General features: G+C 37.6%; 1 protein-coding gene and 1 long non-coding RNA gene across 3 annotated transcripts; one reads left to right on the top strand and one right to left on the bottom strand.

The window, feature by feature from the left end:
- Positions 1–7,610: 7,610 nt before the first annotated feature.
- CISD2 (CDGSH iron sulfur domain 2) lies at positions 7,611–21,104 on the bottom strand. Its single transcript, XM_047091428.1, has 3 exons — positions 20,915–21,104; positions 10,314–10,528; positions 7,611–8,727 (listed from the first exon to the last, which is right to left on the bottom strand). The coding sequence occupies exons 1-3, from the start codon at positions 21,015–21,017 to the stop codon at positions 8,638–8,640; spliced, it is 408 nt and encodes a 135-aa protein (XP_046947384.1). The 5' UTR covers positions 21,018–21,104; the 3' UTR covers positions 7,611–8,637.
- Positions 21,105–21,122: 18 nt separating this feature from the next.
- On the top strand, positions 21,123–50,030 carry LOC124520507 (uncharacterized). Of its 2 annotated transcripts, XR_006964330.1 has the most exons (5): positions 21,123–21,431; positions 40,380–40,575; positions 42,666–42,765; positions 48,280–48,353; positions 49,995–50,030. It is a non-coding gene; the product is annotated as an uncharacterized LOC124520507 (long non-coding RNA). The 2 variants fall into 2 exon arrangements; XR_006964329.1 differs by lacking the exon at positions 49,995–50,030 and having other exon boundaries at positions 21,185–21,431; positions 48,280–49,525.
- Positions 50,031–60,367: the final 10,337 nt, after the last annotated feature.

Here is a 60,367-nt window from a genome sequence, read left to right as displayed (position 1 = left end):
TTGGTCTGTAATCTTTTCATTTTTATCCAATTTTAAATATGTTCTAATTTTAGTATAATTACTTCTTGTTTCCATAAATTATTTGGAATTGTTTTTAATTTCTAAAATCTATGGATCTCTTTTGAATAACCTTTTGTTATTGATTTCTTTTTTTTTAATATGAAATTTATTGTCAAATTGGTTTCCATACAACACCCAGTGCTCATCCCAACAGGTGCCCTCCTCAATACCCATCACTCACCCTTCCCTCCCTCCCATCCCCCATCAATCCTTAGTTTGCTCTCAGCTTTTAAGAGTCTCTTATGTTTTGGCTCCCTCCCTCTCTAACCTTTTTTTTTTCCTTCCCCTCCCCCATGGTCTTCTGTTAAGTTTCTCAGGATCCACATAAGAGTGAAAACACATGGTATTTGTCTTTCTCTGTATGACTTACTTCACTTAGGGTAACACTCTCCAGTTCCATCCACGTTGCTACAAAAGACCGTATTTCATTCTTTCTCGTTGCCACGTAGTATCCCATTGTGTATATTGTGTATTTAAGCCACAATTTCTTTATCCATTCATCAGTTGATGGACATTTAGGCTCTTTCCATAATTTGGCTATTGTTGAAAGTGCTGTATAAACATTGGGATACAATTGCCCCTACGCATCAGCACTCCTGTATCCCTTGGGTAAATCCCTAGCAGTGCTATTGCTGGGTCATAGGGTAGATCTATTTTTCATTTTTTGAGGAACCTCCACTGTTTTCCAGAGTGGCTGCACCAGTTTGCGTTCCCTGTTATTGATTTCTAATACTAGTGCTTTTTTGTCTGTCTCTGAATTTTAAAATGTCATACCTTTAAGGACGCCTTGGTGGCTCAGTCAGTTGAGCATCTGACTCTTGATTTCAGCTCAGGTGATGGTCTCATGGTTCATGGGTTTGAGCCCTGCATTGGGCTCTATGCTGTATCATCACAGAGCCTGTTCAGAATTCTCTCTCCCTTCCTCTCTGCCCCTACCCTACTCATGCTCATGCTCTCTCTCAAAATAACAAACTTTAAAAAATTTTTTAAAATAAAATGTGATAACTTTAGGCCTAACACCTGGTCCATTTTTGTAAATATTTCAAGTTTACTTGAAAAGAATAGGGATTCTTTAATTGTTGACTATAGTTCTATATCATATATATAGCTTTATGAACTTTATGTGCATTTACTCAGTTACTAAAAATGATGTGTTAAAATCTCTCAGTGTATTTGTGAATTTATCAATTTCTCTCCATAATTCTATTTTGGCCTTTTTTACTCTTGAAGATGTATTATTAGGTATCTATAATTTTAGAACTGGTATATCTTCCTGGTGGATTTTTACTTTTATTATTATCTAGTGAAAGGAGAGGAGTTTGAGCATTTCAAGGCTGATCATGGGGGGACAAATATGGCCATGAGGTGGCAGTAGCACACACAAGCTTTATTTGGGGGATGCTTTGAAGATTTGCATATTGGGGAAAGCCCTAAGGGAAGACCTTCCAGAGACTTAAGGCTTGGAGGCCATCCTTCAGAAGGGGAGGAGAGTGAGGGAACTCCTGGAGGAGAAAGGCATCAGAAAGAGGGCTTATGTGTCTAGGTGGTTTTTGTATGATGTCACTCAGCAAGCAGCATCTGAGTGCAGAGAGTCTCTGGGTCAGACTGAAGAATTCTAAAGAGCAGCAGCAGGTTAGGGTCTTTATACCCCAAGACTTATTGTATCTGTGGCAAGCAGATTTTAGACAGTTGCACAGGGTATGTTAAGGAGTCAAGCTCTAAGTAGCTAAAAATCTGATTAAGCTATGTTTAAAACAAATGGATGTGTAAAATTTTGGTATGGTATTAGTGGGCTTTTGAGCTAATAAACAACCCAGGGCCAATACACAGAAGCCTCATTTGCCTCATCAGTTTGTTTTTTGTTTTTGTTTTTTTGCTCACTGTTGTTTATTATATTTTACTTGATTTTTAGGTTTATTTTTTTTTAATATTTTTTTAACATTTATTTATTTTTGAGACAGGGAGAGACAGCATGATCGGGGGAGGGTCAGAGAGAGAGGGAGACACAGAATCTGAAACAGGCTCCAGTCTCTGAGCTGTCAGCACAGAGCCTGACGCGGGGCTCAAATTCACGGACCACGAGATCATGACCTGAGCCGAAGTCGGACACTTAACCCACTGAGCCATCCAGGCGCCCCTAGGTTTGTTTATTTTTATTGGCATTATTTTAGTGAAGTGCCAGTTTATTGCAGTCTGCTATCTTACCACGTATTTATTATTAAAACTGCTGTAATAGGAATTTTACTTCATTCTTTTCTTCCACTTAACTAAAATTGCTCTAGGTAAGGTCATCAATGACCTTCATGTTATCAGTTCCAATTAATATTTTACATTTTCTTATAGCATATACACATGTGTAATTTACATAATTCAAAATGGGATATCATACATGGAATTTAATACTTTACTTTCCCTTTTTTGCTCATCCTCTCCTTTCTCCCACTCAGATTCCCATCTTTACTCCACCTACCCTCTCCAGACAAAAAATGTCACCCTCATTAGAAGATTTTATCCCCATTTTTCTCCATGCTCATAAGATCTTATGCAAAATTATATACATATACATGACCCCAAATAAGAGTGTATATATACATACATACACACAAAGATGGATTAAACATGCTATATCGCATCTTGCTTTTTACCACTACTACATAGAAATGCTGACTGATTCACCCAAACACTCCTAAAGTGAGTTTTTAAGTCCATAATTTAAAAAGTACTAAGAAGGGCGCCTGGGTGGCTCATTCAGTTGAGTGGCCGCCTCTTTATTTTGAATCAGGTCATGATCCCAGGGTTGGGGGATCGAGTCCTGTGTTGGCCTCCATGCACACAGCACAGAGTCTACTTGGGATTCTCTCTTTCCCTCTCTTTCTGCCCCTCCCTCACACTTTCTCCCCAAATAAATATAATAAACATTTCAAAAATTTAAAAAACTCTTTAAAGAAAAATTTTTTAAATGTTTATTTATTTCTGAGACAGAGAGAGACAGAGCATGAGCAGGGGAGGGGCAGAGAGAGAGGGAGACACAGAATCTAAAGCAGGCTCCAGGCTCTGAGCTGTCAGCACAGAGCCCAATGCAGGGCTCTAATTCACAACCGCAAGATCATGACCTGAGCCACCCAGGTGCCCCAAAACTCTCCTTTTTAAAAACCTCACTTTTGGGGTGCTTGGCAGTCTGTGAGTTAAGTGACTGACTCTGGATTTTGGCTCAGGTCATGATCTTACAGTTGTGAGATCCACTGTGCAGAGCCTGCTTAAGATTCTCTCCCTCTTTCTGCCCTCCCCCTGCTTGTGTGCATGTGCCTGTGTGCTCTTAAAAACTCAAAAAATATAATAAAATTTAAAAGCCTCACTTTTATGTTCTCATTTGATAATTAATCTACTAACATTTTAAATTTCATCTTGTGTGCTTTTGGTCATTTATGTTTTTCTAGGAAATTATCCATTTCCTCTAGGTTTTCCAATGTGTTGCTTATACAGCTGTATGCAGCATTTTTTTTAACGTTTATTCATTTTTTGATAGAGATAGAGCGTTGAGTGGGGGAGGGGCACAGAGAGAGGGAGATAGAATCGGTCGCAATCTCCAGGCCCTGAACTGACAGCACAGAGCCAGAGGCCGGGCTAGAACTCACGGACCATGAGATCATGACCTGAGTGGAAGTCTGACGCTCAACCGACTGAGCCACCCAGATGCCCCTGTATGCAGCATTTTAAAGTGAACATCTTTCTATATCTTCATCTTATTTCGCTGCTTGGCAGCATTCAAGATAATTGAAGACTGTACTTGTAAGTTTTGAGGTTTTTTTCTTTTAACATGTATTCATTTTTGAAAGACAGAGAGTGACAGAGCATGAGTGGGGGAGGGGCAGAGAGAGAGAGAGACAAAGAATCCAAAACAAGTTCCAGGCTTTAAGCTGTCAGCACAGAGCCTGACATGGGGCTCGAAACCACGGACCACGAGATCATTACTTGAGCCGAAGTCGGACGCTTAGTTGACTGAGCCACCCAGGTGCCCCTAAGTTTTTGAGTTCCTTAAATCTGTTGAATGGGTGGTGTTGATCCCTATCTTCAGTGTTATGAGGCAGAGGAATGTATGACAGATACTAATGGAAAATTACAGGAAATTCAAAAATTTAGTGAATTATTTCTTGACATTTTTTATTTTCCCTCTAGTACAGGGTTCATCTCCGTAATTATGCAATTTACTACCCTTTTCCCCATTTCTATATCGTTTTGGGAAATTACAGCCTTATAATAGAGATCAGGAATTTGCTAACATTGTGGCTGATCTATTGGACAACAGTAAATATTGAATTTGACAATAGAGAATAGAGTCACAGATACACTCTTTTTATAAGCAAATATTTAAACCAAAGGACAATTAGTGGGTGATGTCATCTCTGACTAACAACATAGGTATGCCTCTCTGAACAGATTTTCAATGTCCTTCAAGATCATAACTAATATAAAATGACATAATACAATTGCTTACAATATGGATTTTCTACTTTTTATATTAAAATACTGCTTGCTAGAACATGACTCTACTAAACTGGATTTCTCCAGAAGATAAAAAATTTCACTATCTGGGGGCGCCTGGGTGGCTCAGTCGGCTGAGCGTCCGACTTTGGCTCAGGTCACGATCTCCCAGTTCATGGGTTCGAGCCCCGCATCAGGCTCCGTGCTGATGGCTCGGAGCCTGTAGCCTGCTTCGGATTCTATGTCTCCCTCTCTCTCTGCCCCTTCCCCACTCATGCTCTGTCTCTGTCTCTCAAAAATGAATAAACGTTAAAAAAAATTAAAAAAAATTTTTCACTATCTGAACAATGTAAGATAAAGTGAGCTTCCAGGAAAAGATCATCACAAACTAAATCACAACTTCAGATGATGCAGGATAGCTAAAACAAAACAAAACAAAACAAAACAGCCATTGAGTCTTCTACAGTCCAGCCTCTGATGCAAAGGGATTCCCTGGCTAGCAAGACAAACCATGTTCCTTTAATTTTCCTCATACTTTAACAAATTAAATTATGTAGTGAATTACAGTCATTAAACTTGAAAAATCTTTCAATTAAATGGAAAAACTTCCCATGAGAACTCCAAATATCAAAGAGAGAGTCAAGGTATTTTCTGCATAAATTTTCCACCTGGATATCAAAGTGCTAAACTTTTAACTATTTGAAGTGGAAACTGGTATCACAAAATGCAACACATATCCTGCCTCCTTAAATGCCACATACTACCCATCTTGATTCGAATTCATCAGTAACATTACTTGGATTAAGTTGATCACAGGGATGCTCTCAGGGACGAGTGTGCAGGATCCTACGTTAAATTTTAAGCTGCTATACTTTTAATGTTCACATTAAATTTACTTTTTAGTTTCCTCCCCCTGCTATCAGCTGTTACATTTTATTGTTTACCTGACACTAGCAGGACCCTGTTGATACTTGCGATTTTTTTCAGGAGCATAAATCAGATAACCAAACTTACTAGAATTAGTTGTGAAGTAATAAGCAGACTCTGAAGATGGGGACCTGAGACACTCAATTTTTTTTTTAATTAATTATTTTTTAAATTTACATCCAAGTTAGTTAGCATATAGTGCAACAATGATTTCAGTAGATTCCTTAATGCCCCTTATCCATTTAGCCCATCCCCCCCGCCACAACCCCTCAGTAACCCTCTGCTTGCTCTCCGTATTTGAGTCTCTTATGTTTTGTCCCTCTCCCTGTTTTTATATTATTTTTGCTTCCCTTCCCTTATGTTCATCTGTTTTGTATCTTAAAAGTCCTCATATGAGTGAAGTCATATGTTTGTCTTTCTCTGACTTACTAATTTTGCTTAGCATAATACCCTCCAGTTCCATCCATGTAGTTGCAAATGGCAAGATTTCATTCTTTTTTATTGTGAGGCACTCAATTCTTAGATGTTTCTAGTAGGTAGTTAATAAAATATCCACCATAATTTAAGAACCCTATTGAGCAGCAGATTTTAAAACTCTCTTTGCAGAGGGAGAGTCTGATAGCATGTTTCTAATGGAAAACTATATGAATCACAATAAGGAAGGCAGAACTATATAGATTAGCAACTGGCTTACGTAGCTTCCCATCAACTTATTAACAAATTAGGTTACAAAATACAAAAGCAATTTAATGAATCATCATATGAGGCATTGAACTCAAAGTTGAACTGTCATGTGCTTTCCTAATACCACTTGCTTAATTACCCATATGAATGAATCATTAATACCTCAAGCCTGCTCAACAGTTTTGGATACCTGATATTTATGTAATGGTGTGCTCATTTGCTGAGTAAGGCAATGAGTAAGGAGAAGCAAGCCTCAAAACAATCACGTGACAATGAGAGTTTTTTCTTTAAAGTTCTAGAAAACCAAGGTATGTATTTCAAGAGCTGTTATCTTCTGTTGTAACAATTCAGAAGCAGTTCGTTATCAGATATTCATCTTTTAAAACAGACATGATGGAATTCTATAAATTTACAAGAGGAAGTGACGGCAACTGATAATAATGCTTATGTAAAGGGAGTCATTAAAAAAACAGCTTGCTACGAGCCTCAGCCCCTTTTGAAAAATTTACACACGTAGGAAAATATTTGGACATAGCTCTTTAAAAATGTGGGGAGCACAAACTATTCTGAGAGTATAGCTCTCATACTTTTGGGGTGTTAAAATTACCTTCTATGAGATAATTAGTTTTCAATTCTTTATATACATTTAGCTGACAAAACTTAAAGTTGATAATTTCATTTTAGTCTCCACATTTTTAGGAAACTTTAAGTATGGGAACCACTAGAATATACATGTTGCTGTGCTGCAGTAAATTATTTTAAAGAAAAGCATTTCACGGCCACAGATCATGGATATTCAAACTTTTGGTAAGGAAGATTTTTCCCAAAATCTTGTGATCATCTATGGAGAAATAATTGTTTACTTTGACAGTGAAGCCCCTCAAGAATGTTGAAGAGAAGGTTTTAGGAAAGAACACCCAGAGCCATAGTGACAGCAGTGGTAGACTTCTCCCTCTTCACACATGAGGAAAGATTAACAATTTTGGACACATACCTTGTAAAACTGTTCAAAACCACAACTACATTTCTAACCCTAACTTTAAAACTCCTGCTTTTGGGGAGCCAGGATGGCTCAGTCAGTTGAGTGTCCGATTCTTGATTTCAGTTCAGGTCATGATCTCGCGGTTGCTGGGTTTGAGCCCCGCGTGGGGCTATGTGCTGATACCAAGAAGTCTGCTTAGAATTCTCCCTCCCTCTCCGCCCCTCTCCTGTTCACTCTCTCTCTCTCTCTCTCTCTCTCTCTCTCTCGGTCTCTCTCTCAAAATAAATAAAAATAAAACTTAAAAAAAAAACTTTAAAATTCCTGCTGTTGGTCACAGAGGCAAGATCACACAATAGAATCTACTGACGTTACAAGTAATAAATTACAAATCTAGGTACCAGACTTAGTGCAATGTCACGTACATACATGTGCTACCTATTAGCATATCTTTGTATATAAAAAAGACACAGTAAACTGACAGGACTGTACCTTTAATAGACTTAAGGATAGCTATTAATAGAAGAACTGTAATATACAATAAAACAAAATAGACTCTTAGGCTGAAAAATTACAAAAGTTTTAAAGATTCTTCAGTAAGTTTATTTTGCAAACTTTTTGTGTTTTATGTTTTATTGGCTTAGACTGTTTAAAGAGAAAAATGTATACCATTTTGAACACTGAAGTGTTTATCATTTTACTATGAATTCAGATATGCTTTATGTTTATTTCTAACTGACCTTCAAATTGCAGCAGCTCATGAGTTTAGTATAAGTATTCTTGCCACCCCATCCCATCCTGTCATTGAGTCAAAGAGTTCAAGATACATATACAAAACACACACCTAAACAGACACAAACAAGACTTTTGTAAAGTAAACACATTTTTTATAATGTAAATAACTGTTCCTTTTTGGAACTTTCTTTATCCAGTTCAAGTCTTTTCTGAAACTGGGATATTCACACTTATTAGACACAATCTTTATAAAAGCAAAGCATTTATCTCTTTGAAAACTCAAGTAATTCTTGAGAGTAACATGTTTCTTACTGATCTAAAAAGAACACAGTGTGGAAGGCCAAAGAGGAAAAATCACAGAAGAGGACTGGAAAACAATATATTTAATAGTGCACAGAGAAAATTTCTAAGTGTAGATTCTATTGAAAATATTGATATTCAAAGGAATAGCTTTGGACACACTGCCAAAAACTTAGATTTTTCTCAATTAAAACCAAGAGTGTTGATTTATTTAGGAAAATAACATTACGTCTTTGAAGTAAGAATGAAAGGGTTGTACAATTTAATTTCTATATAAATGATTGTTTGAATATACAAAGTATCAAATATAAACAGTAGTGTAGCAAGAAAATGAATTGGTAGAAATAATTACTCAACCAATAGCAATAATTAAGACCACCATTTGAAAGATCTTCTATACACAAAGAATGAAAAAGTATTATTAGGAGATTTTACAGAACACAACTGAACTCAATCCTAATTCATTACTATTATACTTCTTTCTTCTTCAGTATTAGTGGACCCACATTATCTCCTGTTAACTCATTGTGTTTATTATGTGAACCATCACAGGCAGGAAACTAGAAAGGAAAAAGAATTACAAGTATTATTTTAAAAATGATTCAATAAGTAGAAATATTTGTGAAATGCTCTTATAAAGAAAGCACATTACTTTGAAAAACAAATCACCAGACAGCTTTCCTAAGTAATGTATATTCTACACCTAACCCAACTGCATTCCAATATCACAGCAAATCTAACAACTTTAAACAGTTAATTTATTATTTGATAAATATTTTAAATAAAAAGCTTTGGATTGGTTATTCCAAGAGTCAATAAAACAGGCTTAAAGGGGGATCAAAATAATCTCTTGTTTTCTGTGGAGCTCCAAATTAGAGCTCACCTCTTCACTTATTTAAATTTGAAAAGAATGTACAGTTGACCCTTGAACAACACAGGTTAGAACTGTGTGGGTCTACTTAACTGTGGATTTTTTTCTTTTTTGATAAACACAGTATAGTACTGTAAATGAATTTTCTCTTCCTTATTGTTTTCTTACTAACATTTCTTCTCTAGCTTCATTGTAAGAATAAAGTATGTAATGTATCTAACATGCAAGATAAATGTTGACTGTTTATGTCATTAGTAAGGCTTCTGGCCGACAGTAAGCTAGTAAGTTTTGGGGGGAGTCAAAAGTTATACCCAGATTTGACTGTGCCGGTGGTTGGTGCCCCAACCTCCATGTTGTTCAAGGGGCAACTGTAATTTAAATTCAAAATACATTATTTCATGTTTTCTTACCATGAAACTCACACATATTGTAAAATTTTTGAAAAAATTTTAAAATGAATTTAAAAATATTCACTCATAAGTAACAATAATCAAGATTTTTATATAATTTTTCCTCTGCATTTACTATGTGTATTTCTTTTTTAAAAAACAAAATTGGGATCATACTGTACTGTGCTTTTATTAATTACATCATGCTCTCCTGTCATTAAAATATTCTTTAAAAACATTACTTGTAATGGCTTCCTAATATCCCATAATTTGTATTATACCATTCTTTAATCACATTCCCATTATCGGACACCTAGATTATTTCCAAAACTTTGCTATTACAATAAATGTTGTGATGAACATTACTATGCTTAAAACTTCAAATAACCTATGATCAAAGTACTCGAAGAAAACGGACCTCACCAGCTACTTATAATACTCATCACTCCATACTTGTTTTTATTATTTCCACATTAAAAATCATCCATAATTATAGCTGCCATTTATTAGCTCATCTATATATAAGGCCCCGTACATATAGCATCTACTAAATCCTAAAAAATGTCTGTGATATTGATATATTATCAGAAAACAAAAAAACAAAAACCTAAAACATCAGAGATTAAAGATTCAGTAACCTGCCCAACCGAAGTCATACTGTAAGGGGCAGACATCAGTTTTGAAAACATCAGAGTTCTATTCTTCCTTTTCTAATGTAGGTAAGTATCCACCATAAAATGCAAACTTTAATTTAGGAATATAAATTTTCAGTACTGAATACTGTGGAAAAATCTTTCATCTCACAGAACCTCAAAACTAAGGATTTAAAAAGCAGAACAATTCTAACTGCACAAAGTTTCAGAGTACGTGCAAGCGGACATCTTACCGTCTTAGAACGCCAACACCTACAATAAGCTGCTTTAGTGAGACACAAATCTTCAATGTTTATTTCATTCACCACTTTGGGATTTTCCTTTTGTATTTTAAGATTAATCAAGCTATCCTTCTGTTGTTTCTTCTTCGGGAGGAACGGACGAACTGCAAGGTAGCCAAGTAGTGCAAGTACACCAAGGAAAGGCAATAACCGAAGCCATTCTGAAACTAAACACGTACAGATTTAACAGTCTGCAGCACTCTTGTAATAGAACTCAAACAGCACGTGTCATGCTTAAGTTTATTCTTTACCTATTCTTTACTTCTCACATTAATTTCTTACCTATAAGTCTATGAATAAATAACAAAGTCAAGCCACCTATATCTAAGACCACCACTCTGATTTGTGAGCTAACTGAAGAGTTGTGAAACTGGAACACAAAGTTTTGAGAAATGTATCTTATATCAAGTATCCTACTTCATTATCCCTGACCCCGCCCTCCAAGACAGTACTGAGTGCTCCACAAGGCATTTAATGAACACTTAGGTAATAAGAGGTATCTAATAATGACAACACCAAGTATATTTGTGTTTATCTTTATTTTTATTTCAGGAATAACAATCATCATAATTACAAACAAAGTTCAATGTGTGATATATTTTATAGGTTTAGAAAACATTTCCACCATGTCTAAAATTATACAACAGAATACCCAAGAATATTTTTTTAATGTTTATTTATTTTTGAGAGGGAGAGACAAAGCGTGAGAGGTGGAGGAGAGAGAGGGAGACACAGAATCTGAAGCAGCTCTGAGCTCTGAGCTGTCAGCATAGAGCCTGATGTGGGGCTTGAACTCATGGACCACAAGATCATGACTTGCGCTGAAGTTGGATGCTCAACCAACTAAACCACCCAGGCACCCCGGAATACCCAAGAATATTTTACCGTTGATTTAGAATTTCAGACAGAACATGTCTTCAATGCTTTAATTTACATTTTTGGTAAGACATAGTAATTCCTAAAGAAATGTTATCTAAAAGCTACTATTTTAAAGAACTAATTAAAATTTTCATACACTGAATGTTCTCATTATTAGATACCTCTTATTCCCTAAGTGTTCATTAAATGCCTTGTGGAGCACTCAGTACCTTCTTGGAGGGCAGGGTCAGGGAATATTAAGTAATATAAATAAAATGGTCCCTATGTCTATGAAGACAAACACATAAGGAAACCAAGATAAACATTTCAGCATGCACTCATCAAATGTTGGCTAGTGCCCTCCCTCTTCGGGGCTCTGTAGAGAATCCTTTCTGTTCTTAAATGTGATCATTTGACAATCTTCACTGAGTACTTACCTCATATCTTGCTCAGCACTATGTAAAAATCGCTTAGTCAAGAAAGAGAGAAAAACTGGGGCGCCTGGGTGGCGCAGTCGGTTAAGCGTCCGACTTCAGCCAGGTCATGATCTCGCGGTCCGTGAGTTCGAGCCCCGCGTCGGGCTCTGGGCTGATGGCTCAGAGCCTGGAGCCTGTTTCCGATTCTGTGTCTCCCTCTCTCTCTGACCCTCCCCCGTTCATGCTCTGTCTCTCTCTGTCCCAAAAATAAATAAACGTTGAAAAAAAAAAAAATTTAAAAAAAAAAAAAAAAAAGAAAGAGAGAAAAACTAAAGATGTGCCAAGGCATGCTAATTAATGTTAGTAATAGACTATGCTAAGAGTACCACTGTATTATCTTATTTAACTCTGTTAAGCTGTGTTAGCTTAAAACAGCTGTATTTGGAGGGTACCACTATTATTCCCATTTTCATGTGAGTAAACTGCAGCTCCATAAGCAGGTTTAGTCCAGGACAATAAATCCAGTCTAGTTCTCAATCATGATAAATAAAATCCAACAAATTTAAAATTTCATCTGTCCTTCTCTTGGTAAGACTATAATATAATTGTTCTTACACTTAACTATTAAAGAAAAAAATTTTAATTTTTAATGTTTATTTATTTATTGCAAGTACACGTGCAAGAGAGAGAGAGAGAGACAGAGAGAGAGAGAGGGAGAGGGAGAGGGAGAGAGAGAGAGAAAATCCCAAGCAGGTTCCACGCTGTCAGCACAGAGCCTGATGCAATGTGGGGCTTGATATCACCAACTGGGAGATCATCACCTGTGCAGAAATCAACAGTTGGATGCTTAACTGACTGACCCATCCAGATGCCCCAAGATAATTTTAGATTATAATAGGAGCTATGAAGGAAACAAACAGAATGATAAAAGAAAGAAAAAGATTATCCTAAGGACCAAGCAGGATAGGTTGACTCCAACTTTCGGTAAGGAAGTCAGAAAGGAAAAAAAGATCTTTAAGTCAAGACCTAAAGACAAGAAGGTGGGGGGCTCAAAGACTTGAGAAAAAAACTTACAAGGCACAAGAGTACATGTAAAAGAAGCTTCCAACTTCACAGGATTGTTGGGAGGAGCGAATGAAGTTGGAAACCACTAGAAAAACTACAGAACACTATGTGAAAGAAAGCTACTAATACATTCTGCCCTGAAACTACAGTTATGTAAATATCTGTCTCCTCCCCAACTCCCTGTCCTCTAACAGAGACTTATATAAACCAAGACTTCAATTAATTTTAACTGAATTGAGTCTGTACTCCATTACACTGACATTTTTTTTTTTTAATGTTTATTTATTTTTGAGACAGAGAGAGACAGAGCATGAACGGGAGGGTCAGAGAGAGAGGGAGACACAGAATCTGAAACAGGCTCCGGGCTCCGAGCTGTCAGCACAGAGCCCGACGCAGGGCTCGAACTCACGGACCGTGAGATCATGACCTGAGCCGAAGTCGGACGCTCAACCGACTGAGCCACCCAGGCGCCCCTAAGATAACCCCTACTAGGTATGCACTTGTTTGCCTTTATTCAAGGCCTATGAATGATAACAGTGTAAGGTGACAGATAAGAATTCTGTTTAAAATATTTAAGAAAAAAACTTTAAGCACCCTCAAGAAATATAAAACCTCATAGACAGATCAGGTGATAAGACAGGTGAAGATACAAAAATTACAAGACACAGTTCCTACCCCGAAGAAGCTTTTCACCTAGTATGGACTACAGATCTATAAGAAAAGAATTAAGTACTGTATGGTATGTGCAATTATAAATAAGCAATACAGAAGACATGATTAACTCTGCAGGGATGAGCAAAGGCTTTACATAGAGGTTGGCACCTAACCAGGTTTCTGAAAGATGAATAAGACTATAGGAGTCCACTATGCTGACCGCTCAGAGCCTGGAGCCTGCTTTGGATTCTGTGTCTCCGTCTTTCCCCCCTTTCCCACTTGCGTGCATTCTCTCTCTCTCTCAAAAATAAATAAACATCAAAGAAAAATTTTTTAAAAAAGACTATAGGAGTCCATAGGCTTATGGGAGGGGGAGCTACCTTTCACACAGAAGAAACAGCATAAACAAAGGCACAGAGATAAAATGTGCATGAAAAGTTGGGGGAAGTAAGCACAACAATATTGCTGGAATATGATGAAATAGGAGAGGGACTGTAGAAGTGGTCAGGTGCCAGATGATAAAAATCAATAGGTAGGTAATAATCTACCCTGTACATAAAAGGTAAACCACCGATATTAAGAATATCACTGCATATTAATGTAACTGGAAAGCTGTTCATTTATGAAATCAGATGGAATTAAGGTATCAGATGGACGATGGACTAGTGGAGAGACAGAGGGAAGGGCAGAGAGGGATGTTAGTGGGAGGGCAAGAGGCAAGACAATCTGTTAGAATTCCACTGAAATAATTCCCCCCAAAATAATGCAAGTTTAAACTAAGGCAGTAGCCATTAAAGCAGAGGACAAATGGAACCCCCAAAACTGCCTGAACGGTGTATGTGTGCATGCATTTTTTGAGGAGACAGTCTGATGCTTTTACTGGGATCACAGAGCAGGTCTGTGATCAATCTTCACATACCTTGAAACTTAAGAACCACTAACTCAAGTAGTAAAATCAACAGGATTGGGTGAGTGATCAAGTATGGAGCATAAATGGAAGAAGTGAGGGTCCTTCATGATTCCCAGGTTTCTGGTTTCATTATCTGGATGAATGGAGATACTGGTCTCTAATTCAAAAACAAAACAAAACAGAACATAACAAGGGCAGTTTTAAGCAGCAAGAGACCAGTGCAGTGTTGTAGAAGAAAGGGAAAAATATGAAGGAAAATATTCCTTAAAGAATGTAAGGGAGAGACTAAAGGTCAACAGTTAACAGCAAAAAATTAGGAATACTGAAGGACTGCATAAGTCATAGCTTTCTTTGAAACAGTGAAATAGTCTAATGTGGAAGTTGCTCTTCAGAGCCTAAAAGATGCCATCTCTCGGGGCACCTGGGTGGCTCAGTTGGTTAAGCATCCAACTCTTGATTTCAGCTCAGGTCATGATCTCACAGTTTGTGGGATTGAGCCCCATGTCATGCTCTGCGCTGACAACATGGAGCCTGCCTGGGATTCTGTCTCCCTCTCTCTACCCCTACCTCTCTCTCTCTCTCGCTCTCTCAAAAATAAACATTAAAAAAAAAAAAAAAAAAAGATGCCAACTCTCTCTGCTCTGCCAGAAAGACAAGAAAGATAAAGAAAAGATATCACTGAGAGACCTACAGGGGAAGTGGTTTACTAAGGGATAGCTTTGTTTCATTTAGGGTAAGGAGGTGCATATATGAAAAATTATCAAGTAGACAAGCCAGGGAGCACCTGGGTGGCTCAGTCTGCTAAGTGTCAGACTCTGGCTCAGGTCACAATCTCACGGTTCATGAGTTCGAGCCCCACGTCGGGCTCTGTGCTGACAGCTCAGAGCCTGGAGCCTGCTTCAGATTCTGTGTCTCCCTCTCTCTCTGCCCCTCCCCTGCTTGTGCTCTGTCTCTCTCAAAATAAATAAATAAATAAATAAATAAATAAATAAATAAATAAATAAATAAATAAAAAGTTTTTTAATAAAAAAAGTAGACAAGCCAGGAGTAGAAGATAACAGTGTGAGAGAAGATCAGGGGTTATGGGTGGGTTAAGTATTTTTGGCTGTAATTAAATCAAGGACATGGCTGACCTCAACATTCAATCCACTAAAAATGTACCCAGTTAGGCAACATTTTGATTATTCATTTGAATGTAAAAGGCTTGAATTTCCTTAAATTTTTCCTTTACTTCAAATTTTTCACTTCAGAAAGATTTTCTTCCTCTACCAGTGAATTTCTCCTATTTCCAATTTTTTTAAATCACCTGTTTCTAAGTTAAAAACAAAAATTAGGGGTGCCTGGGTGGCTGAGTCGGTTAAGCATCTGACTTTGGCTCAGTTCATGATCTCGCCATCTGTGAGTTCAAGCCCCACGTCAGGCTCTGTACTGACAGCTCAGAGTCTAGAGCCTGCTTCAGATTCTGTGTCTCATTCTCTCTCTGTCCCTTGCCCGCTCATGTTCTGTCTCTGTCTCTCTCTCAAAAATAATTAATGAAACATTTAAAAAAAACCCACACTAATACTAAAATACCAAGCAGGATTCTAATATGCATTTTGCAATATTCTATTTCCCACTATTAAGACAAACAACAAATAGACTAAGAAGGTAGAGTAAAAGAACCAGTACCATCAGACAAACAAAACGTACACAGAAAAGAACATTTCAAAGCAACCTGAGTAGCAAGCAATTTTAACATAAATTTTTTTTAAGTTTAAATGCTGTTAAAAGAAGGTATAGTATCTCCTTAGAGAAACAGAATGTGGCTTAAGACAGGGCAGATTCAAGACAGGCTACAGGGGCTCCTGGGTGGCTCAGCTGGTTAAGCATCAGACTGTTGATTTCGGCTCAGGTCATGATCTTGCTGTCATGAGACTGAACCCCATGTAGGGCTCCGCGCTGGGAATTGAGCCTGCTTAAGATTCTCTCTCTCCCTCTCTCTGTGCCCCTCCCCCACTTGCATACACTCTCTCTGAAAATAAACTTAAAAAAAAAAAAAAGGCTACTATTACACCCTATTCCTGACCAAGATATATAATCAAATACTATGATAAAAACATTTGTAAAAGTACAATATAGATACACATGGCTCTCGATGAGGAATTATATTCTAAGAAACTAGGACAGAATTTTTTCCCTTCTCAAAATGTGGCATGTAATGATACTATAAAAATAATATTGGCAACTTGGCTGCTGATACTTTAATAACAGATTTTCTTGTGTACCGTTTATAGGTTAAGACACAGAAATGATTTCTATTTCTGGACTGCAAAAAGAGAAAAGTAAAATATTTTCAATGGATGGTTTTACTATTACCACTTAAAGCCTAATACAGACTGTTCAGGACCAAAATCCAATAGAATGAAATTAATGATCAATTTAAAATCTTTTTTATATTCATTATTATGAATAGAACAGTGTCTCAATGTCCAGAACATTTCCTGGACCAAGTCCTCAATAAATACCTGATGACCTGAGAAAATTTACACTGCAAGGTAGTTAGATGGCAGAAAATGTTTTAATGAGGCTGAAATTGTTCCCCACAAAGCCTAGTATAATCTTTAAATCTTTAATTACACTAACTTTTAAATATAGTTGGTCTAACTAGGAAGAGGGGAAAAAACTTTTGTAACTTATAGTAACTATGTAAATATCTTCCCAAATTCTCAAAAACAGTTTTCTAAAATAAAATTCTTTAATCTTTTAGAAATAACTTTTATTATTTACGTTATTATTAATAAATGCAACTTTCTAGTTTGAACTTAATTATTTCTTATACTTTCCTACTGAGAAACCTCACCTTTTGTTCATTTCTTTAAAAAAAAAAAAAGAGATACATTTTACATACAAGAAAATAAACAGATCTCAGGTGTTTAGCTCTCAGTTGTGACAAATATACCCCAGCAGCCTCTACTGAAAATATGTAAAAACATGCAAAATCCTCCATCACCCAAGAAAGTATTCTTCTGCCCTTTCTAGTCTATCCTTCCACCACTGATGTCTATCACTAAAGCTTTTTCACTCAACATAAAGTTTTTGAGATTCATCCAGTGGAACAGTAATTCATTCCTTTTTATTGCTAACCAGTATTCCACTTTGAGTATACTATAATTTGTTTATCCACTCTCCTGTTGTCAGATATTCGGGCTGCTTCCAGTTTGGAACTATTATAAATAAGGCTACTATAAAACATGCTTGTAGAAGTGTTCTTGTGGATATAGGTTTTCAACTCTGTTCCACTTCTAAATTCTTTGTTCAAAAGTGGCCCTTTCTGGATAAACAGAGCTAATGCTTTTGATGCTGTCAGCTCTGACATGTTTGTGTTACTCTGGAAAGAATATTATGATGGTCTTGGGAGTCATTGCCTTGTCTTTAGGAGCAAAACCATTATTTTTCAAAGAACCAAACAGGGTCAAGAAGGGCAAAGCTATATGTTCAAAGTTTCATAGCAAGCTTTTAAATCCAGAAGCAAACTGTTTCTGACTTTCGAATAGGAAGATTTTATTGTTGTTGTCATGCTTTAAAAGTTTACACAACAGGGAAAGTTTTTTTTAAAGGTCAAAGTATTGGAATAGACTATACTTCCAAGCAATATACAAACTTACTTTAAAAGCCTCACTGTTAAAAATGTGGCCTAAATAAAAATAGATAAGTTGTTTCTGATAGATAAGGACTGTCTGTAAATAGTGTATGGTGATTAAGGATCTCCAAGAGTTTACTAAGAATGCAGAGTCATCATGAGACAGTCTATTGCTTTAAAAAACCACTAGATCTAAATAGGGAAGAAAAAAACAGGCAAAAATAATATAAACTGTAACTTTGTTTGCTCTAGTTTTCACAGATAGAAAATGCAAACACTTTTGGTCTCCTAGACATTTTTTTTTTTAATTTTAATGTTTATTTATTTTTGAGAGAGACAGAGTGTGAGTGGGGGAGGGTCAGAGAGAGAGAGGGAGACACAGAATCCCAAGCAGGCTCCAGGCTCAGAGCTGTCAGCACAGAGCCCGATGTAGGGCTCGAACCCACCAATCGTGAGCTTATGACCTGAGCCGAAGTCCGACACTCAACTAACTAAGCCACCAAGGCACCCCTGGTCTCCTAGACATTTTAACAATTGCTGAAAAGTTACCTTTCAGGTTTTTGACTCAACAGAAGTCTAAGTATGGATTCTGTAAGTAGCTCAATCAACACAGATGTAATTAGCTACTAAAATCTACTCTGAAGGGGAGACTCAGAGTAGAAATTGGTCATTGGAAATTTTCTTCCATAGTGCTCCAAAACAGATTCTGCAACTATTATATTGTCACCATCCAGTATGAAACAGACTATCTCAATTTTTCATAGAGCAATTATTACAAACATGTTAATGTTTCCTAATAAACAATACAATGAGAACTAAAGTGTAGACACATTGTAATGGAACTTAAATATATGTTTTTAAGATACTTATCAGAGTTATCACTACTTCTGAGAATCAGTCCTCACTTTAAATATTTAACAGCTTTGAAGAAGTTACTATGTATTATTAATTTAAGGGGGAAAAGGTTTGAGTTTCCTTAATGCCTTTAATAGAAATTAAATATTTGTTGACAGTGGAAATCTTTAAGGCAAAAATAAAAACAAAGAAAACTTCTAAAATCTAGCCACTAAATAAAACATCATACTTTCTATCTGCTCCAACTATATTCTATTCACAAAAAATTGAAACTAATATAAAACCAAACGTCACAAAATGATCATATTCTTTATTACTACTTTGGTGAATGCATTCAAGGGTATAATAAAAGGAGAAAAACTAACAATTGGTATAGGGCTACTTAACCACTGAATATTACAAATAAAATATATATACACGCAAACATTCCAAATTTCCAACTGCAGGGGAATGGTTAAGCCTACCATGATGTTACTCTAAAAGAAAACTATACAGTTGTTAGAAAGAAGATGAAGAACACGTTAAAATATATAAAGTTCTAAAGTAAAAGCAATGATAAAGGGTTTAAAAAAGCCAAAATTGTATATAACTGACGAAAATCCATCAGAATAGGATCAAAAGAAGACTTTGATGTTTATAAATACTTGATTTGACACATTTTTTCACTTTATGTTAGTTTTACGCGGCTTTCGATGTTTAGATATTTCTTCTTAATAACCGTTAATTATTCGGTTACTATACTTTCTATTTAATTACACGCATTCAGGGGCACCTGGGTGCTTCAGTTGGTTAAGTAGTTAAGCATCCGACTTTGGCTCAGGTCATGATCTCACAGTTTGTGAGTTCAAGCCCCACATCTGGCTAAGGTCAGTGTGGATCCTGCTTCTGGTTCTCTTTCCCCTTCCCTCTCCCCCTTGAAATAAACCTAAAAAAAAAAAAAATATATATGCTTCCGATCAAACCGTAATTCAAACAATCTCTAGATTTGGAATGTCACCCAATTCACCCCATCTAAATCTATTACTGGACTACCTCATTTTTTTAATACTATCCTTTTTTAGGGATAGTATTCTCTTAAAAAACAACCAAACAAAAACCTTCCCTGTATTAGGAGGTGAAATTCATCTCCCAATAATCTTCACTGATTTGGTCCTAGTTCTGTCCTTTGGTCTACACAGAATAAATGTTATTCTTCCACCAGTAAACCTTCAGCTACCATAAAACTCCAGACTGCTCCAGGCTAAACAACTCTGTCTCAAAATTGTCTTCATGAATCATGTTTCATTCCCTGACATTGAAGACGTATGAGTTCAAAGTTTGCCGAATCAATATGGTTTTTGTTTTTTTTCTCTCACCACCCTGATCAGTCTCAGTCTGGTTTACAAATATTCCACTTACAAAGTAACACTCCCAACAATGTCTCCCAAGTGTTGACTGCATTCTAGAAATTTTCGTCCTTTTGATGTGAAATCCTGAATTGTGGGTTCTTTTCTTGTACAGGAGGGATCTAAGTACAGAAAGTTATATATATTCATTAAATTTCACTTTCTAAAATCTGGTCCATCATACTAGCCTTTGAACCCCTTTTGGCTAACTGATCTTTCCTCAAGTTGCCTCCAGGCCCATAGTAACGGAGTTGGCCTAAAATGCCCCGGGGTAGTTCAAGTCTTCCCTATGGGAATGGAGGCTACTCTCCAATTTTGTTACCAAATAAAACTGCCATACACATATTGCGTGCCTGTTTCTCTCCCACGCACACACAAGCTGTGGGTAAAACAGCGCCGAGAGCTGGAAATGCCTAATTCACAGCACCTTAGATAGCTATGACTTTAAAATAAAAAGCACACTGCAGTGACCGATGGAGATGAAAAATATGGGCCCGCCACAAATTCAGCACCTCCTCTGCAAAACCCTGGTCCCCCGTCACAGAAGAACACGGCAGAGCCACCAGGACAAGGACGGAAGGACGGAAGCCCCCAAGAACCCACAGGAGGAATCACTCGCGCTCCACGGCGGCTGCGCCAGCGCTCGCCCCCGCCCTCTGCGCGCAGGGTCACGGGGTAACGTGCCACTCGCCAAGCCCCGCCCCGTCCCTTAGCCCGAGGATGTTTAGACCACCCCCACTCCCACCTTGAGAAACTTGCAAGGACAGGGACTGACTGAAGGCGAGGGTTACCTGTGAGACGGGCGAACCCAGTAATGCTCTCGGGGACAGGGAGCCGCTTTAGATAGGCGGGGAGCTGCACCTTCACGATACGGGCCACGCTCTCCAGCACCATCCTCGCGAGCAGCGTCCACTCCCCTCTGAGACCGCGCCGCTCTCCGGCCAAGCTGCCGCGCCTGCGCCGAGAGGAGAAGCGGCCGGCGGGCGTTGCGGCCTGGGTCCCGCGGCCTGCAGGAGGGGGCGGCGCTGGGGGCCCACGGGGGAGAGGTGACCTGCTGGGCGCCGATTGGCAGCGGGCTAGTGACGTGCGCGCCCCGCGGACGCCGAGGGGGCGCGCGCGGCCGCGAGGTGCGGAGCCGCGGGAATGGATGAGTAGGGCCGCCCTCCGTGGAAACACGGTTTTGAAGAGGGCCTGCGTACACGCTGGGCCCTTCACATCTGTAGACGGTGGAGGCCAGGAGAAAGGATACTGTGTGCGATGAGGTAAAGCATGTGAGAGTGCTTTGTAACCGGAAAGTGCCTTTCAAAAGTGAGTTGCTCCTCTCGTCGCTTTTTACTTCGGCCGCTCTCGTCACGACCCCTTCTTCCTGGAACTGGTTGGGTACCTTGGCCCTAGCATTGCATACTCCTCTAAGAGCACCCTCCCCGTCTACCCTGCGGTGCCCAACTCCGTTCCCTCGCCCCTGCAAGCCAGGTTTTTGTTTTTGTTTTTAAGTTAAAATACCTGAGCTACGAACTGCTTAAATTAAGCTTTGCCACTCGGCAGTTTTGTGCAACCCTGAGGGTTTTGTTTTGTTTTTGCAGCTTAGATAGGACCCGTGATATTCCTTCTTTCGATACTTTCATTTCCTTCTGCAGATGATCAGTTCTTTTTTCGGTTAACTAAAACTAGGAAAGTGTAAAGGAATATAAACCTTTAAAGCGACTTTTATGGTGCAGGATTTCTACTATAAGCTAAAGTATCCGTGAAGATCTTTAGATTTTATTTTTATTAATATCTTTTTAAAAACTGAAGAGTGGAAGGAGACCGCTTCACTTCCTTGCAACACCTGCCTTGACATGACTTTGTTTCCTATTTTTACCAAAGTGAAATATCCCTAGTAATGCCCTTGGTGACTGCGTGTTGTGTATGTGGTGTGATATCTTAATAAGGTGCCTCCGTACTGTTCTGAGCTCCACCTGACTATTAACATATAATACCAACGAACTGATCATGGTCCGGTATTTCGTTTTGTGTGACTTAATGTTAACAGCTAGTTGTAATAAATACGTTTTATTCTTTATTTTTTCCCTTGTTATTTTCATTTTAAAACGAGGAAAGGAAGCCATTTTTTAAAGTAACTTTTCGTTCTCTAGACTCTCTGATTTTTAATATCTGTGATGGGTTTTCACTAAAAAAAATAAATAACCGTATGAGAGTTAGTTGAATTCAGATCTAGATAAACCAATTTTCTATTGTTTTACCTTGTTCAAAATCCAATTACGTTGGAAATTCTATGAAAATGCTTAGATACAGGTTCATGAGCTAGAGCAATATAGAAGGTTACATACAAAGTGATGATCAAAAGGTTGTTTACATTAGGATTTCCTTTCCATTTCTTTTTGGGAATTTACTTTTGGTTTAGTGAGAGAAGGACCCTGAAGTTTGTTTATTCTGAATTTAATATTCTCAAACATCCTTGTCCTCTGGACTGTTCTGTTAGGGGTTATCTTTAATAATCTCTGCTGATCATATGTAGAAATACCCTTGGGGAGATGATTGCGGTAGGAGTGTGTTGGGAGTGAGGGAAATGAAGGGAGGAAAGGCTTGGAGACAGCCACTAAATATTTGTTTCTCAATTAAAGGCTTTGTGGTCTTGACAAGAGCAAAACAAGCTGTGTTGAGTGAGATTCTTTAGGCTTCTGAAGTTTTTCTTTAAAGGAATTAAAAAATAAATACTTCATTTAAGACGTACAGCATAATAAAATGCTGAGGTGCCGAAGGTGCAATTTGGTGTGACCACTGCACAGATAAATATATAGAGAATAATGTGTCCAACACCTAAGCAATAGAGCTTCTTTTGGTCCTTTCCAACCATAGTTGGTCCCCCTACCACCACCACCACCACCGTCGCTGCTGCCACCACTGCTATTCTGCCTTGCTTTGAATGTTCTTTAACTTCATATAAAAGGAATTATACAGTATGTAGTTCTTCTGTGACTGGGTTCCCTGAGCAGTTGATGTAGATAGCTGATTTGCTATTTCCAAGTAGAAGAAATATAGTAAGTAGAAGTCTCTCATCCATTGATCTTCCTTTCTTCTTCCTTCCTTTTTCCTTCCTCCTTGCTTCCTTCCTCTTTTTTTTCCTTTCTTCTTCCATTCTTTCTTTCTTTCATCTTAAAATTTAGAGAAGATGCATTACATGAACTACATTCATGTATAAAAGGAGATAGTTCCTAACCGAATCAATAAAAATTCTTACTGTGTATTATAGGGAATAGTTTCTTAGATTCTTTTTACCTTAAAATTTAAATCTTGGGGCACCTGGGTGGCTCAGTCGGTTAAGCGTCTGACTTCAGCTCAAGTCATGATCTCACAGTCTGTGAGTTCAAGCCCCACATTGGGCTCTGTGCTGAAAGCTCAGAGCCTGGAGCCTGCTTCGGATTCTGTGACTCCTTCTCTCTCTGCCCTTCCACCTCTCACGCTCTGTCTCTCTCTTTCTCTCTCTCAAAAATAAACATTAAACAAAATTTTAATCTTATGGGACTCCTGGGTGGCACAGTACGTTAAATGTCTGACTCTTAATTTTGGCTCGGGTCATGATCACAGTTGATGGGATCCGGCCCCACAGTTCAGACCTCCTTGGGATTCTCTGTCGCCAGTTGGCACGTGTGCACGCTCTCTCTCGCTGTCTCAAAATAAATAAATAAACATTAAAAAAAATAAATAAATTTAGGGACACTTGGGTGGCTCAGTCAGTTGAGCATCCAATTTTGGCTCAGGTCATGATCTTGCAGTTTGTGAGATCAAGCCCTACATTGGGCTCTATGCTGACAGCTCAGAGCCTGCAGTCTGCTTCAGATTCTGTGTGTCCCTCTCTCTCTCTCTTCCCTTCCCCAACTCCTATGCGTGTGCACTCTCTCTCTCTCTCTCTCTCAAACATAAACGTTTTTTTAAAAAATACATCTAAATCTTGAAAAATAAAATTTAAATCTTGTTTCATTTATATTTTAAGTTTATTTTGAGAAAGAGAGAGTGTGTATGTACACAAGTTGGGGAGGGGTGGAGAGAGAGGGAAAGAGAGAATCCCAAGCAGGCTCCACACTGCCAACACAGAACATGATGTAGGGCTTGAACCATGAGATTGTGAACCATGATGAACCATGAGATTATGACCTGAGTCAAAACCAAGAGTCAAATGCTTAACCAACAGAGCCACCCATGCACCCCTGTAATAGGATATTTATTAATGGTTGTTATGACTAGGTATAATTGTTTTGTGTGTATAATGAATGGTTAGTACCATCATCAATGAATGAGTCTTTACTCTGGCTTTGAGATCTTAAGTTCAGAAATACTACCTTCTGACCACAACCTTGTATATTTGTTTATACATCGTCTACTCCCTTACTCCTATGAAACTTATTCTTTGACTTAAAGATATTTAGTGTTGAAACCATCTCTGTTATTCTAATCTGTTAGTCCATTCCTGGATTTATTTACTTTTTCCATTCCTCCAAATCTTCACTATTTTACATTATTTATTTATTAAGCTTTCTAATTATTACTACCAGACTTATTTTGAGCTTCGATGACCTTGAATTCTAGTTAACAGATAAGCTCTCCTCACCAGCACCTCTGAAGATAGCTATAATTCCTCCTATAACTAGCATCAGCCCTTCTCTCCTAGTCTTCTGCACCCTGTGTTCTGGAGCTCATCCTCCAAGATTTTGCTTCATCAGTTATTTCCTCAGATTTTCATTTTTCTTGATCTCTACTGGCCACAGAACCTGATGATCTTCAGGCCTTTAGATTTCACCAACTATTAAGTTTTTTAATTGCGAAAATGTAGGTTCCCCAACTTTTTATTTTGTCAAGAAAATATATTTAAAAGCAGTATAACAGCGCGCCCTGGGTTGGCCCAGTCAGTTGAGAGTCACTCTTGATTTCGGCTCAGGTCATGATCCCAGGGTAGTGGAATCGAGCCCTGGATCGGGCTCTGTGCTGAATGTGGAGCCTATTTGGGATTCTCTCTCTTTCTGACTCTCCCTGCTTGCATTCTCTCTCCCTCTCTATAATAATAATAATAATAATAATAATAATAATAATAAATTTAAGGAGTGCCTGGGTGGCTCAGTCCATTAAGCATCCAACTCATGGTTTCACTCAGGTTATGATCTCACTTTTCATGAGATCAAGCCCCACGTCAAATCCCCTGCTTGGGATTCTCTTTCCCTCTCTCTCCTCTCTCTCTCTCAAAATAAATAAACTTGAAAAAAAAATAAAAGCAATATAACAAACAACAAAAAAAACCTCTGCCATTAGGGGTGCCTGAGTGGCTCAGTCAGTTAAGCATCCGACTTCAGCCCAGGTCATGATCTTACAGTTCGTGAGTTCGACACGACAGCTCAGAGCCTGGAGCCCGCTTCGGATTCTGTGTCTCCCTCTGTCTGCCCCTCTGCTGCTTGTACTCTGTCTCTCGCATTGTCTCAAAAATAAATAAACGTTTAAAAAAAATTTAAAAAAAAAAACCCTCTGCCCCTTACTACTGGAAGGTAGTATATCATAACAGTTAAGACCACTGACTCTGGAACTGGACTGTTTGGACTAGAATTCTGGCTCTGCCAAGGTAAATTATGTAACCTTTCAAAATGTAGATAGTATTGGGGTGCCTGGGTGACCCAGTCAATTAAGTGTCCGACTTTGGCTCAGGTCATGATCTCGCGGTTCGTGAGTTCGAACCCCACGTCGGTCTCTGTGCTGACAGCTCAGAGCCTGGAGCCTGCTTCAGATTCTGTCTCTCTTTCTCTCTGCCCCTCCCCTGCTCACACTCTTGTCTCTCTGTCTCTTTCTCAAAAATAAGTAAGCATTAAAAAAAATGTTTTAAGCTAGTTTAAGAAATATAGATGGATGGATGGATAGATAGATAGATAGAACCTATCTCTTAAGGTTGTACTGTATGTAGAAATTCAGTGGATTAAAACATATAAAGCAACTAAACTCACCTGGCACATATACATGCACAGTTGTGTTATCTTTTATCATTGTCATAATTATTTATATCACTATTAGCACATCTTTTTATTATAGCTGTACTTTGTTTTGTTTTTCACAGTGGTTGCTGTAGGGCTGCATGGTCAGTTTGATAGTGCAGTGTGTCAGTGCTAATCACATGTAGCTCTTGGGTATCTTACTAAGATTGCTGTAAGTATAAAATGCTTAAGGGGACCCCACACAGATTTCGGGACTTCTTCAGAAACAAAGAGTAGATTGTACAAGTTTATGGAGAGAAAAAAAACAGGTTTCATGTGATGTACACAAAGGTTAATGTGCTGCACTTCTCAGTAGCAACTCTGCAAACAAAAGGATAATAGAGCAGTGCTTGAAAATTCTGATGAAAAATTAATTGTAATTTAGAATTCTGAATAAGCCAACCTGTAAGTTAATTATGGGGCTAGACTAAAGTTATTTTCAAACCTAAAAGGTCTCAGAAAATACACATTTTGTACATCTTTTCTTAAGAAGCTAATGGAGAATGTGTACAACCTAAGTTAGGATTAAACCAAGAAAAAGTAGGGCATGTGATTAAGGAAATATGAAACCCAAACTAAAAGAGAGGTAAAGGAGTTGCGGATTGATGAATTGAAACAGTAAGATGAAATTAATGGAACACCTAACACAGGCATAGCTTTGTTTATTGTGCTTCGCAGATAATGCATTTTTTACAAACTGAAGGTTTGTGGTAGCCCTGTGCAGAGCAAGTCTGTTGGCACCATTTTCCAACAGCTTTTGCTCTCTTTGTGTCTTTGTGTCACACTTTGGTAATTCTCACAATATTTCACACTTTTTCATTTTTTGTTTTGGTGATCTGTGACTCACTGAAAGCTCAAATGATGGTTAGCATTTTTAGTAATAAAGGATTTTTTTATTTTAACTTGTTTTATTTTTTATTTTTTTAAATTTACATCCAAATTAGTTAGCATATAGTGCAACAGTGATTTCAGGAGTAGATTCTTTAGTGTCCCTTACCCATTTAGCCCATCCCTCCTCCCACAACCCCTCCCGTAACTCTCAGTTTGTTCTCGATATTTGTGAGTCTCTTCTGTTTTGGCCCCCTCCCTATTTTTATTATTTTTGTTTCCCTTCCCTTATGCTCATCTGTTTCGTCTCTTAAAGTCCTCATATGAGTGAAGTCATATGATTTTTGTCTTTCTCTGACTGACTAATTTCACTTAGCATAATACCGTCTAGTTCCATCCACGTAGTTGCAAATGGCAAGATTTCATTCTTTTTGATTGCCAAGTAATACTGCATTGTATATATATGTCACATTTGCTTTATCCATTCATCCATCAATGGACATTTGGGCTCTTTCCATACTTTGGCTATTGTTGATAGTGCTGCTATAAACATGGGGGTGCATGTGTCCCTTCGAAACAGCACACCTATATCCCTTGGATAAATGCCTAGTAGTGCAATTGCTGGGTCGTAGGGTAATTCTATTTTTAGTTTTTTGAGGAACCTCCATACTGTTTTCCAGAGTAGCTGTACCAGCTTACATTCCCAAGTAATAAAGGATTTTAATTAAGGTTTGTACATTGGGTTTTTTAGACATAATGCTGTTGTACACTTGATAGGTTATAGTATAGTATAAAATAACTTACATGCACTGGGAAGCCAAAAAATTTATTTGACTCACTTTATTGAGATACTTGCTTTATTGTGGTGGTCTGGAGCTGAACCCAAAATATCTCTTAGGTATGCCTGTATGTCTGAAAGTTATTTGCAGGCTTACCCTCCTGGGCTATAGTTTGGGGTTGAATGAATGATCATTACATGAGAAACTAAGCAGATGTTTAAAAAGAACTTTTATTAAACCTATCAACTTATTTATTGAAACATTTTTAAGGGGATAAACAAAATTTACTAAAAAGAGTATTTTGATTTTGGTGTTTGGTGTTCTCACATTATACTTCCCCTTTCTTTATGAGGAACCATATTTTAACTGCCTTGCCTTACCCACAGCTTTAAGAGGAAATGCAGCAAACTGGAAATAAAAGCAAAATTGGAGAAACAAAACTGGTATTGGTGAATTAATAACATATGGTAAAGCTATTTTAAAATCATCTTCCATAATACTTCTGGTACTAAAAACAAGCAGTATATAGAATTGCCTAGTAGGAAATTTCTAGAGACATGTAGTGGAATAGAGTGAGCTTTGAAACAGCCCCTCTACCCAATAATTCTATGAGTGTATACAGTTCTTCCTCAGTTTACAATGAGGTTATGCCTCAATAAACCCATCATAAGTTGAAAATATATTAAGTCAAAAACACCTTTAATAAAGCTAATATAACTAACATCATAGCTTAGTCTAGCCTACCTTAAACATGCTTAGAATACTTACATTAGCCTATCGTTGGGCAAGATCATCTTACACAAAACCTAGTGTATAATATCTCACCTAATGTATTGAATACTGTATTGAAAGTGAAAACCAGAAGAGTTGTATTGTTACGGAATGGTTGTAAATGTATTGGTTGTTTATGCTGATTTCATGGTTGGCTGGGATCTGTGGCTGCTGCCACTGCCCAGGATCACTAGAGAGTATCATACTGTATATCACTAGCCCAAAAGAAAACCCTAATTCAAAATTTGAAGTACAGTTTCTACTGAATGCATATTGCTTTCCCACCATCATGCAGTTGAAAAATCATGAGTCGAACCATCACAAGGGACCATCTGTATTGAGATGCCACTTTTGCAGTCATTGACTAGAAAAATATTACAGTTAAGAAGTAAATACGTACATAGATATGTGCATACATACATAACAAAAAGCTTAATTCTGTAGATCTTTGAAGTTTCCTTTTCTTTTTTGGAAGCTACCTTTTTGCCTTAGAAATGCCATACTTACTATAATCTTCATATGTAATCATTCAAAATATTAGAACAGATTCTTATTTAACTCAGAAATTTATGGAACTGGCCTACTCCCAAGTGTGATGAATTAGGCATTAAAGAAAGCAGGAATCTAATGCTTTGTGTTGTGCATAGAATAAATTTGAGATAGCTGCATTTTGTATGAAATAGTGCTATTTAGATTGAAAGCATCCAATAATGTCTTGTTAATGACTGATTTGTTAAAGAAATTAAAGGTAAGTTATAAAAATATGGAAATGAACAATTTAAGAACATGAGTAACACCAAGTGTAATGGATGAATAACTTCCTTATTCCTCCATATCGTGTTAAGGTAAAAAATAGTCAACATGTCAGTCATGGCTATTCACATCTTTTCAGCCGTATTTTTTTTTTAATTTTTTTTTCTTTTTTTCAACGTTTTTATTTATTTTTGGGACAGAGAGAGACAGAGCATGAACGAGGGAGGGGCAGAGAGAGAGGGAGACACAGAATCGGAAACAGGCTCCAGGCTCTGAGCCATCAGCCCAGAGCCTGACGCGGGGCTCGAACTCACGGACCGCGAGATCGTGACCTGGCTGAAGTCGGACGCTTAACCGACTGCGCCACCCAGGCGCCCCAGCCATATTTTTTTGTTCTCATAATTCTTGCCCATATTGGTGGGGTTTTTTTGCTGTTCCTGACTAACATCATATTTTTGACAGATTACCTCTTTAAATCACAAACTTTAAATTCTACTTAAAATTTCTAAGAATGCAGGGGCACCTGGGTGGCTCAGTTGGTTAAGCATCCAATGCTTAATTTAGGCTCAGGCTATGATCTCATGGTCATGAGATCAAGCCCCACGTTGAGCTCCGCACTGGGTGTGGAGCCTGCTTAAGATTCTCTCACTTGCTCACTCGCTCACCCTCTGCCCCTCCCCCACTCATGCGTGTGCACACACTTTCTCAAAAAATTACTTTAAAAAAAAAAGACTTCTCAGATGCAGTTTTCTTAAGTATTAGCAAATCTTTTCAAACTAATTTCATTTGCTACCTTAGTACTAATCATTTTAAGCTTGGACCATAGCAACAACCTGCCTGATATTTGACCTCTAGCCTCCATCTCTAAAGTATCCTATACAAAGCTTTACAAAAATAGTTTACAAAATAGTTTTTCTAAATGAGGTTTTTTTCATAGATTGTTTTTGGAGCAGTTCTAAGTTTACAGAAAAACTGGACAGAAGATACAGAATTCCCACATCTCACACACACACACTCAGTTTCTCCTATTGTTAACATCTTGTATTAGTGTGGTATATTTATTTGTTACCATTGATAAACCAATATTGATACATTAATATTAACTAAAGTCCATAGTTTGCATTAAGGTTCCTTCTGTTTTGTACAGTTCTGTAGGTTTTGACAAATGCATAATGTCATGTATCCAGAATTATAGTATACAGAATAGTTTCACTGCCCTAAAAATGCCCTGTGTTTCTCCACCTGTTCATCCCTACTGTCCCCCAACCACTGACATTGCCTAGTGATCGTTTTATTATCTCTGTAATCATGCCTCCTAAATGAAATTCTGCTGTCATTTAAAACCTCAGTCTCTGGAGTCAATCCATATTGGGAAATGAAAAAGCAAGCTGCTACAAATTTTTTAAACCATGTATGTATACATATTTGATTATACATAGAAAATTTCTGAAAAGATACATAGAAAAATGATTACCCCTATGGAAAGGATAATGGAGGAGAGTTAATGAGGTCTTTTACTTTCTACTTTCCTTCTATTTTGTTTGAATTTCTTACCATCTACAAATACTATTTTATAATTTAAAATGTTGCAATTATAAAGCTAAAAAAAATCTCTGGATGACGGTGTTTCAAACATGAAAACACAGGAAACCACAAGAGTAAAAAATCTAGAGGTTTTAACTACATAAAAATATTAAAATTCTGTACCTCAAAAGCAACTTAAAATCTGATCAACCCTGTTTATACATCTATGATGTTCCTTTTTTTTAAATTTAATTTAATTTTAATTTATTTATGATGTTCTTTAAACTCGTTTCCATACCTAATATTCTCATATGGCTTTTTTTTTTTTTATGATTTCTTGTTTCTTCAAACATTACTGACCTCCCACTCAACATCCTCTTCACTCCTATTTTAGGCTTAGTTTCATTTTAAAATTGTGACCCTTTTCACAATCCCAATCAGCCTTATTTTTATAGCAAATATTACCTTCTAAAATGGCTTATTCCTTAGTTAGATAATAAGTTGTTTGTATGCTTTTGTCTCTGTCCCTCATGCCATTTCCCACCACTAGAAAATAAAATGTACAAGAATAAAGATTTTTGTCTATCTTGTTCATGATGGATCCTCAGTGCCTGACACTAGTAGGTGCTCAGTAAACTTTTTGTTGAATGACTAATTGTTTAATTCTTTAAAAATTTTTAAATTAAATGTCTACATTTATTCCTATAATTCTGCTTCAGTTGGTATATGTTGTGTAACTTGTTGTGTTACATAGTGATCATATTCCTAGGAGTCTAGATACTTGGTTCACAAGCTTCTGTTCTGATAATGGATATTGAGGAAGAGCAAAAGGGCAGACCCTAATTTTTATCCCTTCCCACAAGTTTAAGGATTAGCGAGCAGAGAGCTCCAGACACCACAGAGGAGCTATAGTGTTCTATCTCTGTTGCTACTGTTTCCTCTGAAAACTCCTCTGGTGAGGATTTAACTTGAAACTCATAATCTAGCAGAAGGCTCTTGTAATCCATCAAAACCCTAGAGGTTTGGGGAAGGAGTTGGAGAGGGAATGTCTCAATTTTCTAGAGTATCTGTTCAGCCCACACACTTTTTCATCAGCAACTCGCTTCAACAGACCCTTTGTATTATTCTATACTGGGAAGCGGTTGCTAATGATATCTGTAGCAGTCAGTTGTCTGGACTGATTGTCCCAAAGCAGTGAAGGGAAGTGCCAGGAACAATACTTAAAAACTTACTCCTGGGGCGCCTGGGTGGCGCAGTCGGTTAAGCGTCCGACTTCAGCCAGGTCACGATCTCGCGGTCTGTGAGTTCGAGCCCCGCGTCAGGCTCTGGGCTGATGGCTCAGAGCCTGGAGCCTGTTTCCGATTCTGTGTCTCCTTCTCTCTCTGCCCCTCCCCCGTTCATGCTCTGTCTCTCTCTGTCCCAAAAATAAATAAACGTTAAAAAAAAAAAAAAAATTTTAAATAAAAAAAAAAAAAACTTACTCCTGACCCTTACCAGGGTTTTCTCAGTTTTTTTATCTTATTCCTCAAGCCCTTGCTCCTTTATTTCTGTAGTTACCTAGGGTTTGTTTGGAGGAAGGAAGCCCACAGCCATTAGTAGTGCCCCATTTTCTCAGGAATCATGTAAGAAATCTATTTTACATATAAAGATACTGGTTAAAAGCAAAAGAATGGAGAAAGACCCACCAATCTCCTACTAATCAAAAGAAAGCTATAGTTGCTATGTTCAGGGAAAACAGACTTTAGAAAAAGGAAAATTATCAGGGATAGAGAGGAGCATTACATAATGATAAAGGTGTCCATTCTTCAAAAAGATATAAACTTTAATGTGCATATCTCACAACAAAGCATTAAAATAGCTAAGGCAAAAGTAGACAGAACTACAAAGAGAAATAGACAAATCACTATTATGGTTGGAGATTTCAACACCCCTCTTATGGTAATTGATAGATCAAGCAGGCAGAAAATCAGTGAGGATACAGTTGAACTGTGTATTACCATCAGTCAATTGGATCTAATTGACATTTATAGAATACTTCACCCCAAAAGAGTAGAATACACATTCTTCTCAAAAAAGATAGACACTTGTGATTATTAAAAAGTAGCCTGCATAGAAAAGTTATAATTAAGGTTAATAGATGTGCAATAAATTTTGAAAAATATTCATGAGGAGGTTTAACATCTGTAATACACAAAACCCTCTTAGAAATTCACATTAAGGGAACATGTAGTTCAACAGAAAAGTGGGTAGCAAAGAATATGAACTCAACAAAGAGTAACTCCAAATGTGAAAAGATGCTTAGAATCAGGAGAAATCAGGAGCATGCAAAGTAAAATAATAATGAGATGCCAGTTAGGCCTAACAGACTGTCAAACTATTGTTTTAATTCAACTAACATTAAATGCTGATTATGTAACCAGCACTGAACTATGCACACATATAAGTGCTCACAAAGTACTATGACATGTATCTTACCCCTGATTTACAGTAGAAGAATCAGATGGGTAAATGGACTTGACAAAAATCACATAAAGGAAACTAAGGAATTCACCATATGGAAACTTCTTTTCTTTTTGAGTAGGTAATTCATTCAAATGGTGTGTGTGTGCACGTGTGTATAAATAGACTTATGTTTTGAAATTTCCCACATGTATATCCCCTCCACCATTTCTCATGCCACAGCCATCTATCCATCCATCTCACAACTACTTTTACAATTTTCTCATGTATCTTCCTAGAGCTTATTTTTTTCTTTTTCTTTTCCCTTTCTTTTGCAGTCTTTCTTGTCATGGTATTCTTTTTTTTCAATTGAGGTATGTATAATTGACATGAAACTTTATATGTACAGGTGTACAGCATGATGATTTGATATTTGTAAATATTGTGAAATGATCATCACAATAAGTCTAGTTACCATACACTTACAGAATTTTTTTTCTTATGGTGAGGACTTTTTAAGATTTACTCTCAGCAACTTTCAAATATGCAAAACAGTATTATTAATTATAGTTACCTTCTGTACATTCCATCCTTATGATTTATTTATTACTGGAAGTTTGTACCTCTTGACCCCCTTCACCCATTTTGCCCACCCCACCCCTGGCAACCACCAGTCTGTTCTCTATCTCTGAGCTTGGCTGGTTGGTTGGTTGTTTTTATATTCCACATACAAGTGAGATCATGTGGTATTTGTCTTTCTCAATCTGACTTATTTCACTTAGCATTATGCCCACGTGGTCTATGTTGTTGCAAATGGCAAGATTTCATTATTTTTTATGGTTGAATGATATTCCATTCTAAATATGTATGACATGTTTTTCTTTTTTTTCCCTCTAAACTTTGATCATGAATTTTTCTTTTTTTTTTTTTTGAGTGTAGTTGACACACAATGTTATATTAGTTCATATGTACAACATACTAATTTGACCAATTTGTACATTATGCTATGCTCATCACAAGTGTAGCTACTATCTGTCACCATACAACACCTACAATATCATTGATTATATTCTTTATGCTGTGGCTTTTATTTCCATGACTTACTCCATATCTACTACATTTTCTTTATCCATTCATCTTTCAATGTATATTTAGGTGGTTTCCATATCTTGGCTATTGTAAATAGTGCTGCAATGAACATGGGTGTGCATATATCCTTTGGAGCATTCTCATTGTCTTTGAATAAATACCCAGATGTGGAATTGCCAAGTCATATGGTAGTTCTAGTTTTAAGTTTTTGAGGAACTTCCACACTGTTTGCCATAGTGGCTATTCCAATACATAATTCCACGAACAGTGCACAAAAATTCTCTTCTCTCCACATCCTCACCAACATTTGTTACTTCTTGTCTTTTTGATAACAGCCATTCTAATAGATTTGAAGTAATTCCCAGAGCTTTCTTATACAAATTTATATTCTCCTTTTTAAAAAACAATTTATCATAATGTACACTATGTTCCACATCTCACTTTTTTGGTTGCAATACATCTTAGAGGTATTTAATCAGCTGCATAATAAGATTACTCATTCTTTAACAGCCACGTAGTATTTGTACTACAAGAATGCCAGAATTGGGGCAGCTGGGTGGTTCAGTCAGTTGAGCATCCAACCCTTGATTTCAGTTCAGGTCATGATCCCAGGGACATGGGATGGAGCCCCAGGTTGAGCTCCATGCTGAGCATGGAGCCTGCTTAGGATTCTCTCTCTGTGTGTCTCTCTGTCTCTCCCTCTCTCTCTCTCTCTCTCCCTCTCTTCCCCTCCCTCTCCCTCTCTCTTTTGCCCCTCTCCTACTCTCCCCCACTCACGCTCTCTTTGTCTCTCTCTCTCTCAAAAAAAAAAAAATGCCAGAATTTATTTTGCAAACTTCTGTGATGGATATTTGCATTGTTTTCAGTCTTTTGCTCTTAAAAACAATGTAGTAATGAAAAATCCTGTTCATAGTTTTGTCTCACATGTTCAAGATATCTGTAGTATAAATTTACAGAAATAAGATTGTTAGATCAAGTTGTGCATATGTGTGTGTGTGTGTGTGTAATTTTGATGATATTGCCGAATTTTCCTCCATAAGTGTTGTATAAAGAACAGTTGAGAATGTGTAGCACTGTCATTAGAATATATTATCAGACTTTTGGATTTGAGATTGAAAAGTGAAAATGTTTAATATTAGTATTAGTTTATTATGTTTTTCTCCTGTTATGAGTATGATGAAACATCTTTTCAGAGTGGGCAAAATTTTAAGTTCCCTCTTGCTAGTGAGGATCCAAGTAAAAGGGTATTGTTTTACATTGCTGGTATACATGTGAACTTTTCAACCTATTTACAAAGCATTCTGGCAATCTGTGTTAAAATATTTTAAATGACAAATACCTTTGTTCTAGCTACCTTTTCTTAAGGGAATGCCATAGGAGTTGCAGCCGTCATTTCCACTTATAAGTCACGGGCCAAAATACAGTCATATGGCCACACTTTCAAGGGAGGCTAGGAAATATAGTCCTTAACTATGTGGCAATGTACAAAGCTAAAACTTGGCCATTCTAATACTGAAGGAAGAAGAAAGGACATTGAGAGACTAGATTAATTGGTGAGCTAGGTAACAAGAGAAAGAGACTTTCTCCCCCCCCCCCATTATCTATTCCTCCAAAGGCATATTGCAAAAAGGCATAAACCAAAGAATTATTCATTGGGAACAAATATTATAACAGTGTAGCATATTACATACTTACAGGTATATATAAAGTTTTATATTTGCCCACATATTCAAAGAAATATGTATAAGTAAAGTTGGTTAAACACATTTATGGTATGCAGATACAAATATGACCATGTCACTATCCTACTTTTATTTGCCTTACAGATTGAAGCCCAAACCCCTTTGCCCATATTTCTATTGTTATACTGCCTCCCTGGGGATGTAATAAAAACCATATAGAAAGATAAATTGCCTCTATCTGGAGTGGTTGGACTTCATGTAAGATACGGAATCTGAACTGGACCTTGAAGGAAGAAGTACTTGAATTAATGGAGAGGGGCATGGAGGCATAAACAAATAGTTCCAGTCTTTTTAGGCCCACCCTTTTAAAAAATCAAAATATAGAATACTATGGAAATAAATGAAGTATCTATCATAAAGTAAAAATATCACTGTATCCACCACTCAGAAAATAGAGTATTACTGTTTACATAGTATACAACCTCTCAATAACTATCCTGCCTTTCTCCCCAATGTCATCATTCTTCCAGTTTCTAACCATAGACCAATTTTGCCTCACTTTCAACCTTACATAAATGGTATTAAGTGTGCATTTCATATGTATATGAGATTGTTCTGTATTGTTTGGAAAAGTTCACATTCATTGCTATATTCCATTGTATGACTACACCAAATATATTTATCCATCCTGTTGTTGATATTTGGGTTTTTCTACCCTGGGGCTATTAACCAATAATGATGCCATAAACATTCTCTTATGTGTCTCTTGGTGTGAATGGGAAGACTTCTTTTGAGAGAATACTTAGGATTAAAATTCCTTGGTCTCGAGGTATGTTCACACTGTATACAGAATGACAGTTTTCCAAAGTTTATGTTATTTATATCCCCACCAAAAGTATATGAAAGTTTCACAGTCTCCACACCCTGAGCAACACTTGGTATCATCACTGTTTTTAATGTTAGCCATTCTGATGGGTGTGTAGTGGCATTTCATTTTAGCTTTAATTTGCATGTTACTGGTGATGATTGAGACTGAGCACCATTTTATGTTATTTGCCATTTAGAGATCCTCTGGTTTGAAGTGCTTGTTCAAGTCACTTGCCCATATTTCTGTTGAGTTGTCAGTCATTTTCTGACTGATTTTTAGGACTTCTTTATTCTGGATATGAGTTCTTGAACACACATATATATACCAAATATCCTTTCTCATAGTATGCTTTGTCTTCTCATTTTCTCAGTAGCATCTTTTGAAAAAACAAAGTTCCTGATTTTAGTGTAATTTATTTTCACCAATCTTTTTCATTCTTAAATTATTTCACATGTGCCTTCAATTTTTTTTTATAACCCTGACTGAAAGAGTAATTAGTACCAGAGCTGTTACAGGAGATGGACCCTTTGAGGTTGAATTAAATACACACACACATGTAAAATCAATCACAGGGATAACTTCATTGCTATAGACAAAGGGACCACAAGTGATCCATGGCTTAAGGTACTGTTATACTTACTATTAATAGCATGGGATAGAGTGAAGGTGAGAATGTATCACTGTGGTAACCATAGTGATTTAAGATTGTGGATCCACCAGGCCTCTCTTATGAACCTAAACAGAATGTACACAGGAAAAAGAAAAATGTAAAAACTATGACTATGTAGCTGAGAATGCATAGAGAGTGTCAGAACTCCTCCACCACAGCTTTGAAGGAGTCCTTCATCTCCTATAAGCAGTGGGCAGAAAAGGTAGATTTGTAGTACCAATAAAATACTCAGTTCTTCCAGTTTTCTTAGTCTAAGGGTAGAGCATTGGTGAGAAAGATGTGGGGCCCTAAGACAGAATGGAGACTTTTGAGCAGACAAGAATGAAGATGAGAATGCTGAACCTGCATATCCCCCAAACTTCCTTGGCTCTCTGGGGAAACTAGCCTCCTCTGCATAGAGGCTTTCGGTGACTGCACTGGGAACAGCTGTCTCATAGGCTGGTATCTGTTCTCAGAACGTACCTTCATCACCTCACAGTATCCCTAGATAAATCTCAAGATCACCTAATCAGAGAAGTATGTGGCCTGCTATGGCATGAGATAACCTACACAGGAGTTAAAGACCTTACCATGTTGATCAGCAGAAACCTGAGGAGTATATATAGAAGTGGGTTCTAAGGATGTTACACCAAGGGGGAATCAATACAAGGTTTTATCATGGCAAATTTATTGGCATGGGTGCACTCACCTGAGAATCAACATCTCATATATTGGCATTAATAGTTTGCTAGGATGAGGCATGGGCTCAATAAGAGTCTACAAATAATAAATGACCTCGAAATGAAATTTGAAGTAATAATTTCAGAATCCCAGAAATACTCTGGCATACTATAGAGAAGAGAAAACAAGGGCTCCTTAGACATTCTCCATTTTTACCAAGTCATTAAGGATGCATTGGTGATAGAAGTATAAGCATCCCTAAAGAGCTCTGAAGTGGCTGCCCTCTGTTTGTCAGATTGATGGTGATAAATGCTGTGGTAGAACTGAGTTTCCTGATCTCAGAATAAGATAATCTCAAATTGGTAGAGGCCACGTGATGGCATATAACCATCAGAGACATGGTGGGCACAATTACCATAATAATCCAAAGAAGAGAACGTTAATCAGAGTGTTTTGACTTTCAGGGAAAGGTGGTAATGGTTAAAGGATAACAAGAAAGGAAGCAGATTAAGTAATAGATTAAGTAGCCTACTAATTTGCTGCTTGACATATATAGGTGGGAAAATTCTAAACTAACTTGTGTTGTCATAATGAAATTTGAAGCATCTCATCCAGTTCACAGACCTGGAACTCTTTGATGATGGAGAAAGATTGGGTCCCTTTGAAGAAAAATCCTGCAATGCTGCCACAGGTGTATAACCATGAACCTTCCCCTAATCCCATGCTTCCCAAACGTGTCTGTACTTTAGACCACCGTAGAATTCTCAAGAACATCCAGGCCAATTAAATCATAATTTCAGGGAGTGAGACCCAGGCGTTGATATTTTTTGAAGCTCCCCTGGTGAGCAAATTACGGGATCACTGCCCTAATTCTTCTCTAGTGGCCATTTCCTGGAGAAAGGAAAATACCAGACCTCCTGAGGCTTATTAGATACTGTCTCTTAACTTATATTAATACCTAGAGACCCAAAACCTAATCCTGGACAACTGGTTAAAATAGGAGGCCTAGGAAACTTAAGTGACAGATGGAGTCTTGGCCTGCATCTGGGTTAACAGTGAGTCCAGAGAGACACATATTGGGGTTATTTCTCCAGTCTTAATGTGTAGTAAGAATAGACATATTTTAATAACTGAAGCAGTCTTCATTTTAGTTTCCTGTCCAATGGAGTGAATGCTATTATGGTAGGAAGGGCTATGTAGAAGTTCATAACTGCTTGTCTCTCACCAAAGCAGTACTGCATCCCTGGGGAACTTGTAGAAATTAGTGCCACCATGCTGGCATAGTGATTCATACCACATTCCCACTTAACTTCCCTTTGTGGTCACCAGATGGGTCATAGGGAATGACAGTATAAAAACCAGATGGGTAGTAAAGAATGACTGGATTACTGCAAGATTTTATCAGGCAAAGATGCCAATTGTAGTTGCTGTTATAGGTGTGGTATCTTCATTGGAGGAAATGAACACAGACTTTGATATGATATATAGGTATTGCTCTGGAAGTGCCCCCTCATTTCCCATTCCAGTTATTCAGGGAAATCAGAAGTAGATTGTGTTTAACTGACAGAGACAACAGTAAGCCCTTACTGTCTTGTCTCAGCACTGTGCCACCTTTCTATTCTGTGCTGAAGGGACCTTGATCATCTTGCTATGCGATAGAATATCACACTGGTCTATTATAGAAATGAACGTTAAATGAGCCCAAAGAGCAGGAAGTAGTAAACACTCTACATGCTTTGGTAAGACATATGCTTAGCAGAAGGTGCAAGAAAAACCCTGTAAAACTTCAGGGACCTGCCACATGGGATTCAATGGCCAGAGACCTGTTAGGTTATCCATTCAAGTGAGTGACAGTCTGTTGTGTTTTTCACCACCACAGTAAAGAAAAAGGCAAAATGTGTGGCAGGCCTTTTTAGGTTCTGGAGACAACAAAATAGTACTTTTGGGTGACCTAACCTGTTTTATGGGTAACTGTAATTTTGAGTAGGGCCCAGAGCAAACTGTCTTGCCAGTTGGGCCTTATGGTTAGGCAGATACAATGGTATTGGAAGTTCATGTGGTAGAGATGTTCTATGAAGCCTCTGAGGGTAAGTGCCAATAGGAGAATTACAAGATTCCTTGGTTTTTGAGTAAAGATCTATCTTCCTCAACCAATGTTTTGTTTTGTTTCTTTGAAAAGCAGCTCCTGGTTTGCTGCTGGTACCTGATAGAGATGGAACTCCTGACCATGGGACATCAAGTGACTATGTGAATGATCGAACTACTACTCGTCATGAACTGGTGTTATCTGATTCACCAATCATACAACTGGATGGGCATAACAGCAGTTCACTCCCTACAAAACTGGGTACATGGCCACAACTAAACTGAATAAGCAGGTGACTCAGACTACTGTTATTAGTACCTGCCCCTATTCCTTCAGCACTTCTCCCTCAATCCATATACACTGGCTTCAAAGGGAGTTCCCTCTGACCAATTAATGAAGGAAAAAAGTTTAGGTCTTGTTAATTCACAAAAGGGTCTGCAATGAGCTGGCAATAGCTGGGTGTGAGTGGTCACTTACAACACCATCGCTCAATAGTGGCCCTGAATCACAACAGTAAAAGGAAATCCTTTCCTTGAGAACTTTAGGAGACGTGGCCTGAGGTAAGGGTATAGAGTGGTTCATTGTGAGTGGCTTATGAGTTGACAGGCTGGACAAGAACTTAGAACAAATTAGAAAACTGGTTCAGTTTATGGAGCCAACCAGGAGACAATAACCTCCAAATTTAGGATGCAGACTTCAGAATAAAGTATTATGCTTAAATGCAGTAACCAATATGTAGTGCCATCTTTCCCAGAAGGTATGTATAGTGGAGATGAGCATGGTCCCTCTATTTTCTATATGTCTATTTTTTTTAAATAACTGGGAGCATGTTTTCTGAATTTGGTGAAAAGCATGAAATTACAGATCCACAAAGCTCAGTGAAGCACAGGTAGGAAAATTACCAATGCGTGTTATTGTCAAACTGACAAAACTAAGAAAAATATCTTAAAAGCATTCAGAAAAAGTGCACATCACACACAGGAGGGCTATTATATGAATTTTTAAAAGTTTTTTAATGGAAGCATAACACACATGTAGAAAAGTACACAAATATAATTATTTAGCACAATTTATCACAAAGTAAAGATAACTGTGTAATCAACACCCACATCAATAGCAACAACACTAACATGCCCCCTTCTTAGTCATTATTCTTCTTTCTTCCCAAAGGTAATCACTTTCCCAAATTCTAACACCAAAGATTAGGTTTGCCAATGGTTAACTTTTATATATATTGAATACATAACTGTATTCTCTTGTGTCTGGCTTCCTTTGTTTAATATTGTGAGGTTCATCTCTCTGCCCCTCCCCTGCTCACTCATCTCTCACTCTCTCAAATAAACAAACATTAAAAAAAATCTTTAAAGAAAACATTGTGAGGTTTATCCATGTTGTTACCTGGATCGGTTGTTCATTTATTTTCATTGTTATACAATGAATGAATATATTGCCATTTACTTACCCATTCTACCTTTGATAGATATTGGCGATGTTTCCATTTAGGGCTATTACAAAGACTGATGCTATGAACATTCTTTTGTATGTCTTTTGGGGTACACATGTATGCATTTTTGTTAGGTTCTCTATTATACCTAAAAACCCACTTGAAGAATTTTTTGGTCCCTGAAACTTTGGACTTAGTGGTTTTGGTAGTAAACTTGGTACTAAAGAGAGGAATGCTTCCTAATACTTCAACGAATTAGAAGTGGACACTGTTCACTGGCAGGTTTGGGCTTTTTCTGTCACTAACCAACAAGAGAGAAGGAAGTAACTCTACTGGCAGGGTGAGGGATCCCTTTTAACAGGGGGAAATTGCATTGCTGCTATACAGCAGAATAAATATGACTGTATATGGACTGTAACAGTATTCTCTGAGAAGCTTGTTCGTATTCTCTTAGCCAATAGTCCAGTAAAAAACTAGGGTAACCCAAAAAGGACCTCTGCTAGGACTCATCTTATAAGAATGACTGTTGGGAGTACCCCCCCGGTAAGAATCCCATCCAGGTGAGGTACAAACAAAAAGTGAAAGAAACCAAGAATGGACGGTGAATAGGGCACCTGGATAGCTCAATTGGTTAAGCATCTGATTTCAGCTCAGGTCATGATCTCATGGTTTGTGGGTTTGAGCCATTAGGCTCTGTGCTGACAGCGTGGAGCCTGCTTCAGATTCTCTCCCTCTCTCTGCCCAGCTGTTCATGCTCTCTCTCTGTCGCTCACTCCCTCTTTCTCTCTCTCAAAAATAAGCATTAAAAAAAAAGAATGGATGGTGAAAGAAAACAGCTATGTTTATGAATCTAGGCCTCATGACCAACTTAAAAAAGCAGGTTTTAAGAGACTATGATTATGTTTTGTAACTTCTTTTCTCCCCTGCCATATATGAAGAATTCTAGGGTGCTAATGTTTATGGTTCCAGAGCTGATTACACCACCCCATGATGAGTTTGTAACTGATGGGAAGAGATTGCTTAGTGGAAAAGAGTGAGGTGAGCATATCTTTTCTTCCCCTCCACTAGAGGTTACCTTGAACTGGATTTATACTTTGACCACAGGTCATTACTCGTCTCACAGTGAACTCTTCACAATTCTCTCTCCCTCCAGATTCTGATTAAGTTCTTCTGTCTCTTGGAACCTATTCTTGTAATTCTCTTATACCCTACACACACACATTTGTAATTAGTCCCTTTGTAAATAAACCTTCTTTAAATGATCCTGAATGTATCATTTGTTTCCTATTAGGACTCTTGGACACATGAACTTTTTTTTTTTTTTTTTAAATTAAGTAGGCACCATGCCCAACATGGGGCTTGAACTCACAACCCTGAGATCAAGAGTCCTATGTTCTATTGACTGAGCCAGCCAGGCGCCCCTGGACACATGAACTTTTTATCTCTTGAATTGCTTCTTGTCTAAAATCTACTTGGATTTAGCATAGCCGCACCATCTTTATTAGTTTTTGCATGATATACCTTTTTACTTTAAGCTTTTCTGCATTCTCATATTTAAGATTTGTCTCTTGAAAACAGGTTAAAAGTGTACCTTTATAAATCCAAGTCTTTGTCTTTTAATTGGGATAATCAATTTACATTTAGTATAATTATTACATACAGGCTTTAAAGCTGCCATCCTGCTGTTTTTTGTCTCACCTATTCTTTGCTCTTTTTTCTGTACTTTCTTTGGGATTGTTCAAGTGTTTTTTCTATTTCATATTCTTTTGATTTTTTGTGGTTTTATGTTCTTTTAATATTCTTAGTTACTCTAGAAATGAGAATGTGCATCCATGACTTTTAAAAGCCTAGTATATATTAGTACGTTTTCCACTTCTAGACAATGTGATTACCTTAGACCACTTTAAGACTATTTTCCTTCGCCTCTCAGTTACTGTGCTATTATGTTTTAAATCTGTATGTTTTTAACAACATGATATATTAGCATTGTTTTGTAAACTTACTATTTATTGGGATTTACCTATGTATTTTTCCCTTTCATTGCTCTTCATCTCTTCCAGAACGTGAGAGTGGCTATCTGAGATCATTTCTCTCTGCCCAAAGTCCACTCTTTTTTACAGGGCAGAAATGCTGGTGTCAAATTCTCAATTTCTGTTTGTTTGAAAAAACTTTATTTTGCCTATTTGAAAGTTATATTGTTTGAATGTAAATTCTAAGTTGACAGTATTTTCCTTTGGTACTCTAAAGATAGCATCATTTTGGTTGCAAAGCAGCTGTCTTACTGTCATTCGTTTTGATAAAGTAATTTGTCTTTTTCCTCTGGATGCGTAAATTTTTCCTCTTTGGTTTTCAGCAATTTTACGATGATGTGCTTAGGTGTGATTTTCCTTGCCTTTTTCTTGCTTAAGGTTTATAGTGCTGCTTAAATCTGAGGCATGATGCCTTTTACTTATTTTAGACATCTCTTCAAGTATCACTTTTTTATGGTCTCTCATCCCTTTCCTTCTGGGTCTCAACTATATTAGACTTTTTAAAATTCTACACTGTAAGTCTCTTCCACCTTTAAAAATTTTTTTACCATTTTCTTCCTTTTGTCTCTGTAAATCTATCTGCATATTTTCTTCTGAACTTTCTCCAATTCCCTAATTTTGTCCTCAACTCCATATAATTGACTACTAAGTCTACCCACTGTGAAAGTCTACCCTCAGCTAAAAGACTGAGGTGTTTATTTCTTCCTTGTGAGCCCTAAACTCCAGTTTTCAACCTCCCTGCCCCCTCCTGGGCCTGTGAGTTTGCAAAAATCTGTGTTCACTTTCTCAGTTGCTTTTGATAGAGTCAGATGTCTCTAGCAGAAAGGGAGCCCTAAATACTCAAGTATCTCTCCGATGTGTCTCCCTCTTCTAGATCTTAGCCCTCCAATCTTCACCAGTTTGGTAGCTTTTTAGTGCCTTTAAAGAAATGTGGTTTTCTTTTTCTTGGCCCACTTTTCTAGTTGCTAGTTATTCTCAGCTAAAGCATAATCAAAACCCACCTAGTTCTTTATTATTAGAAGTGGAACTGCAGACAACTCATTTTTTTTAAAGTAATCTCTACACCCAATGTGAAGCTCAAACTCACAACCCCAATATGAAGAATCAGTCATATGCTCCACCAACTGAGCCAACCAGACACACCAAGTCCTTGGTGACTTGTGACATTTTTAATGTCAAAAATTTTACTGGATGCCCCTGCCCCCTCTCTATCAAAACACACAAGGTATTAGTCATACATGTTTAGCATATAAACTATAAATAAATATATAAGAAAAATAGACACATCATTATGTCCAAGTCCCCTGTAATAACTATTACTCAGGGATTTGTAACTCAAGGGAAACACTGCTATAAGCAAAGGCATAGTCTCAGGCAAGTTAGAAGGATATTTGAAGGAACATGAGCCCAGTTTGATTAAGAGATTTGATGTATGAAAGCAGGGATAAAGGTCTGACTTTTATTCTCTATATAATAGGAAACCATTGGAAATTTCTTTATTGTGGTATCTTTAAAATTTTTTTTAATTTTTTTTTTATTTTTGAGGGAGAGAGAGACACAGAGTGTGAGCAGAGGAGGGGCAGAGAGAGAGGGAGACACAGAATCTGAAGCAGGCTCCAGGCTCTGAGCTGTCAGCACAGGGCCCACAGCGAGGCTCAAACTCACAAACCATGAGATCATGACCTGAGCGGAAGTCAGACACTCAACTGACTGAGCTACCCCTATTGTGGTATCTTTTCATAAAAACTGTGTTCAATACGGTAGTGACATGCTAGATAGACTGAAGAAGTAAGAATACAGGCAGAGAAACCCACTAGGAATCTTTAGTAATGGACCAAATATGAGCTGTTGATGAGAGACATCATGGTGTAATGAAAAGAATGTTGACATTAGAATCACAGGACTTGTAATTACTGGTCCTGTCAACTTGGGCAAGTCATTTAACCTGTGTGATTCTGCTTATTTACATGCCAGTCACCTTGGAGGCCTTTAATAGAATGATGAAATGTTAATAACTTTTGCTTAACTCACAGAGTGGTTATACAAATATAATGATGATAAAAACCTTTTAAAATGCATATTATAAAATTTAAGGTGTAATATGCATTTGAAGATCTAAAGAAATAAAAGTGGAGACTGATAAGAGTGAAAGAAAAAGATTATTCAAGTATAGTGAATCCTGGTGACTAGAAAATGGAATCACTTACATAAGTCAGTCAAAAGAGGAACTGATGGGGTGCCTGGGTGGCTCAGTCAGTTAGGCATCTAACTCTTGATCTCAGCTCAGACCGTGATCTCAGTTTGGGATCAAGCTGTGTGTCAGGCTCTGCGCTGACAGTGAGGAGACTGCTTGGGATTCTCTCTTTCTGCCCCTCTACACCCCCTTCCTCTCTCTCTTTCAAAATAAATAAACTTAAAAAAAAAAAAAAGAGGAACTGATTTTGGGAATCAGGACGAGGGAAAAAACAGTGATTTATTTCTTTTTAATTGTGGAAATGTTTAGCAGGCACTTCTCTATTGTATCTATTAATTTCATATATTCTTAGGTAATTTCATGTGAGATTACTCAATTTCCTTTATAAAATTTTAAGTTTGGAGATAGAGAAAGAAGATATCTCCTTGGGAATATGTATTTCCTCATTTTTTTTTTAAGTTTATCTGTTTATTTTGGGAGAGAAGAGAGTACAAACAGGGGAGGGGCAGAGAAAGAGGGAGAAAATCCTAAACAGGCTCTGCACTGACCTGGCACAGAGCCCTAGGCGGGCTGTGAATTCAGGAACCCAGAGATCATGACCCCAGGCAAAATCAAGAGTCAGACACTTAACCGACTGAGCCACCCAGGCACCTCATTTTTAATTTAATTTTAATTTCATTTTAATTTATTAAAAAAAATAAAGCCTGTACCTGCTGGTTTGATAAAAGTTCCATTTATTTTTGTCCAGTTTATTAGTAAAGTGATTACATGGGGTACCGCCTGGTTTAAGGATTATTTGTTCCTTCCAATTTAATACCAAACTGCTATTCTTCAGTGTGCATCACTCTAAATCTTTATCACTATTAGTACTTTAAGGTACTGTACCTTACTAAAACCCAGGCAAACACTTTATTTTTTTTTCAATATATGAAATTTATTGTCAAATTGGTTTCCATACAACACCCAGTGCTCATCCCAAAAGGTGCCCTCCTCAATACCCATCACCCACCCGCCCCTCCCTCCCACCCCACATCAACCCTCAGTTTGTTCTCAGTTTTTAAGAGTCTCTGATGCTTTGGCTCTCTCTCCCACTCTAACCTCTTTTTTTTGTTTTTTTTTTTTGCCTTCCCCTCCCCCATGGGTTTCTGTTAAGTTTCTCAGGATCCACATAAGAGTGAAACCATATGGTATCTGTCTTTCTCTGTATGGCTTATTTCACTTAGCATCACACTCTCCAGTTCCATCCACGTTGCTACAAAGGGCCATATTTCATTCTTTCTCATTGCCCCGTAGTACTCCATTGTGTATATAAACCACAATTTCTTTATCCATTCATCAGTTGATGGACATTTAGGCTCTTTCCATAATTTGGCTATTGTTGAGAGTGCTGCTATAAGCACTGGGTTACAAGTGCCCCTATGCATCAGCACTCCTGTATCCCTTGGGTAAATTCCTAGCAGTGCTATTGCTAGGTAATAGGGTAGGTTTATTTTTAATTTTTTGAGGAACCTCCATGCTGTTTTCCAGAGTGGCTGCACCAATTTGCATTCCCACCAACAGTGCAAGAGGGTTCCGTTTCTCCACATCCTCTCTAGCATCTATAGTCTCCTGATTTGTTCATTTTGGCCACTGACTGGCGTGAGGGGATGTCTGAGTGTGGTTTTGATTTGTATTTCCCTGATGAGGAGCGATGTTGAGCATCTTTTCATGTCAGGCAAACACTTTAACTTCAATTTGAATTTCATGTGAGACATAACAAATGTCTTACTGAAAGTCATATGCCATGTTTGTTTCTTTTATATTTTAAATGTATATGCCTTTAATTTAGACTGTGAACTTTTAAGATGGTTTCTGTTCCTTCTGAAATCCTTAGTTTCTCCTAATTGTTTTTAAAATTAAATTGTAATGGACACTCAACCATAACAGTAGCTTTATGTTGTGCCCCAGGAATTTGTCCCCCATAATTTGATTATCTCTGGATTGCTGTAGTATGTTACTGAATCTGTAACTTTACATTTCCAGTAACATCCAACATCTTCAGTAAGTTTAGACTTTAAAAAAATGCTTTGTCCACATTAGAAAGCTGATTGGGGGTTCAGACCAAACACTCCTCTTACATCCTCGTTTGTTCCCTCTCATTTTTGTCTAGTTTCCCCTATTCTTACATGAGTAGAAATTTGGTTATACAGAGCTGTTTGCCTTTCCTGCTTTTTTTTGCCCATTACAGTTTTCTGTATTTAACAGCCCTTCTAGTTCTACTCCAAATAAAATTTTGTATTTTTTACTTGGGACTACAGAAATAATGTATTGGCATCCTCTCTTATCCAGTAGATTTTGGCATGCCCAAATCTGGAAGTGAAAAAACAACAACAACAAAAAAAACAGAGCAGCAAGGAAAATCGGTAAGCTTTACCCTGCAGCAAAAATATCAATCTGTTCTTAAGGAATTAAGTGCTTCACAAAGGTGAGTTCTCCATGTGACTAAGGCTTCAATTATTCATCGTGGACAGTAACCCAGTGCAGTTTGAAGGTCCTTGTCATTACAGGTGACCTAGTAAATGTTTGACAACTAGCTCACCAGGAAAGAAAAAAAAAAAAAAAGCTTTGATTATGGTGTTTGCAAATTTCTTGGGGTAAATATCCCACTGTGGCTCATTTCAGGCTACCACAGGACATCACAGAACACAGAATTAGAAGAAGGTATATATTATCAAACTATAATATTTCTATAATACGGATATGATCACCATAACCACAAAAACATGGATAATAGTAAAATGAGGAAATGAATTTTGATATTTATTATTCTTATATATTGGATTTTAACATAATTGTCAGCTTACATAGTTAATTCTTCATAAAGGCTGTGTTTAACAGCCTGCAAAATTTCTAAAAATGTTTAAATGTACTCATAAAGCAGTATAAGCCAGCTCTAGCATATACTGCTTTCTGCACTCTTAGTTTTGGAAGTGACTTAGGCAATAGCTAATATGAGTTGAATCCTTCATGCCTTTTTCATATTCCTCCATGTATATGATACCTTGTTATGACTTTATTACTTTTTAAAATCTTCTGAGCCAGCTGTAAATGTTTAATTTGTCACTTGTAAATAAACACAAACAAAAGGAACTCCATAAACAATGGGAATAGAGACATTTCCTCAAGGAAGAAATATAGACAGCAAAACAGCACATGAAAAGATGCTAAACATCATTAGTCACTAGGTAAATGCAAATTAAAATAACAATGAGCTATACCACTACATACCTATTAGAATGGCTGATTAAAAAGACTGGTCATAACAGGTCAGGGGGAATTGGAATTCTCAGTATATAACTAGTGAGAATGTAAAATGGTACAACCACTTGGAAAACAGCTTGGCAGTTTCTTAAAAAGGTAAATGTATACCTATCATAATCCACCTATTCCATTCCTACCTATTTACCAAAAAGAAAACCTATGTCCATACAAACACTTATACAAGAGTATTTGTTATAGACAAAAACTGGAAACAACCAGAATGTCCACCGATGGGTGAATGGATATAGAAATTGTGGCATATCCATACAAATAATACTACTCAGTAGTAAAAAAACAAAAAACAAAAAACTGTTGAGTGACACAACATAGGTAAATCTCAAAATAATTATGCTGAGTGAAAAAAGTCACGGAGGGCATGCTGTTTGATTCTATTTAAATAAAATTATAGAAAATGCCAACTAATAAATTTCATATATATAAAAAAAAAAAAGAAAAGAAAATGCCAACTAAGCTATAGGACAAAATGATCATTGGCTTCAAGTGGGTACAAGGAAGAGGGGTTGGGTTGGGGGAACAGAAAGGGTTTACAAAGGACTACACAGACACTTGTAGTGAGGCATATGTTTATTATCTTGATTTTGGTGATTGTTTCATGGGTGTATACATATGTCAAATTACCAAATTGTGTACTTTAAATATATGTGATATACTGTATGTCAATTATATTTCAATAAAGCTATAAGAAATTTTTTTTAATTTTTTTTAACATTTATTTTTGACAGCCAGAGACAGCTGTGAGCTGAGCGTGAGCAGGGGAGGGGCAGAGAAAGAGGGAGACACAGAATCTGAAGCAGGTTCCAGGCTCTGAGCTGTCAGCAGAGCCTGACACAGGGCTGAAACTCATGAACCGCAAGATCATGACCTGAGCCAAAGTTGGACGCTTAACCGACTAAGCCACCCAGGCGCCCCATAAAAATTTTTAAAACTATGGTCTGGCCAATGAAGATGAGGAAAAGACAACTGCTTTGTGCTGGACAATACATTTCTATCTTTGTGAGTAAAACTGTATAGGTTCTTTAGGTAAGCCCTGACCACATTGCTGGCTTATACTGAGAAGTTGAGCAACTGAAATGCTCAGGTTTTTATCACATGTCTGCTGTTAAGCCAGATTCTCTTCATCTTTATACTTTACACTTCTTTACACATTTTATACTTACCTCTGCTATATTTTATATTATTTATTTCTCATAACTATTATAGTGAGGCTTTGGTATTAATATTTATTAGACAATTGGTTTTTTCAGATTCTGTTTAGTCAACACTAGGGAGGGATACTCACAGAACCATCTGAGGTATCCTGAGTGGGTGTGAGGATTGGAAATGGAGGGAAAATGATAAAGATTCTCAGTAGGCAAGGCTCCAGCCTCCAAGTCAGGCAGCTTCTTTGTTTTATAGACTTAAGGGCTCCTGAGGGGAAAAAGTATGAAAATCACCTCTTAAGTTTTCTACTAGCTAAGCCCAGAAGCTAATGCATAGCAGTTGCTCAATAAATATCTGCCAAATGGATCTTGGTTAAATTTAAAATGATTCTTTCATGGGGCACCTGGGTGGCTCGGTCAGTTAAGGGTCCGACTTCAGCTCAGGTTATGATCTTATGATCGTTTGTGGGTTCCAGCCCCTCGTCCAGCTCTGTACTGACAGCTCAGAGCCTGGAGTCTGCTTCAGATTCTCTTTCTCTCTCTCTCTCTCTCTCTCTCTCTCTCTCTCTCTCTCTCTCTCTGCCCTTCCTTGACTTGTGCTTTCTCTCTCCCTCAAAAACAAAAAATATTTAAAGGAATAAAAATAATAAATAAAATGCACTCTCGCTTCTTTCTGCACTCCCTCTCTCACGTGGCACATAAACATTTATTCTGTCATCTGAGTTTCTTGAGGTGGAAGTATTAATTTTTGAGAACTGCTATTGATTTTACACTAAGAAAGGTACCGATTGCAAGGAAGATGGAAGAACAGAAGGATCCTGAGCTCACCTCCACCCCCCACCCCCGCCAGACACACCCACACTGCAACTACATTTAATATAACTCACTCTGAAAACAACCTGAAGACTAGCAGAACAACTTTTCCACAGCTACTGATATAAAGAAAAAGCCACATTCATTACAGTAGGAGGGGCAGAGACTCAGTCAAGAACCAAAACCCCTGGCCTGGCAACCCACAAGTAGGAGGGATATCATAGGATATCATAGGAGTTCCTCTCTAAGGAACGAAGAGATCAGGCTCCACATCAGGCACCTCTGGCTGTGGGGACCTGCACAGGGAAGATAAATCCCCATAAAATATGCCTTTGAAGATCAGTAGGACTTACCATGACTCTAAGAGAGCCAGAAGGCAATAAGAAACAAAGACACCACTCATAAGGCCAGAGCACTAGATCACTTAGTCTGAGACCCAGCACAGGGGCAGCAGTTTGGAAAGCACCTGGGTTATACATGAAGGAAATCTAATTTTAGGGTGTTCTGGAGGGGCAGGGCAGTACTGGTGGGCACCATTTTTCTTGCCCTCTTTCAGCTTAGCTGGACGACGGTTGTGTGAGCCAGTTCTGATACTCTCCATCTGTCCTGAGAACACTACTTGCTCCTCCCCAGCATTTCCCTACAGACCTGTCCGGTCCAATCTGCACCACACCTGGCAAGCAGCCTCAGTTGTTTTTTGGGGTTTGTTAATTGGTTGGTTGGTTGGTTGGTTGGTTTTTAAGATTTTATTTGGGTAACTCTATACCCAACATGGGGCTTGAACTCACAACCCCTAGATCAAGTCACATGCTCCACCAACTACCAATGCCCTTCCAGAGCAACTTCTGCCCCAGGGAGGTGGAGTGCTAGCCCCACCCACGAGCATGCCCACCAAAGGTGGAGGTGAGACTCTTAGACTTCTACACTGGAACTAACCCTATCTACCAGCACACCCACTACAGCCAGATCTCATAGCTCCACAGGGGTCCATCCATACCCACCAGTACACCCATAAGTAGTCATGGCTAATCACTGCAGCCAGCCAGGCTGGAGGCCAGACCTGCCCACTAGCATGCCTGCAGCAGTCATGCCAAGTCACAACAGGAGGGTGAATGCAGTCCACAGAGGGGACATCCTTGGATTACCTGGTTCTGGTGACCAGAGAGGATTGTGCTACTGGGCCCCACAGGACACCTTCAACATAAGGCCACTACTTTCAAGATCAGGAGACAGAGGAATATGTTCCAAACAAAAGAATAAGGCAAAACCTGAGAAAGAGAACTAAACAAAATAGAGATAAGGAATCTATCTGATAAAGAGTTCAAAATAATGTTCATAAAGATGCTAACCAGATTTGAGAGAAATATATGAGCTCAGTGAGAACTTTAACAAAAACTTCAAAAAAAATCAGAGCTAAAGAATACAATAACTGAAATGAAAAACACACTAGAGGGAATCAACAGCAGATTAGAGAATACAGAAAAATGGATCAGTGATCTGGAAGACAGAGTAATGGAAAGCACCCAAGCTGAACAGTAAAAACAAAAAAGATTTAAGAAAAAAAAAAGACAGGTTAATGGACTTCTAGGACAACATCAAGTATACTAACATTCATATTATACAGGCCCCAGAAAAAGAGAAAGGGGCAGAAAACAATTTGAGAAAACAACAGCTGAAAGCCTCCTTAAGTTTAAGGGGGATGAAAACAGACACCCAGGTCTAGGCTATACAGAGAACCTCAAACAAGTGAGCGCAAGGCAGTCCACACCAAGACACATAATTAAAATGTCCAAAATTTGGGACACCTGGGTGGCTCAGTAAGTTAAGCGTCTGACTCTTGATGTCAGCTCAGATCATGATCTCAGAGTCATGAGACTGAACCCTGCACTGGACTATATGCTGGCATGGAGCCTGCTTAATATTATCTGTCTCCCTCTTCCTCTGTCCCTCACCCACTCAGGCACATGCATGCACTCTCTCTCAAATAAATAAATAAAATGTCCAAAATTAAAAATAGAGAATCTTAAAAGCAGCAAGAGAAAAGCAAATAGTTACATACCAGGGAAACCTCATAAGCCTATTACTTGGTTTGTCAGCAAAAATTTGCAGGCCAGAAGGGAGCAGCACTATATATTCAAAGTGCTCAAAGGAAAAAACCTATAACCACGAAGACTCTACTGGGCAAGGTTATCATTCAGAATTGAAGGAGAGATAAAGAGTTTCTCAGATAAACAAAAGTTAAAGTTCAGCACCACTAAACCAGCCTTACAAGAAATGTTAAAGGGAATTCCATAAGCAAATAAGAAAAGGCCACAACTAGAAGAAAATTGTAAAAGGAAAAAATTCCACTTGTAAAAGCAAACACATAGTAATGGTAGTAGATCAATTATAAAGAAAGAGCTGGGGGCGCCTGGGTGGCTCAGTCGGTTAAGCGTCTGACTTCAGCTCAGGTCATGATCTCGCGGTCCGTGAGTTTGAGCCCGCGTCGGGCTCTGTGCTGACAGCTCAGAGCCTGGACCATGTTTCCGATTCTGTGTCTCCCTCTCTCTCTGACCCTCCCCCGTTCATGCTCTGTCTCTCTCTGTCCCAAATAAATAAATAAACGTTGAAAAAAAAAATTAAAAATAAATAAATAAATAAATAAATGTCAAAAAAAAAATTTTTTTAAAAAAGAAGAAAGAGCTGGTTCTCTGAAAAGCTAAAATTGATAAACCTTTAGCCAGACTCATCAAGAAAAAAAGAGAAAGAACTCAATATCAGAACATCAGGGGATGTTTCAACTGACACCACAGAACTACAAAGGATTGAGACTACTATGAAAAATTATATGCCAACAAATTGGACAACCTAGAAGAAATGGATAAATTACTAGAAACATACAGAACTCAATATCAGAACATCAGGGGATGTTTCAACTGACACCACAGAACTACAAAGGATTGAGACTACTATGAAAAATTATATGCCAACAAATTGGACAACCTAGAAGAAATGGATAAATTACTAGAAACATACAGTCTCCTGAGACTGAAGGAGGAGAAAATCTGATTACTACTAAGAAAATGGGATCAGTAAAAAAAAAATTCCCAACAAACAAAAGTCCAGGATCAAATGGCTTCACAGGTGAATTCTACCAAACATTTAAAGTTTATTTATTTATTTATTTTGAAAGAGAGACAGCACATACGCACATGTGCACACGAGTGGGGAAGGGGCGGAGAGGGAAAGAATCCCAAACAGGTTCTGCCCTGTCGGCACGGAGCCCAATGTGGGGCATGAACTAATGAACAGTGAGATCATGACCTGAGCCAAAACGAAGAGTCCGATGCTTAACCTACTGAGCCACCCAGGTGCCCTGAATTCTACCAAACATTCAAAGAACTGATGCCTATCCTTCTCAAACTATTCCAAAATATAGATGAGGATTGAATGCTTCCAAATTTATTCTATGAAGCAACAATTATCCTGGTAACAAAACCAAAGACACTACAAAAAAAGAAGTACAGACCAATATTCCTAATGAACATAGATGCAAAAATCCTCAACAAAATTTAACAAACCAAATTCAACAATATGTTAAAAGGACCATTCACCACAATCAAGTAGGATTTATTTTGGGGATTACAGGTTCAATACCTGCAAATCAATCAACATGATATACCACATTAACAATATGAAGGATAAAAATCATGATCATTTCAAAAAATGCAGAAAAAGCCCTGGTCAAAACTCAACATCTATTCATTATAAACACTCTCAACAAAGTGAGTTTAGAGAGAACATACATCAACAAAATAAATGCCATATTGGAAAAATCCACATCTAACATCATACTCAGCAGTGAAAGGCTAAAAGCGTTCCTCTAAGATCAGGAACAAGACAAGGATGTCCACTCTCACCACATTTATTCAACATAATACTACAAGTCCTAGCCACAGCAATCAGATAAGAAAAATAAATAAAAGGTATCCAAATTGGTAAGGAAGAAGTAAAACTTTCACTATTTGCAGATGACCTGACACTACATATTGAAAACCCTAAAGACTTCACCAAAACACTATTAGAACTAATGAATGGAGTCAGTTAAGTTGCTGGATACAGAACCAATATACAGAAATCTGCCACATTTCTATACACTTAGAACAAACTATGAGAAAGACAAATTAAGAAAACAATCCCACTGACAACTGCATCAAAAAAAGAATAAGATACCTATGAATGAATTTAACCAAGGAGATAAAAGAAGTGTACTCTGCAAATTATAAGACACCAATGAAAGAAACTGGATAAGGCACAAATAAATAGAAAGATGTTCTGTGCTCATGGATTGGAAGAATTAATATTGTTAAAATATCCATACTTTCCAAAGCAATCTACAGATTCAATGAAATCTCTATCAAAATACCAGCAGTATTTTTTACAGAACTAGAACAAACAATCCTTAAATTTGGGTGTAACCACAAAAGACCTCAAATAGCCAAAGTAATCTTGAGAAAAAAGAACAAAGCCAGAGGTATCACAATCCCAGTTTCAAACTGTACTACAAAGCTATAATAATCAAAAGAATATGGTACTAGCACAAAAATGAACACAGAGAATTAATAGAGAGGAATAGAGCCCAGAAATAAATCCACACTTATATGGTCAATTAATCTAAAACAAAGGAGGCAAAAATATACACTGGGGAAAAGATAGCCTCTTCAATAAATGGTGTTGGGAAAACTGGACAGTTAAATGCAAAAGAATGGAACTGGACCACTTTCTTAACAATATACACAAAAATAATGCAAAATGGATTAAAGACCTAAACATAAGACCTGAAATCATAAAATTCCTAAAAGAAACCATAGGTAGTAAACTCGGACTTAAACAATATTTTTCTGGATCTGTCTCCTCAGGCAAGAGAAACAAAAGCAAAAATAAACAACTTGTACTACATCAAACTAAAAAGCTTTTGTAAAGCAAAGGAAACCACCAAGAAGACAAAAAGGCAACCTACTGAATGAGAGAAGATATTTGTAAATGACATATCTGCGAAAGAGTTAATATCCAAAATGTAAAAAGAACGCAAACAATTCAACATAATAATAATAGTAATAATAATAATAAAATTTAAAAATAGAGGACCTGAATAGGCACTTTGCTGAAGACATACAGATGGCCAATAGACATATGAAAAGATGCTCAACATCAATAATCATCAAGGAAATGCAAATCAAAACCACAGTAAGACATCAACTCACAGCAGTCAGAATGGCTAGTATCAAAAAGACAAGAAATAATAAGCATTGGCAAAAATGTGGAAAAAAGGGGACGAATTTCTTTTTTTAATTTTTTTAAGGATTTTTAAAGTTAATTTGATTTTGAGAGAGACAGGTTTAGGTTTATAATCTTGTTGGTACTCTGCGAGTGGCGGGGCGGGGGGGGGGGGGCGGGCAGAGAGAAAGTAGAGAGAATCCCAAACAGGCTCCACACTGCCAACTTAGAGTCTGATGTGGGACTCGAACTCACGAACCTCAAGATCATGACCTCAGCTGAAACCATGAGTCAGATGCTTAACTGACAGAGCCACCCAGGCACCGCAGGGAACCATTTTCTTGGTGGGAATGTAAATTGGTACAACAACTATGGAAAACAGTATGGAGAGTTCTCCAAAAATTAAAAATAGAAATACCATATGATGCAGTAATTCCACTTCTGGGTATTTACTCAGGAAAATAAAAACACTAATTTGAAAAGATTACACAACGCTGTGTTTATTGTAGCATTATATACAATAGCTAAGATATGGAAGCACCTGAGTGTTCATCAATAGATGAATGGATAAAGCCCTCCTTCCAATTAAGTTGAGAAAACTGAGTATTAATGGTCAACTTCCTGCCTCTTTCCATTTAAAATTATCTTTGTTTTTACCCATTCTAATCTTCTTCCCTCTAGAGTCTGATGTTTACCCATTGTTCAAAATCAAATACTCAATTTTTTGACCCACAGTCATCTCTTGTGAAGAAAATGACTTCATCTATTAATCTCTCTGTTCTATATCTCATCTCTCTCAGGATTTCCTCCAGGCTATAAATATACTCAAACCTCTCCCATTCTAAAAAAATATCCTCCTTTGACCCTGAGTTACTCTAAACTAATACTCTATCTTCTAATTTCTTCTCATGGCCATGCTCTGCACTTTTTCATTTTCCATTCACTTCACAACACGCTTAAATATAAATTATGTCAACACTACCCCAATAAAACTGAGTCATCAGTGACAAAATGTAGTTGACAAGTTCCTAACCTTTAGTATATTTAACTTTCTGTACCATTTCACACTTCATATTTTGAGTAGTAGTCAAATATATTTAGAAGAACAAAGTAGGAACTGATGGAAGGAAGGGAAAAGTTGCTTTTAAACTTGAGTACCCAAGGAATTATAAATAGTTGTAGTAGCCGGAATAATGCCTCCCCATGATCCTTTACTCCCACTGAAGATGTTTACATCCCAGTTTCCCTGGAACCTTTGAATATGTTATGTTATATAGCAAGGGGGAATTAAGGTTGTGGATGGAATTAAGGTAGCTAATCATCTGGCCTTCAAGTAGGTAGATTTTCCTCGATTATCCATGTAGGCCCAATATAATCATAAAGATCCTTATAAATGAAAGGATGCAGACAAGTGTGTCAGATTAATGTGATGTGAAAAAGACTAACCAGCCACTTCCGGCTTTGAAGATGGAAGGGAACCATGAACCAAGGTGCTGGCAGCCTCTAGAAGTTGGAAAGGGCAAGAAAAGAGATTCTGCCTCAGAATCTCAAGGAAGCAACCAACTCTGCTTATACCTTGATTTTAGAACAGTAGGACCCATTTCAGACTTCTGACCTCCAAATATCTAAGATAACTTTTTTTAAGCCACTAAATTTGTAGTAATTTGTTGTATCAACAGTATTACAATAACTATTTCTAATTTTCCTTTAAAGTACAGTTGAATCTTGTGACTTTTTCTATTGAGTCTGATCTATTGAGTGGGGGCTTGGAAGTGATGATAGGAAGGAAACCAGGTTCAAATAAGAGTTCTTTATCACTGCAACTACTCTCTTGTTGATCTTCATACTTGCTTATAATCATATATAAATACTGACATTCTATTACCAGAATTAAAACCATTATGAAAACTTAACAGGGTGCATACTTGCTTCAGGAAAAAAAGGTATAAGGAAAAAAAGGATAACGTAAGATTGTATTCTTCCCCAAATGAGGATAGAAAAAGAAAGCTTGTTGGTTTCTGTTAGGGAGCAATTGATAATAGCAGGGGAGAAAAATGTGGGTAAACCAATCTGGCACTAAAAAAAAAAAAAAAGAAGGGGGTCCCAGAGCCAACCCAAACCATACAGTGACATCTAAGGTTAAATATAGATTTGTTGGCTACCAATCTCCAACTTTCTAAAGCTTTCATCCAACCACTCAATATGATTTTACCTTCAGTCCAATTATTCCTGATCTGTTTGAGTTCTTGCCCTAAGTTATAGGAAGTAACTAACTCCTGTTACTTGAAGGTAGGAGACTTACTAACAAAACAGAAAGGTAGGATGCCTCATTTTGATGGGCAGAGATCACTCCTGCTATATCAACTTGAAACTCTATAGAATATTTTCTCATAGTAACATAAAACATATACAGAGGTTGGATTTAGAAAATGGCCCTAATGGTAATTCTGGAGACAGAATTACTTTCCTATTGCATATTGTGTTCTTAGTTCCAGAACAGGAATGAACCTTAAAATGTACCTAAGCCCTTTCTTTCTCCTTTTACTTTCCCTAAACTTTTTAAAAGTTTATTTATTTATTTTGAGAGAGAGAGAGAGAGAGAGAGAGAGAGAGAGAGAGAGAATGCTCGTGTGCAAGCAGGGGAGGGACAGAGAGAGACTCCCAAGCAGGCTCCCCACTGTAGCACAGAGCCCAACTCCAGGCTTGAACTCACAAACAGTGAGATCATGACCTGAGCCAAAATCACGAGTTGGACACTTAACCAACTGAGCCAACCTCCCTTTCACTTTAAAATCAAGTTATTGGGGCGCCTGGGTGGCTCAGTCGGTTAAGTGGCCGACTTCGGCTCAGGTCACGATCTCGCAGTCCGTGAGTTCGAGCCCTGCATCGGGCTCTGTGCTGATGGCTCAGAGCCTGGAGCCTGTTTCAGATTCTGTGTCTCCCTCTCTCTCTGCCCCTCCCCCGTTCATGCTCTGTCTCTCTCCGTCTCAAAAATAAATAAACGTTAAAAAAAAATTTTTTTTTTAAATAAAAAATAAAATAAAATCAAGTTATTTATCTGTCCTACCTGTCTAGCATTTCTTGACTTTACTCAGAGTCACAAAGTCAGACTCAACAAATGTGACTTTAGATGTGACAAAAGGATTTTTATAACCTCTACACCAGTTTTTCTCAAACTAGAATCTTTGAATTCTTTACCAGACTTTTCCCATTTTGTGATTTATTTCATTAATCTATAATAATATAATCATAGTCCAAATCACCGATTGCCACTTATAACTAAATACTGCCATGTGATTCCAGAGCCTGTGCTGTGTTTAGATTTATGATCTTGTTGGTACTGTGTAACAGCACTTGTGTCTCAGGCAAATGAGAACAGAAATAGGTAATAAATGCTTCTTTCTGGCCATATGAAAGTCAAATGACATCAGTGAAAGAATGAACAAGATCTCTTAAAGGTCTAGTAGAGAAAACTGGCCATCATATATGGAACACAACAGTTAGTACAGACAGGCCAAATTTAGAAGAACCTAAACTGTGGCAGATCTGTATTTCTGTTTCAAGAAGCAATTTTTGCAAAAAGGAAAAAGGAAAAAAATCAAGTAGCACATAGATACTAATTTTATTAGTTTATATTTCTCTACATTTAGTATATAAATTTTAGTTTCAAGATGAAGAGGTAAGAGCATAAAGAGTTCATATTAAGAGTTATAAAGATAACTGAAGGAAACTCAAAAATTTGTTTTTTTTCTTTAGGTAAGCTCTGCCCAGTAAACACACTAAATGTACTATGGGTCCTTACTGCAAATACTCTATTTTAGGTCTTTCCCACAATCACATCTCATCTAGATATTTCAATAGCATCCCAAATGGTCTCTTTGCCTCTA

This window comes from Lynx rufus, unplaced genomic scaffold, assembly GCF_022079265.1.
Source record: "Lynx rufus isolate CCGP_SWC_20201006 ecotype Redwood Valley unplaced genomic scaffold, mLynRuf1.p SCAF_3, whole genome shotgun sequence".
Classification (NCBI taxonomy): Eukaryota; Metazoa; Chordata; class Mammalia; order Carnivora; family Felidae; genus Lynx; species Lynx rufus.
Note: the sequence above shows the minus strand (reverse complement) of the source record. Positions and strands in the feature narration are given on the sequence as shown.

What these genes read in the sequence shown, in the direction of transcription:
- CISD2 (XM_047091428.1), bottom strand. Translation starts at nt 21,017, where the DNA reads ATGGTGCTGGAGAGCGTGGCCCGTATCGTGAAGGTGCAGCTCCCCGCC. An exon ending in TGGGTTCGCCCGTCTCACAG is followed by an intron (nt 10,529 to 20,914) that starts GTAACCCTCGCC and finishes GTACGTGTTTAG; the next exon opens with TTTCAGAATGGCTTCGGTTA. An exon ending in GGTGTTGGCGTTCTAAGACG is followed by an intron (nt 8,728 to 10,313) that starts GTAAGATGTCCG and finishes TTTCCTTTCTAG; the next exon opens with TTTCCTGCCTGTGATGGTTC.